Source organism: Halichoerus grypus, chromosome X (assembly GCF_964656455.1).
Source record: "Halichoerus grypus chromosome X, mHalGry1.hap1.1, whole genome shotgun sequence".
In the NCBI taxonomy this organism is placed as follows: domain Eukaryota; kingdom Metazoa; phylum Chordata; class Mammalia; order Carnivora; family Phocidae; genus Halichoerus; species Halichoerus grypus.
The window spans coordinates 44,185,222-44,256,973 of NC_135727.1; the positions used below are offsets into that span (position 1 = coordinate 44,185,222).

Consider the following 71,752-nt stretch of genomic DNA (forward strand, 5'->3'; position numbering starts at 1 on the left):
CCAGGATGCTCTGGAGACCCAGAGTCAATGTGTCCATCTCTTAAAATGACAGCAAAGGTAAGGTGGTGGTGATGGAAACACATGAGTACATTGGGAGAGAGGAAGAAAATGATGCCTGGGCTTAAACAGTTAATGAATGTGTAACAGGAGGTAGCAATATGTGAGCACCTTCCCTTTCTATTCAATTACTTTGTGTGTGTGTGGGGGGGGGGGGAGGGACCCTTTTTTGGCAGGTAGGGAGCAGCACACAAGAAAGGGTGGCATAAATTGGACCAGTCCCTTTTCATTTATCTACCCAAAGACGGTATATTAAGGAGTTACAATTAAGAGGTGGGGGGGGGGGGATTTCAACTGGTCATAAGTAATTACACATCTCATAATAGCTCCTCGTGGTGCTAGTTTGTAAACGCTGTAAGGAAGGGCCAGCAGAATGGGATAAACCAGAGCTGAATCTTATTTCCCCATGTTTTCTGCACAAAGCAAGAGGTGAGGATATGAGATTGGCGTGGTTGTCTGTGGAACTGCTGAAATGCCTGGTGAAATGCCCTCTGAATCTTCAGGTATGTCCACAAGAGATAACAGGAGATCCCAGAAATTCACAAGCAGAGCTCTCATGTGCATGCCTGGCCTGCCCTGGTGGGGCAAGACCAGAGTAGTGCCCAGTAGTGTCCAGAGTAGAATGGAGAGAAAGTCAAGCCGCCAGGAATCCCCAGCGAGCCTCCATTCTGTCACAGTCACTTGCATACCTTTTCTTTTTTCTTGCCAAGCAACCAGATGCTGATCTTCACAGATGGCAAAACCACGACTAACAAATAAATCAGAACAGGCCTGGGCACACAGGCCAGTTTGTCAGGACCAGTTTGCTTACCTTTCCAAGCAACTACTATCATTGTCAGCTGCTCAGCCTAACCCAACAGGTGCCACTACAGGAGAGGAGAGGGAGAAGGACCAGTCCCAGAGGGCCCATTCCCAGTGTACCCCAAAGTCCTCTTCCTCCTGACAGCCTGGAACCTGCAGCTACCACAGATGGGTCCCTCTGAAGATCCTTTCCCCTCTTCTGGCTTTCCAGGCATCGTATCAACTAATCAGAGTTGGTATTAAGCTTCCTGTTGCCTCTCTCAGAAGTCCTACACAAACACGCCAGTGAGAAGAAAGGTCAACCAACAACATTTGTTCACTGATGCCCCAGCAGGGGAGCTCTGGGAACACTTCACCAGAAGCACCAAAGATTGTAGGCTTTTCAACTTCGGCTTACTGAGAGAGTCTGACCTCCATATCCCAGGCCCCTAGTTCCAGAGGAATGACTGGCCAATTGGGGGCCATTTCTCCTACTACTCAGAATGGACTGTTGTCCTGGGCTAAGCCACCATAGCTTGGGCAGGAACTCTCGCATGGCCAGCAGAGTGCTGGTGCAAATCAAGAGACATAATTGACGAGCACCTGCCCCGAGTTCTGACCAAGACCCTCAGGAGAAACGGCAAAAACCATAGTCTCCAAACACAGCACACAAAGAAGTAGTCATACAGATAAAAACACCAAAAAGGTTTTTAATGTTTTTAGCAGCATTTGCCAAGTTTAAAATTGTTTTCTTAACACTAGTTAGGTTGTAAAAACCATACCCGCACACTAGAATTGCTGACCAAATATAAGTGTTGTTGGGTGAAAAAAAAAAAACAAACCACACACACACACACACACACACACACACACACACACACACACACACGCCAATTTACCCAAATTGTCTAAGAAACCACCAGAGGGACCTATACTAATCAACTCTTGTTGATCAGACATTGGATGTGGCCATCAGGGGAAGTCCCAGAGCTCGGACAAGGCGGCTCTCTGCAGCTGAGGTAGTGCCTAAAAGGGCCAATGGCTGAGGACTGCCAGCTGACTGCACTCTCAGCAGCTGAAGCAGAGTCTGTCTGTGAGGAGAGTTCTGGTTGGAACATCTTCATGTCTATCATCGCCTCATTATCAAATGATACTCTGGCTACCCAGGCAACCGTAGTTTGACAGTCGTTTTCTCTCAGCACTAGCTTTTGGCTTCCATTTCTTGGTGAAAAGAGGTATGTTATCACATTATTCGGTATTCCATTTTTAGGCACCGTGCCCTGTTGTCTGCTATCTTGCTCTCTATGCTTATATCCTAGCTTTACTCCAATGTATCCACATGTGCTCCCTGAATCCGGGATGTCATGGCTTCCTTAAATTTGGGGAAATTACCAGACATTTGTCTTTGAATGTTATTCTTCCAAAATTCATCCAAGTTTCTGCTTCTGGAATGCCTATGAGATGCACTTAATAACTACTTACCCCATTCCCTAAGTCTCTTTGCCTCACTCTCATCCTATTTTTGTCTTTATCCTTCTATGAGGCGTTCTGTCTTATTTCTTTCACCTATCTTCTAGTTCACCCATTCTCTCTATCTGGTGTGTCTCCTTTGTTGTGTAAACTTGTGTGGATCTTTTAATCTAGCGGTTCCTATTTTCAAGACTAGAAAACCATTTAAGACATTTTTGATAACTAGTCGCTTCCTACTCATATTTTACATGTCTTGTAATTATTTTTTAAAGATTTTACTTATTTATGTGTCAGAGAGAGAGAGCGCGCACAAGCAGGGGGAGCGGCAGGCAGAGGGAGAAGCAGGCTCCCCGCTGAGCAGGGAGCCCGATGTGGGACTCGATCCCAGGACCCTGGGATCATGACCGGAGCTGAAGGCAGATGCTTAACCGACGGAGCCACCCAGGCGTCCCTCTTGTAGTTATTTATATAAACGTTTTAGCCGTTTTTTAAAGTTGGCATTTGGTAATAATACTTTGGAACTTTCCAGTTTGGTTTCTTGTTTGATTTTGAGAAGGGTGGCTTGTTTTGGGATTGTGTGCGTGTATAGGAGGACTTTATCTGCAAGAATCCTGTAACAACCTCAATTAAGGTTACTCCTCCGGGAAGGATTAGAAGTGCATTTGCCATGTGTCTGCGTTTGTGACCGGGAACTGTTGGCATCATGCTGGTAATGCTAACCTGAACCCCAGAGCTACACCAGGACACTCGTGTGAATGCACATTCTCAGGGAAAATTTTTTTTTCCCCTCACTCAGAACTAAGGACCGGGAATAGAATTTTCCTTGGCACCTCCTTTTCCCAGTAGGAAACAGTCCAGTTTTCTCAAAGTTTGTAGTCATTCAAGCACCACTTCATGCAAAGCCGAGTATGTACTGCGATGGGTCTTACTTGCTCAGGCCCATGTAGCAAGCGGTAAAAAACAACAACAACATCAAAAAAAAAAAAAAAAAAAAAACAACTGTACATTCAAATAGCCTGAGTTAAAATACATGGTCGACATCAAGGGAAATCTTTTTACCACTATTAATTTGAACAGTTCTCCTCTGACCTGATGGAAGTGGTGAGAGATACGTCCACGCACAGGCCCGGATTCAGATCCTTCTCCTCACGGTTAAAAGCATGCAGCTAGTCAAACAAAGAAACAAACGGCAGGTCAAGTATCATACCAGATTCCCCCTCAATCGCAGAGGCTGAGTACCCAGTAAGACTCTTACTGGTTCAGCCTGAGACACCTGACCTCACACTGGGCCCAATGCCGTGAGTCAGCGGCTCCACATCCCTGATTGGCTAACTCCCAGCTGACTGAGGCTTGAGTTGCCTTGACTAGAAGCCTCCATCATCCTCATGAAGCCGATCTGCAAGTCCTGAAGATTTGTGATTTCCACAAGAAAAGATTACAGGCTTGGGAAGTATAGAGTCAGATAAATCTGGGCTACTTAAAGTGTTAGCTACAGTTCCTAGGGAGCCTGAAATAGGAATTATTTCCTGAACTTCTTGATTTAGCGATGTCTGTACTGACTTTGGGTTTTCTCTTCTGTTTTTCCAAGAATTCCATAGCAAAAGTAATGTTGAATAAGTTTGATTGGGGGTGGGCACGCGGGGGCTGCGTTGTTTAAGCGGCTGCCTTTGGCTCAAGTCATGATCCCAGGGTCCTGGGATTGAGCCCCTCATCAGGCTCTCTGCTCAGTGGGGAGCCTGCTTCTCCTCTCCCTCTGCCTGCCGCTCTGCCTACTTGTCCTCACTCTCGCACTCTCGCTCTCCATCAAATAAATAAATAAAATCCTTAATAAAAAAGTTTCATTAGGGCATGTTCGACTTATTAGTACTATTTTCCCAGGGTGGTGGCTTATAATTTGTTACTTAAGCAACAAATCCACTTCTCTCAATCAGTCTTTACCATTAACCACACTATTAGAGAATGAATGCTCAGCAGATGCCCTTTGTCCTCAGTTGCCTTCAGAAGTGATCAGAGGCACTCACTTCCCTTTTGTCTAGGCCTCAACATCCATTTTTCCTCACTGCATCTTGGAGTTTGTATCTGTCACTCACCTTCACACTCCCAGTCTTCACAGTCTATATGGTGCATTCGATGTTGTTTTACTCATGCTGCTATTTGATTTCTGAACTTACGGAGCAAAGCACCCAAAGGAGTGCAAAAATGACCTAACGGATTCCATTTCTTAATATGACTTCTCACATAAAACGATACATATGGGACCAGTACGTAAGTGCAAGACGCAAAACCTTTGTGTGCCATATGGACAAACACGGGGACTTTGAAACAGCAGCAGTGAGCATGATAGAAAGGAAGTGCCTCAGTGGAAGGCTGTTTATGCAAAGAGGCTCACCGTTGTACCTTTGAAAACGGGCATGGTGGCGAAGAGCCTTTGGCTCCCCAAATATTTTTCCCCATCATGAGGCACTACCAAGGACAATTTCCTGGTCGTTGATTTCCTGATAATTTTTCCCACTGGCCTTACAGAATAAATTCCGTATTTTTCCAAATCCTTTCATTAGATTTTTCAAAAATTCCAGAAGGACAATAAGCAATAAACCTTACAAGGGTGGCCACTGATGCTAAATTCTTACTCTAATGATCCTAAGGAGAACTCCGGAGGTATAATGGCTCGTCCGAGTTCTCCTACATTGGACCAAACAAACAACAAAACAACAACAAAAAACCCAGACTTGGCACCTAGTGATGGAAGAGGCATTGCACCCCTTCACGTCTTTGCTACACACAGAAGCCTTCTCTGGTATCCTCATTTTTCTGGAACTGCCCACCCTATTTTCCTGGAAGTCATATTGTTCTGCCACAGCTAAATGAGTTTTGTGATCTGACACTCCAGGAGGTTCCTGGGGCACTTCTGATGGGCTAAGGAAAGTTTCTTTGATTTTTGTAGATTATCCACATTGGTTTGGCAGGGCATGTCATCTTTCCCAGGGGCATTTACAAAGTATTTCAAAAGTACAAATGCCATTCTTAAAATACTGACCAAATATTGATTGCTAAAAGTACCGTAATCAATTTCTAAAAATTGAAATCAGAGTATATTCACTTTTACAGAGATAGGAAGCTAGAAAAATAAAAACTACAATAAAATTAAGCAACACTAATACCGTCTTGAGTAAAAGGGTGGTGAATGGGGTCACCTCACTTCTCTAACGGGACAACAAATAATCAATATGATGGAAGAGGCAGTGCATGTGCCCGTGTACAGCTCAGGTTTCATATCTCACATGGGTTGTTCTATCCCCCCACCGCACCCCCGCTTGCACCCAAATCATAGGAAGACATCCTTAACCCCCAGGACCACAAATGGGATCATATTCGGAGATAGAATCATTAATGAGGCAATCAAGGTAAAATACCCTCTTTAGCACGGATACTAATCCAAAATGACTTTTGCCTGTATAAAAGGGGGGAATGTCCACACAGAGACATGCGCATAGAGAAGAAAATGTGGGGAATACAACAACAACAACAACAAAATCAATGGGAGAAGTCAGTAATGTAAGAGCCCAAGAGAGAGAGACCAGGAACTGATTCTTCCCTCACACATCTCAGAAGGAAGCAACCTGGCCCACAACCCTTGATTTGGACTTCCAACCTCCAGAACTGTGAGACAATACATCTCTGTTAAGCTCCCCAGTCTGTGGTACTTTGTAATGATAGACTTAGCACACTCATGCAGATTTTGATTCCGGAAGTGGGATGAAGTTGTAGCGAAGACTTAGTAAGTTGGGAGTGGCTCTGAGACTGGGTAATGGGGCGGGGGGGGGGGCAGAAACTGGGTAACGGGTAAGGATGGTAGAGTTTTGAGATACGTGATAGAACAAGCTGAGATTGCTTTGAGGGACTGTTGGATGAAATATGGACATTAAGTGTATTTCAGGTGAGGCCTCATACAGAAAAGAGGAGAGCTGTAGGGAAAGACTTTATCATCTTAGAGAATACATAGAGCATCATGAAAATTATGTTGCTAGAAGTGTGAGTGCGAAGGGTGCTGCTGCTGAGGTAGCAGATGGAAATTAGAGGCATGTTATTGGAAGCTTGAGAAATGGCCATCCTTGTTATCGGGTGACAGAGCATTTGCCCACACCATGTTCCAGTGTTTTGTGTTTGGTGAAGACTAGAACGTTCACATGAGAAGCTGGGACAGATAAGCTGAGGAGATTTGTAAGCACAGTGTTGAAGGCATGGCCTGGTCTCCCCTTGCTGCTCATAGTAAATGCCAGAGGAGAGCTGTAAATTCAAGAAGGTAGCGTGAAATGAGAAGAAACTAGCACGTGCTGATTTGCAACCTTCTCAGCCTAACCAGGTAGGCTGCTTTGGAAAAAGGGCCAAGGCTGTGCCTGGAAAACCATCAGTTGGGAGCTTAGGCATGTGACACGTGGGTCCAATCGACCATCTCAGCAGAAGCCAGGAATGGAGACATAGTTATGCAAGTAAAATGTGTGGATACTGTGCGATACTGCGCGATAGCTTGAACCCTTTGGATTGCAGGGAAAGCCAACAGGTGTCTTATTCTGAGAATTTGGTGCTGGCTGAAAGGTGGCCCGCTAGACCTAAAGGGAAAGAGATGGGACAACACGAAGGAAGACTGTTGGGACTGCTGGGATTCGGCAGGCGAGAAAAGGGCCCCCAGATATATCTCACTGGGAACGTGTGCTGTTCTTCAGGAAAGGGGGCAAAGGACCCCACAGAAGGTTCAGGGGCTGGCAGGGCTGCCACTGCCACTACAGACCCAGAGGCGCAATGCCAGGGTCTGTAGAGCCATCTTCTCCTTGATTCCTGAGACCGAGGCTACCTCCTGGGTTCCAAAGGTTAGGAACACCTGGCCTTCAGAAGAAGGTACTGCAGCAGCCCTGGACAGGTGGGAGGCCGCCACTTCCCATGGCAGAGAGCGTGGGGCTGCCACCCCTTGTGGGAGCAGAGCTCAGAGCCTAGAGCCAGAGAGGATTCTTTTCCATGCTTATGCTCTAATATAATGTTTCCTACTCGGACCCAAACTTGCTCTGGACCCACGAACCCTTGTTTCCCTTTCCGATACCTTGATTTTGGAATAGTAATGACTGTCCTGTGCCTGTCCGTCCACTGTATTTTGGGAGCAGATAACTTCTTGTCTTCTGTCACACATTCTCAGCTGGGCAGGAATTACGCCTCAGCATTAATCATAGCTGGAAATGCACCCTTATCTGGTGTACAGGATATTTAGATGAAATTTTGCCTCTGCATTGATGCTGGAATGGGCGAAGGCTTTTGGTGACATTCACACAGGATGAATGCATTGTGGACATAAGGACATGAATTTGGGGGGCGAGAGGGCTGACTCTTACGGGTTGAACTTTGTGCTCCCATAATTGATATGTTGTATTCCTGATCCCTCATTCTTCTAAATGTGACCTCATTTGATGGTAGACTACTACCCTGGCATTACCCTGGTGGTCGTGTTCAGGTGAAATCATTAAGGTAGGCCTCACCCAGTAGGACTGTTGTCCTTAGGAAAAGGAGAGATTTGGAGTCACAGACACTCACAGAGGGAAGACCACGTGAGTAGATATTGTGAGAACGTGGCTATTTTAGGGCAAAGAGAACGACTTATGAAAGATGCTTGCCTCATAGCCCAGAGACTCACCCACCCATCAGACAATGAGTTTGGACCTCTAGCATCCAGGACTGTGAGGCAATAAATGGACATGTCATTTAAGTTGACCAGTCCCTGGTATTTGATTTAGCAGCCCCACAAAGCTAATATAAACATCCTTCAATCACCACGATTAAAACACCTATGACTAAGCCATCAAGCAAAGGAGAAATAGCCGGTAAAGACTAACAGCTCTTTCCCCCATCCCCACCACCACCGATCTCCAAGGTGGCACAACCAAGGAGGTCTCCTGTGGCTCACCTTGGGACAGCTTCTCACACGTGGGGCCAAGAGCTGTGTCTCAGAGGACGGAGGTCCCCTCATTGGCTGACTCAGGAGAGTGTGGGGCTTGAGCTGCTCTGAACAGAGTCTCCCACCATCCCCATGATGAGGTGTTGCACGTCATGAAATTTGAAGTTTCTCAAAAACAAAAGTTGGTAGCCTGAAAGGAACAGAGTCAGATAAGTCTGGATGTGTCAGAAAAGTAACTTCAGTTTCTAGGGAGCCTGAATAGGTTTTCTTTCTTGAACTCCTGGACTTAGGTATTTCTGTACTGGGTTTGGGTCCTTGCTTGTGTTTTCCAATGAATTGCAATGAATTCCAGTGAATCCCAATGAATTGAATTAATATGAGTAGTGCTTAGAAGAAATTGACTTGGGGGGCACCTGGGTGGCTCAGTCGGTTGGGTGTCTGCCTTCAGCTCAGGTCATGAGCCCAGGGTCCTGGGATTGAGCCCGGCATCGGGTTCCCTGCTCAGTAGGGAGCCTGCTTCTCCCTCTCCCTCTGCTGCTCCTCCTCTTTGTGCGCTCCCTCTCTCTCTCTCTCTCAAATAAATAAATAAATCTTAAAAAAAAAGAGGAGAGACTGACTTGGGTATGCTTGTCCTATTAATACTATTTTCCCGTGTCGATGCTTATGATGTGTTAGCGAAGCAGGAGCCCTTCCCTTATATCATCTTCTTAGTAACCACAGCATTAGACCATGATTGCTCACCAGGTACATTTTTCCTGACTCACCCACTGAAGCGAATAGTCAGATGTATTCACTTTCCACTCTGGACTTCAACATCGAACCCCATTTTCTTTCTCTTTCCCAGATTTCGTGCGTGCCACTCACACTTGCATTCCCAGTCTTCCAACCACAGCCCAATTTGGGTGCATTTTAACCTTGTTTTCCTAGTGCTCCCACTGGATCGGAAATTACAGACGCAAAAGAGCCCACGTGTGCCCTCCCTCCCCGACACACATCACACATGTCCTAATGGATTCCCATTCTTTTTTTTTTTTCTTTAAGTTTTTGTTTTGATTCCAGCTGGTTAACATACAGTGTTATATTAGTTTCAGGTGTACAATATAGTGATTCAACAATTGCATATATCACCTGGTGTTCATCAGGACAAGGACCCTCCTTAAACCCCATCACCTGTTTATCCCATGCCCCCCAGCCCTCCTTTCCCCTGGAAACCATCAGTTTGTTTTCTATAATTAAGAGTCTGTTTCATGAGTCCTCTCCCCTTCCCTCTGTCTCTCCCCTCCCCTCACTTTGCTCATTTCTTTGGTTTCTTAAATTCCACATGTGAGTGAAATCCTAAGGGTCGTGATCCAGCTGTCACTCGCCCTCCTGGCTTGCCCAGTGCCGAGTCAGCTGACTTTCAAAGCTCCAGGCTCCAAGTCCCATTGGTTATACAAACTCACGGTATTCAGCCCTTCTGGTTTCCACAGCCAAACAGTATGGGTATTAGCGTCCCCCGTGTGAGCTCCCTGGTGCGAGGGCCCATTTCTCTGCCCTCTCCCCATGCACAGCTCCCTCCTTCCTGTGGGCAGCCTCCATCTACATTTCTGACCTTCCTAACCTTTCAGATGCAGCTTCCTCCCTATATTTAGTTGTGGGGTTTCTTCTTCCAGTCCTTGGGTTGCTCTCTGGTTTATTTAATATTTGAGGATGATATCTAGTTTTAAATGTGGGACACGGTGAGCTCAGGCTCCTCCTATTCTGCCATCTTCCCAAGCTCCTCTGGATTCACGTTCCTAAAATGACTTTTTAAATAATATGATATGTATGAGACCAATGTGCATGAATAACTGAAAAACCACTGTAATTCATGTGGTCCAAAAAGGCATTTTGAACCAGCAGCACTCAGCATGATAGAAATTAAGTGACTTATGAAACAGAATTTTATTTTTCTAAATGGTCCACAGTCCTTTCTCTGAAAAGGCATATGGCTCTGAAAAGAATTTTGGCTTCAAAAATTTAGTTCCCCATGTAAATGGCAATTTCTAAGGACCCCCCACAGGGATTTACTGGCACTTCATTTTATGGTAGCTTTCCTTGGGTATTTATGCAGCAAAACCCCCATCCCATTTCATATCCCTTTGGCTTTATCTCTCGTCTAATGGGCTCAAGAAAAGGTTGGATTGCTCTAGTTTACCTAGCTTTTGTCTCACTGTTTGGCTCAGAGTGACACCTTTCACAGGTTTCTACATTCAAATCAAAGGTTATTTAGAATTTATTTTAAAAGTTCACATGGAACACACAGCGCACATGAAGAAATAGTGGGTTTTCCTGCAACCTGTAACAGATTTCAAAGGATTGAAGCCCCCACCCCTCCCCCCGCCAGTGTGTTCTTCCTTCACAGATATATAGGAAGCTAGAAGTCAATTAAATGGAAAGCACTTGGATAATCACCAACTACTTTGAAATTCAGCATGTACCTAAAGGAAAAGGAAACAAAGAAAGGAAAAAAAACCATGCACCAAGAAGAAAAACACAATGAGCCTTAAAGTGCATTACCATTACCCTCAGTCTTCCTATCCATCAAATCACTTGAGGTAGAGGAAGGATTCACCTTAGTTCTCTTAATTGCCAAACAGCCTCCTCTTATTTTGATGTAAAACCATAGGGACAGGTCCCACTGTGACATCTGCATGTTTACACTTCAACCACCCTGGTTGAAAGGAAGAGCTTCAACAGAAACCCACAGGCACACGGACAATCACACCACCTTCCCCCTCAATCTCCAGGCTGCCTGACACAGGAAGGCTGTTATTGGTTCAGCCCTAGTCACCCCACCACCCTTTGGGCCAATGGCCGTGGATCCTGCGCTGCCAGTTGCTTATTGGCTGCTGCTAGCGGAGGCTGGGAGCACAGCTGCTCTCATTGGATGACCCCGTCATCCAGGCATAATTGCAGGGCAAGAAGCTTTTTGTGTCAAAAGGGAAAGATGATAGGCTCCCCAGGCACACAATCAGATAAATTTGAATGAAGTAAAGTATGGCTTTCTCTTATTTTATTTATGTATTTATGTATTTATGTATTTATGTATGTATTTATTTATTTATTTATTTTTATTTTATTGTGTTTCGTTAGTCACCTAAAGTAGGCCTTTCCCAAGGTCGGGAGCTTGAGTAGGGCATGATTCTGCATAGTTTGAGTTTTCTGCATGGTGTTTGGGCCTTCTTTCATGTATTTCACTGAATTAGGATGAGGGGATACGTTGAGGGATTGTGAATGTTAAGTGTGACTTTTGTATCTGCTATAGCGCTTCACTTGTTGCTGTATCAACACACTCGAAAATTCTCTAGACGATACTACTCTACACAAGTGGGAGAAGGAGAATACCAAAGGCATGTAAAATTATTGTGGCCCCAACTGTGACGTAGAGTCCCGAAGACGCTGACCTGAAGGAATGGGCCACTTAGGAAAGTGATAAAATGAGACATGGTCAAGGAAAATCATAACAGACTGCAGCACACACATATATTAAAGTGGACTTGCGCACGGTAAAGGTGTTTGAAGAACGGGCAGAATGGCACAGGTCGAAACGCTAGAGTAGGTGGCACTCTGGAGAGTTACAGGTCTCTTTGTGCCAAGTGAGGTGGCTCTGAAAAGAGCCTTTGGTTTGCGAGGTGGTCAGGTGGTCCGGGGGCAGCTCATTTGCATCTGTTGAACATGATGACGGACTTGGTGGCCTCAGACACGGCATGCTTGCCAATCTCCCCGGGCAGCAGCAGGCGCACGGCTGTCTGGATCTCCCTGGAGGTGATGGTGGAGCGCTTCGTGGTGCGGAGCAGGTGAGAGGCCTCGCTGGTGATGCGCTCGAAGATGTCCTTGACGAACGAATCCATGACGCTCACGGCCTCCTGCGAGAGGCTCAGGCCGTCGTGAATATGCCTCAGAACCCTGGGGAAGTAGGTGGCGAAACTGTCGGGGCAGCGGCGGCGGCCGCGGCGGCCACGGCGGCGGCCTCCGCGCCTCGGCTGCTTCTGCTTCGGGCTCTTCGGGTCCGCTGCCGTGGGCTCCTCGGTGCCGAGGCTTTCCTCAGAAGAGGTCTCACAGCCAGGTTCAGCCATGTGGGGCTCGCCTTCCCGACAGCTCAGAAGGAAGGGCACTGGCGGCAGCTTGAGCAGCGCAGGCCCATTTATAGTCGCTTCATTTCCTGACGTCACCAGCAAGTCCTATCTGATTGGACAACATGCAAAACCAAGAAGCGGGTCACTGAGCCAGGTCCTGTCAGATCTGACTGCTTGCCCTCGAGCTTGACCTCTCTTCAGTCAGAGTCGGAATCAGGCGTCCTCTAATTTTCTTGTGACGGCCTCCAGAAAAAAGTTCAAACATTCCGTGTAAAGAAGTAGTGTACCTCCAGATGTCGGGTCACGATCTCAGGGTTGTGAAATACAGAGCAACTTCAGGCTCTGTGCTGAGCTTGGACCCCGCTTGGGAATCTCTCCCTCTCCCCCTGCCCATCCCCCTACTCCCCTCCCTCTCTCTCTGATTCTCTTTAAAAAAAAAATTTCATACTGGAAATCTGGAGGAAACTACACCTTTACAAGGAATGTTTGAACATTTTTCTGGAGGCCGTCACAAGAAAATTAGAGGACGCCTGATTCCGACTCTGACTGAAGAGACGTCAAGCTCGAGGGCAAGCAGTCAGATCTGACAGGACCTGGCTCAGTGACCCGCTTCTTGGTTTTGCATGTTGTCCAATCAGATAGGACTTGCCGGTGACGTCAGGAAATGAAGCGACTATAAATGGGCCTGCGCTGCTCAAGCTGCCGCCAGTGCCCTTCCTTCTGAGCTGTCGGGAAGGCGAGCCCCACATGGCTGAACCTGGCTGTGAGACCTCTTCTGAGGAAAGCCTCGGCACCGAGGAGCCCACGGCAGCGGACCCGAAGAGCCCGAAGCAGAAGCAGCCGAAGCGCGGAGGCCGCCGCCGTGGCCGCCGCGGCCGTCGCCGCTGCCCCGACAGTTTCGCCACCTACTTCCCCAGGGTTCTGAGGAATGTTCACGACGGCCTGAGCCTCTCGCAGGAGGCCGTGAGCGTCATGGATTCGTTCGTCAAGGACATCTTCGAGCGCATCACCAGCGAGGCCTCTCACCTGCTCCGCACCACGAAGCGCTCCACCATCACCTCCAGGGAGATCCAGACAGCCGTGCGCCTGCTGCTGCCCGGGGAGATTGGCAAGCACGCCGTGTCTGAGGCCACCAAGGCCGTCATCAGGTTCAACAGACGCAAACGAGCTGCCCCCGGACCACCTGACCACCTCGCAAACCAAAGGCTCTTTTCAGAGCCACCTCACTTGGCACAAAGAGACCTGTAACTCTCCAGAGTGCCACCTACTCTAGCGTTTCGACCTGTGCCATTCTGCCCGTTCTTCAAACACCTTTACCGTGCGCAAGTCCACTTTAATATATGTGTGTGCTGCAGTCTGTTATGATTTTCCTTGACCATGTCGCATTTTATCACTTTCCTAAGTGGCCCATTCCTTCAGGTCATCGTCTTCGGGACTCTACGTCACAGTTGGGGCCACAATAATTTTACTTGCCTTTTGTATTCTCCTTCTCCCACTTGTGTAGAGTAGTATCGTCTAGAGAATTTTCGAGTGTGTTGATATAGCAACAAGTGAAGCGCTGTAGCAGATACAAAACTCACACTTACCCCATTCACAATCCCTCAACGTATCCCCTCATCCTAATTCAGTGAAATACATGAAGGAAGGCCCAAACACCATGCAGAAAACTCAAACTATGCAGAATCATGCCCTACTCAAGCTCCCGACCTTGGGAAAGGCCTACTTTAGGTGACTAACGAAACACAATAAAATAAAAATAAATAAATAAATAAATACATACATAAATACATAAATACATAAATACATAAATAAAATAAGAGAAAGCCATACTTTACTTCATTCAAATTTATCTGATTGTGTGCCTGGGGAGCCTATCATCTTTCCCTTTTGACACAAAAAGCTTCTTGCCCTGCAATTATGCCTGGATGACGGGGTCATCCAATGAGAGCAGCTGTGCTCCCAGCCTCCGCTAGCAGCAGCCAATAAGCAACTGGCAGCGCAGGATCCACGGCCATTGGCCCAAAGGGTGGTGGGGTGACTAGGGCTGAACCAATAACAGCCTTCCTGTGTCATGCAGCCTGGAGATTGAGGGGGAAGGTGGTGTGATTGTCCGTGTGCCTGTGGGTTTCTGTTGAAGCTCTTCCTTTCAACCAGGGTGGTTGAAGTGTAAACATGCAGATGTCACAGTGGGACCTGTCCCTATGGTTTTACATCAAAATAAGAGGAGGCTGTTTGGCAATTAAGAGAACTAAGGTGAATCCTTCCTCTACCTCAAGTGATTTGATGGATAGGAAGACTGAGGGTAATGGTAATGCACTTTAAGGCTCATTGTGTTTTTCTTCTTGGTGCATGTTTTTTTTTCCTTTCTTTGTTTCCTTTTCCTTTAGGTACATGCTGAATTTCAAAGTAGTTGGTGATTATCCAAGTGCTTTCCATTTAATTGACTTCTAGCTTCCTATATATCTGTGAAGGAAGAACACACTGGCGGGGGGAGGGGTGGGGGCTTCAATCCTTTGAAATCTGTTACAGGTTGCAGGAAAACCCACTATTTCTTCATGTGCGCTGTGTGTTCCATGTGAACTTTTAAAATAAATTCTAAATAACCTTTGATTTGAATGTAGAAACCTGTGAAAGGTGTCACTCTGAGCCAAACAGTGAGACAAAAGCTAGGTAAACTAGAGCAATCCAACCTTTTCTTGAGCCCATTAGACGAGAGATAAAGCCAAAGGGATATGAAATGGGATGGGGGTTTTGCTGCATAAATACCCAAGGAAAGCTACCATAAAATGAAGTGCCAGTAAATCCCTGTGGGGGGTCCTTAGAAATTGCCATTTACATGGGGAACTAAATTTTTGAAGCCAAAATTCTTTTCAGAGCCATATGCCTTTTCAGAGAAAGGACTGTGGACCATTTAGAAAAATAAAATTCTGTTTCATAAGTCACTTAATTTCTATCATGCTGAGTGCTGCTGGTTCAAAATGCCTTTTTGGACCACATGAATTACAGTGGTTTTTCAGTTATTCATGCACATTGGTCTCGTACATATCATATTATTTAAAAAGTCATTTTAGGAACGTGAATCCAGAAGAGCTTGGGAAGATGGCAGAATAGGAGGAGCCTGAGCTCACCCTGTCCCACATTTAAAACTAGATATCATCCTCAAATATTAAATAAACCAGAGAGCAACCCAAGGACTGGAAGAAGAAACCCCACAACTAAATATAGGGAGGAAGCTGCATCTGAAAGGTTAGGAAGGTCAGAAATGTGGATGGAGGCTGCCCACAGGAAGGAGGGAGCTGTGCATGGGGAGAGGGCAGAGAAATGGGCCCTCGCACCAGGGAGCTCACACGGGGGACGCTAATACCCATACTGTTTGGCTGTGGAAACCAGAAGGGCTGAATACCGTGAGTTTGTATAACCAATGGGACTTGGAGCCTGGAGCTTTGAAAGTCAGCTGACTCGGCACTGGGCAAGCCAGGAGGGCGAGTGACAGCTGGATCACGACCCTTAGGATTTCACTCACATGTGGAATTTAAGAAACCAAAGAAATGAGCAAAGTGAGGGGAGGGGAGAGACAGAGGGAAGGGGAGAGGACTCATGAAACAGACTCTTAATTATAGAAAACAAACTGATGGTTTCCAGGGGAAAGGAGGGCTGGGGGGCATGGGATAAACAGGTGATGGGGTTTAAGGAGGGTCCTTGTCCTGATGAACACCAGGTGATATATGCAATTGTTGAATCACTATATTGTACACCTGAAACTAATATAACACTGTATGTTAACCAGCTGGAATCAAAACAAAAACTTAAAGAAAAAAAAAAAAAGAATGGGAATCCATTAGGATATGTGTGATGTGTGTCGGGGAGGGAGGGCACACGTGGGCTCTTTTGCGTCTGTAATTTCCGATCCAGTGGGAGCACTAGGAAAACAAGGTTAAAATGCACCCAAATTGGGCTGTGGTTGGAAGACTGGGAATGCAAGTGTGAGTGGCACGCACGAAATCTGGGAAAGAGAAAGAAAATGGGGTTCGATGTTGAAGTCCAGAGTGGAAAGTGAATACATCTGACTATTCGCTTCAGTGGGTGAGTCAGGAAAAATGTACCTGGTGAGCAATCATGGTCTAATGCTGTGGTTACTAAGAAGATGATATAAGGGAAGGGCTCCTGCTTCGCTAACACATCATAAGCATCGACACGGGAAAATAGTATTAATAGGACAAGCATACCCAAGTCAGTCTCTCCTCTTTTTTTTTAAGATTTATTTATTTATTTGAGAGAGAGAGAGAGAGGGAGCGCACAAAGAGGAGGAGCAGCAGAGGGAGAGGGAGAAGCAGGCTCCCTACTCCCTACTCAATCCCAGGACCCTGGGCTCATGACCTGAGCTGAAGGCAGACACCCAACCGACTGAGCCACCCAGGTGCCCCCCAAGTCAATTTCTTCTAAGCACTACTCATATTAATTCAATTCATTGGGATTCACTGGAATTCATTGCAATTCATTGGAAAACACAAGCAAGGACCCAAACCCAGTACAGAAATACCTAAGTCCAGGAGTTCAAGAAAGAAAACCTATTCAGGCTCCCTAGAAACTGAAGTTACTTTTCTGACACATCCAGACTTATCTGACTCTGTTCCTTTCAGGCTACCAACTTTTGTTTTTGAGAAACTTCAAATTTCATGACGTGCAACACCTCATCATGGGGATGGTGGGAGACTCTGTTCAGAGCAGCTCAAGCCCCACACTCTCCTGAGTCAGCCAATGAGGGGACCTCCGTCCTCTGAGACACAGCTCTTGGCCCCACGTGTGAGAAGCTGTCCCAAGGTGAGCCACAGGAGACCTCCTTGGTTGTGCCACCTTGGAGATCGGTGGTGGTGGGGATGGGGGAAAGAGCTGTTAGTCTTTACCGGCTATTTCTCCTTTGCTTGATGGCTTAGTCATAGGTGTTTTAATCGTGGTGATTGAAGGATGTTTATATTAGCTTTGTGGGGCTGCTAAATCAAATACCAGGGACTGGTCAACTTAAATGACATGTCCATTTATTGCCTCACAGTCCTGGATGCTAGAGGTCCAAACTCATTGTCTGATGGGTGGGTGAGTCTCTGGGCTATGAGGCAAGCATCTTTCATAAGTCGTTCTCTTTGCCCTAAAATAGCCACGTTCTCACAATATCTACTCACGTGGTCTTCCCTCTGTGAGTGTCTGTGACTCCAAATCTCTCCTTTTCCTAAGGACAACAGTCCTACTGGGTGAGGCCTACCTTAATGATTTCACCTGAACACGACCACCAGGGTAATGCCAGGGTAGTAGTCTACCATCAAATGAGGTCACATTTAGAAGAATGAGGGATCAGGAATACAACATATCAATTATGGGAGCACAAAGTTCAACCCGTAAGAGTCAGCCCTCTCGCCCCCCAAATTCATGTCCTTATGTCCACAATGCATTCATCCTGTGTGAATGTCACCAAAAGCCTTCGCCCATTCCAGCATCAATGCAGAGGCAAAATTTCATCTAAATATCCTGTACACCAGATAAGGGTGCATTTCCAGCTATGATTAATGCTGAGGCGTAATTCCTGCCCAGCTGAGAATGTGTGACAGAAGACAAGAAGTTATCTGCTCCCAAAATACAGTGGACGGACAGGCACAGGACAGTCATTACTATTCCAAAATCAAGGTATCGGAAAGGGAAACAAGGGTTCGTGGGTCCAGAGCAAGTTTGGGTCCGAGTAGGAAACATTATATTAGAGCATAAGCATGGAAAAGAATCCTCTCTGGCTCTAGGCTCTGAGCTCTGCTCCCACAAGGGGTGGCAGCCCCACGCTCTCTGCCATGGGAAGTGGCGGCCTCCCACCTGTCCAGGGCTGCTGCAGTACCTTCTTCTGAAGGCCAGGTGTTCCTAACCTTTGGAACCCAGGAGGTAGCCTCGGTCTCAGGAATCAAGGAGAAGATGGCTCTACAGACCCTGGCATTGCGCCTCTGGGTCTGTAGTGGCAGTGGCAGCCCTGCCAGCCCCTGAACCTTCTGTGGGGTCCTTTGCCCCCTTTCCTGAAGAACAGCACACGTTCCCAGTGAGATATATCTGGGGGCCCTTTTCTCGCCTGCCGAATCCCAGCAGTCCCAACAGTCTTCCTTCGTGTTGTCCCATCTCTTTCCCTTTAGGTCTAGCGGGCCACCTTTCAGCCAGCACCAAATGCTCAGAATAAGACACCTGTTGGCTTTCCCTGCAATCCAAAGGGTTCAAGCTATCGCGCAGTATCGCACAGTATCCACACATTTTACTTGCATAACTATGTCTCCATTCCTGGCTTCTGCTGAGATGGTCGATTGGACCCACGTGTCACATGCCTAAGCTCCCAGCTGATGGTTTTCCAGGCACAGCCTTGGCCCTTTTTCCAAAGCAGCCTACCTGGTTAGGCTGAGAAGGTTGCAAATCAGCACGTGCTAGTTTCTTCTCATTTCACGCTACCTTCTTGAATTTACAGCTCTCCTCTGGCATTTACTATGAGCAGCAAGGGGAGACCAGGCCATGCCTTCAACACTGTGCTTACAAATCTCCTCAGCTTATCTGTCCCAGCTTATCATGTGAACGTTCTAGTCTTCACCAAACACAAAACACTGGAACATGGTGTGGGCAAATGCTCTGTCACCCGATAACAAGGATGGCCATTTCTCAAGTTTCCAATAACATGCCTCTAATTTCCATCTGCTACCTCAGCAGCAGCACCCTTCGCACTCACACTTCTAGCAACATAATTTTCATGATGCTCTATGTATTCTCTAAGATGATAAAGTCTTTCCCTACAGCTCTCCTCTTTTCTGTATGAGCCCTCACCTGCAATACACTTAATGTCCATATTTCATCCAACAGTCCCTCAAAGCAATCTCAGCTTGTTCTATCACGTATCTCAAAACTCTACCATCCTTACCCGTTACCCAGTTTCTGCCCCCCCCCCGCCCCATTACCCAGTCTCAGAGCCACTCCCAACTTACTAAGTCTTCGCTACAACTTCATCCCACTTCCGGAATCAAAATCTGCATGAGTGTGCTAAGTCTATCATTACAAAGTACCACAGACTGGGGAGCTTAACAGAGATGTATTGTCTCACAGTTCTGGAGGTTGGAAGTCCAAATCAAGGGTTGTGGGCCAGGTTGCTTCCTTCTGAGATGTGTGAGGGAAGAATCAGTTCCTGGTCTCTCTCTCTTGGGCTCTTACATTACTGACTTCTCCCATTGATTTTGTTGTTGTTGTTGTTGTATTCCCCACATTTTCTTCTCTATGCGCATGTCTCTGTGTGGACATTCCCCCCTTTTATACAGGCAAAAGTCATTTTGGATTAGTATCCGTGCTAAAGAGGGTATTTTACCTTGATTGCCTCATTAATGATTCTATCTCCGAATATGATCCCATTTGTGGTCCTGGGGGTTAAGGATGTCTTCCTATGATTTGGGTGCAAGCGGGGGTGCGGTGGGGGGATAGAACAACCCATGTGAGATATGAAACCTGAGCTGTACACGGGCACATGCACTGCCTCTTCCATCATATTGATTATTTGTTGTCCCGTTAGAGAAGTGAGGTGACCCCATTCACCACCCTTTTACTCAAGACGGTATTAGTGTTGCTTAATTTTATTGTAGTTTTTATTTTTCTAGCTTCCTATCTCTGTAAAAGTGAATATACTCTGATTTCAATTTTTAGAAATTGATTATGGTACTTTTAGCAATCAATATTTGGTCAGTATTTTAAGAATGGCATTTGTACTTTTGAAATACTTTGTAAATGCCCCTGGGAAAGATGACATGCCCTGCCAAACAAATGTGGATAATCTACAAAAATCAAAGAAACTTTCCTTAGCCCATCAGAAGTGCCCCAGGAACCTCCTGGAGTGTCAGATCACAAAACTCATTTAGCTGTGGCAGAACAATATGACTTCCAGGAAAATAGGGTGGGCAGTTCCAGAAAAATGAGGATACCAGAGAAGGCTTCTGTGTGTAGCAAAGACGTGAAGGGGTGCAATGCCTCTTCCATCACTAGGTGCCAAGTCTGGGTTTTTTGTTGTTGTTTTGTTGTTTGTTTGGTCCAATGTAGGAGAACTCGGATGAGCCATTATACCTCCGGAGTTCTCCTTAGGATCATTAGAGTAAGAATTTAGCATCAGTGGCCACCCTTGTAAGGTTTATTGCTTATTGTCCTTCTGGAATTTTTGAAAAATCTAATGAAAGGATTTGGAAAAATACGGAATTTATTCTGTAAGGCCAGTGGGAAAAATTATCAGGAAATCAACGACCAGGAAATTGTCCTTGGTAGTGCCTCATGATGGGGAAAAATATTTGGGGAGCCAAAGGCTCTTCGCCACCATGCCCGTTTTCAAAGGTACAACGGTGAGCCTCTTTGCATAAACAGCCTTCCACTGAGGCACTTCCTTTCTATCATGCTCACTGCTGCTGTTTCAAAGTCCCCGTGTTTGTCCATATGGCACACAAAGGTTTTGCGTCTTGCTCTTACGTACTGGTCCCATATGTATCGTTTTATGTGAGAAGTCATATTAAGAAATGGAATCCGTTAGGTCATTTTTGCACTCCTTTGGGTGCTTTGCTCCGTAAGTTCAGAAATCAAATAGCAGCATGAGTAAAACAACATCGAATGCACCATATAGACTGTGAAGACTGGGAGTGTGAAGGTGAGTGACAGATACAAACTCCAAGATGCAGTGAGGAAAAATGGATGTTGAGGCCTAGACAAAAGGGAAGTGAGTGCCTCTGATCACTTCTGAAGGCAACTGAGGACAAAGGGCATCTGCTGAGCATTCATTCTCTAATAGTGTGGTTAATGGTAAAGACTGATTGAGAGAAGTGGATTTGTTGCTTAAGTAACAAATTATAAGCCACCACCCTGGGAAAATAGTACTAATAAGTCGAACATGCCCTAATGAAACTTTTTTATTAAGGATTTTATTTATTTATTTGATGGAGAGCGAGAGTGCGAGAGTGAGGACAAGTAGGCAGAGCGGCAGGCAGAGGGAGAGGAGAAGCAGGCTCCCCACTGAGCAGAGAGCCTGATGAGGGGCTCAATCCCAGGACCCTGGGATCATGACTTGAGCCAAAGGCAGCCGCTTAAACAACGCAGCCCCCGCGTGCCCACCCCCAATCAAACTTATTCAACATTACTTTTGCTATGGAATTCTTGGAAAAACAGAAGAGAAAACCCAAAGTCAGTACAGACATCGCTAAATCAAGAAGTTCAGGAAATAATTCCTATTTCAGGCTCCCTAGGAACTGTAGCTAACACTTTAAGTAGCCCAGATTTATCTGACTCTATACTTCCCAAGCCTGTAATCTTTTCTTGTGGAAATCACAAATCTTCAGGACTTGCAGATCGGCTTCATGAGGATGATGGAGGCTTCTAGTCAAGGCAACTCAAGCCTCAGTCAGCTGGGAGTTAGCCAATCAGGGATGTGGAGCCGCTGACTCACGGCATTGGGCCCAGTGTGAGGTCAGGTGTCTCAGGCTGAACCAGTAAGAGTCTTACTGGGTGCTCAGCCTCTGCGATTGAGGGGGAATCTGGTATGATACTTGACCTGCCGTTTGTTTCTTTGTTTGACTAGCTGCACGCTTTTAACCGTGAGGAGAAGGATCTGAATCCGGGCCTGTGCGTGGACGTATCTCTCACCACTTCCATCAGGTCAGAGGAGAACTGTTCAAATTAATAGTGGTAAAAAGATTTCCCTTGATGTCGACCATGTATTTTAACTCAGGCTATTTGAATGTACAGTTGTTTTTTTTTTTTTTTTTTTTGATGTTGTTGTTGTTTTTTACCGCTTGCTACATGGGCCTGAGCAAGTAAGACCCATCACAGTACATACTCGGCTTTGCATGAAGTGGTGCTTGAATGACTACAAACTTTGAGAAAACTGGACTGTTTCCTACTGGGAAAAGGAGGTGCCAAGGAAAATTCTATTCCCGGTCCTTAGTTCTGAGTGAGGGGGAAAAAAAATTTTCCCTGAGAATGTGCATTCACACGAGTGTCCTGGTGTAGCTCTGGGGTTCAGGTTAGCATTACCAGCATGATGCCAACAGTTCCCGGTCACAAACGCAGACACATGGCAAATGCACTTCTAATCCTTCCCGGAGGAGTAACCTTAATTGAGGTTGTTACAGGATTCTTGCAGATAAAGTCCTCCTATACACGCACACTATCCCAAAACAAGCCACCCTTCTCAAAATCAAACAAGAAACCAAACTGGAAAGTTCCAAAGTATTATTACCAATTGCCAACTTTAAAAAACGGCTAAAACGTTTATATAAATAACTACAAGAGGGACGCCTGGGTGGCTCCGTCGGTTAAGCATCTGCCTTCAGCTCCGGTCATGATCCCAGGGTCCTGGGATCGAGTCCCACATCGGGCTCCCTGCTCAGCGGGGAGCCTGCTTCTCCCTCTGCCTGCCGCTCCCCCTGCTTGTGCGCGCTCTCTCTCTCTGACACATAAATAAGTAAAATCTTTAAAAAATAATTACAAGACATGTAAAATATGAGTAGGAAGCGACTAGTTATCAAAAATGTCTTAAATGGTTTTCTAGTCTTGAAAATAGGAACCGCTAGATTAAAAGATCCACACAAGTTTACACAGCAAAGGAGACACACCAGATAGAGAGAATGGGTGAACTAGAAGATAGGTGAAAGAAATAAGACAGAACGCCTCATAGAAGGATAAAGACAAAAATAGGATGAGAGTGAGGCAAAGAGACTTAGGGAATGGGGTAAGTAGTTATTAAGTGCATCTCATAGGCATTCCAGAAGCAGAAACTTGGATGAATTTTGGAAGAATAACATTCAAAGACAAATGTCTGGTAATTTCCCCAAATTTAAGGAAGCCATGACATCCCGGATTCAGGGAGCACATGTGGATACATTGGAGTAAAGCTAGGATATAAGCATAGAGAGCAAGATAGCAGACAACAGGGCACGGTGCCTAAAAATGGAATACCGAATAATGTGATAACATACCTCTTTTCACCAAGAAATGGAAGCCAAAAGCTAGTGCTGAGAGAAAACGACTGTCAAACTACGGTTGCCTGGGTAGCCAGAGTATCATTTGATAATGAGGCGATGATAGACATGAAGATGTTCCAACCAGAACTCTCCTCACAGACAGACTCTGCTTCAGCTGCTGAGAGTGCAGTCAGCTGGCAGTCCTCAGCCATTGGCCCTTTTAGGCACTACCTCAGCTGCAGAGAGCCGCCTTGTCCGAGCTCTGGGACTTCCCCTGATGGCCACATCCAATGTCTGATCAACAAGAGTTGATTAGTATAGGTCCCTCTGGTGGTTTCTTAGACAATTTGGGTAAATTGGCGTGTGTGTGTGTGTGTGTGTGTGTGTGTGTGTGGTTTGTTTTTTTTTTTTCACCCAACAACACTTATATTTGGTCAGCAATTCTAGTGTGCGGGTATGGTTTTTACAACCTAACTAGTGTTAAGAAAACAATTTTAAACTTGGCAAATGCTGCTAAAAACATTAAAAACCTTTTTGGTGTTTTTATCTGTATGACTACTTCTTTGTGTGCTGTGTTTGGAGACTATGGTTTTTGCCGTTTCTCCTGAGGGTCTTGGTCAGAACTCGGGGCAGGTGCTCGTCAATTATGTCTCTTGATTTGCACCAGCACTCTGCTGGCCATGCGAGAGTTCCTGCCCAAGCTATGGTGGCTTAGCCCAGGACAACAGTCCATTCTGAGTAGTAGGAGAAATGGCCCCCAATTGGCCAGTCATTCCTCTGGAACTAGGGGCCTGGGATATGGAGGTCAGACTCTCTCAGTAAGCCGAAGTTGAAAAGCCTACAATCTTTGGTGCTTCTGGTGAAGTGTTCCCAGAGCTCCCCTGCTGGGGCATCAGTGAACAAATGTTGTTGGTTGACCTTTCTTCTCACTGGCGTGTTTGTGTAGGACTTCTGAGAGAGGCAACAGGAAGCTTAATACCAACTCTGATTAGTTGATACGATGCCTGGAAAGCCAGAAGAGGGGAAAGGATCTTCAGAGGGACCCATCTGTGGTAGCTGCAGGTTCCAGGCTGTCAGGAGGAAGAGGACTTTGGGGTACACTGGGAATGGGCCCTCTGGGACTGGTCCTTCTCCCTCTCCTCTCCTGTAGTGGCACCTGTTGGGTTAGGCTGAGCAGCTGACAATGATAGTAGTTGCTTGGAAAGGTAAGCAAACTGGTCCTGACAAACTGGCCTGTGTGCCCAGGCCTGTTCTGATTTATTTGTTAGTCGTGGTTTTGCCATCTGTGAAGATCAGCATCTGGTTGCTTGGCAAGAAAAAAGAAAAGGTATGCAAGTGACTGTGACAGAATGGAGGCTCGCTGGGGATTCCTGGCGGCTTGACTTTCTCTCCATTCTACTCTGGACACTACTGGGCACTACTCTGGTCTTGCCCCACCAGGGCAGGCCAGGCATGCACATGAGAGCTCTGCTTGTGAATTTCTGGGATCTCCTGTTATCTCTTGTGGACATACCTGAAGATTCAGAGGGCATTTCACCAGGCATTTCAGCAGTTCCACAGACAACCACGCCAATCTCATATCCTCACCTCTTGCTTTGTGCAGAAAACATGGGGAAATAAGATTCAGCTCTGGTTTATCCCATTCTGCTGGCCCTTCCTTACAGCGTTTACAAACTAGCACCACGAGGAGCTATTATGAGATGTGTAATTACTTATGACCAGTTGAAATCCCCCCCCCCCCACCTCTTAATTGTAACTCCTTAATATACCGTCTTTGGGTAGATAAATGAAAAGGGACTGGTCCAATTTATGCCACCCTTTCTTGTGTGCTGCTCCCTACCTGCCAAAAAAGGGTCCCTCCCCCCCCCCCCACACACACACAAAGTAATTGAATAGAAAGGGAAGGTGCTCACATATTGCTACCTCCTGTTACACATTCATTAACTGTTTAAGCCCAGGCATCATTTTCTTCCTCTCTCCCAATGTACTCATGTGTTTCCATCACCACCACCTTACCTTTGCTGTCATTTTAAGAGATGGACACTTTGACTCTGGGTCTCCAGAGCATCCTGGTTTCTAGCAAGTCCTGCTCCAATGGCACTTACTGCTTATCAGAAATAAGGTAATGATGTGCAATATAAAGTATTCCAATAAAAACAAGACTCTCCCAAGATCTGTTACTGTGTTGATGTTGAAAATCAGCAGACAAAATGCACAATGAAATGGAATGTTTGAAAGATTATCTGACCGAGGTCCCAAGAAGTTTAGAGGGCACCGGATTTCCCTCTCTAATTGTCTGATGTGATGTGAAGCTCGAGGGTATGCAATCACAGGGGACACGGCCTGGCATAGAGCCCCACTTCCCTGCATTGCATTTTGTCCAATCAGATATGGAGGTTGCCCGTGACGTCAGGAAATGCAGTGAATATAAATGGGCCAGCGCCCCTCTGCAGCCGCCATTGTCCTTCCTTCCGAGCTGTCGGGAAGGCGAGCCCCACATGGCTGAGCCTGGCTGTGAGACCTCTTCTGGCGAATGCGTGGGCACGGAGGAGCCCACAGAAGTGGACCCGAAGAGCCCGAAGCACGAGCAGCCAAGGCGCCAATGCCGCCGCCGCCGCCGCCGCCGCTGCCCCAACAGTTTCGCTATCTACTTCCCCAGGGTTCTGAAGCAGGTTCACGAGGGCCTGAGCCTCTCGCAGAAGACCGTGAGCATCTTGGATTCGTTCGTTAAGGACATCTTCGAGCGCATCGCCGACGAAGCCTCTCGCCTGGCTCGCTCCACCAAGTGCTCCACCATCACCTTCAGGGAGATCCAGACAGCCGTGCGCCTGCTGCTGCCCGGGGAGATTGGCAAGCACGCCGTGTCTGAGGCCACCAAGGCCGTCATCAGGTTCAACGCACGCGAATGAGCTGCCTCAGGACCGCCTGACCACCTCGCAAACCAAAGGCTCTTTTCAGAGCCACCTCACTTGGCACAAAGAGACCTGTAGCTTTAAAAAGTGGGACGAACTCTAGAGTTGTTGTTCTTGTTGTGGCATTCTGCGGATATTTAAAGTAGTTTCACTTTGAACCAAACAGGATCGGCACTGCTTTAATGTATATTTGAGTGCAGTTTATTCCTTGGACAACTGTGGACTCTCCTTAACCATGCCGCTTTTCTTGGCTTTCCCAAGCAGTCATTTCTGCTAGATATTTCTGTAGGTCAGCCTCAGTGGGGGTTATTTTTGCGATAATGATGTTTACCTTTTTCTCTCTCATTCTCTCATGAGCGTGTGGTGAATTTTTCAGAGGTTCGTTATGGGTGATATGGCAACAGATAACGTGCAGAAGCTGATATAAGAATCCATCTGACTTCTGTTAGGCGGGTTATTGAAGAGACTTTTAAGTATCTGAAGCAACGTCAATCTCCTTTATGCTTTTATAGAAAAAAATATTTTTCATATGCATTTGAAATTGATGTTAACGTCATAGAATGGGTTCCTATTACAATTTTTAAATGGATTCTGGAATACATTTATGAAAATTTCTGTCGTAATGTTGTGTACAGTAAATATTGGCAGATGTTATTGACAAAACGGCTTTGGTGGTTCCTCTTTATTTATTTACTTGTTTTTGTTTTGTTTGTTTCTTTAATCAGGTCTTTTATTTCAATAGCAGAGAAAGCAGTACTGTCATAGTTGTGATAATATCACCCTCGCACTGTACAATGTTTTTTAGTTTACGGCATATTTTTACAGGTACTATTTTATCTGGTGTTTACAACAATGCTATCATAACTAGTTTATTACAGAAGCAACTCAGATCCAGAGAGCACAGAGTCCCAAAACTCGTAAGTGCAAGATCGGTTCTTGAACGCAGGAGATCCACACGCTCCACCAAGGTCCATAAGAAAATGTGGAGAAAAGACATACAGTTGAAATAATTTTCCTGGTGCTTAAGAAAACTGTATTCGGTTACTTCTTACCACCTCTCATTTAAATTCGTCATCTTCTTTATCTTGTCCCCCCACCCCCACCATTCTTACTACCTAAAGATTGAAAATATGGCTCATTCATTCACTCAACAGAATTCTTGGTATCTACTCTATCTGGAATAGACACTGCAAATATGTCTATGAGTAAAAAAAACAAACGACCATGCCTGACTTCAGGTTGCATTTGCTTAGAGTCTGCTAAGGTTCCTGTTTATTTCTAAGAGTGTAACGTTTCCCAAGGTAAAGCTGTTCTACATGTTTACTCATGTGCGGTGCAATCCGATCAACTAAAACTATTTAGGTTCTCTTTTTTTTTAGCGTTTAAATCTTTTTAAAATTTAATTTCCAAATATTCGCAAATACTTTTTGACTGTAATGCTGATAAAAAGATTTCTTGTCACTTTCGGGCTCTAATAAGAATGATAGTAGCATTTCATCAGCAAAGGTGGTATTAAGATTTTGTTTGAGATCTATGTGCTCAGAATAACAATTTTGGTTTTCTGAGCCATTTCAGGTCACTTATTCGATAGGAAACATGCCCTTTCAGTAGCTTTAGCGGCCATTGCAAACACTCTTTTCTCTTGGTTTATTTAAGTAAATTATCGCTGTTCCAATATTAAAATTTCCTTAAATTTGTGGAAGGGAAGCCCTTCATTGGAGGCACTTCGAAGAAGTATGTAGCCCGGAGATACGTATTGTGTGGTTTGTTTGCTGATGTCGTTTAGGCCTACCTTCCCCAATCAGAAGTGATCTGAAAGCTCTAAGTTCATCTGAGCTCTTTCTTTACTCCCAATTTTATCAGCATTCACATCTATTTCTTAACCTCATTGAAATGCAAGCCCGACACTAATCACCCTACTTCATTCTCCAACTCATTCCTCTTTCTTCAAAAGGAGTTGTTGTCACAATCCCTGAGTGAGTGATTTTGCATTTTCTCACAAGACGGGCTCCAAGATGCCCTAAGATTAAGAATGTCAGTGTGCTGCCTGGAGCTTTCTGCTCTACCTACCTTTAGAAGGTGCTCAAACAGGTTCGCCCTGATTAACAGTATCTATTCTGAGGGTATGACCATCATGCGCCCCGCTGTTAGTGATCGTCTCCATCATCCAGTGAACTGCTTTTGAGGGCACTCAGTCAGCAGATCCAATTTTTGCTTTTACCTGGAATGTGAACTTCCTGAGAAGAGAGACCTTGTCTCATTTGCTGTCATATATCAGGACTGAGTACCATGTATGGCGCTCGGTAGGGACTCAGTATTTGCTGAATAAATATGGGAAGACGGAGGAGAGCAGATGGTCTAGAGTCCCAGAAGAGGCGGTGATGGCTTGGGAAAGAAAAGGCAAACCGCAGTGGGTTGAGGAGTGAGTGGTGGATGAGGAATGGAGATAGAAATAGGGTACTCTTTCAAAGAAGAGGGATACCGGTCAGTAAGTAGGAAGAGAGTGTTAATGGTATCACAGAAGAGGGTTTTTTTTTTTAGGATTGGGAGATAGGACAATGTCTAGAGGTAGTCAGTAACAGTGGCTGAATCTCAGTTAATGGTATTGCTGTTACATTACTATCATCATCACCATACCTCTAGCATAAGATTTTCCATAAAGTATCCCCCTTTCGTCAGAACCCCAGTGGACCAGTTCTCTATTCCTCCCCTCGGGCTGTGAGTTCTCCATCAAGATAGCATTCTACCGAGCTCTGTCATATACAGGCCGTGTGGCATTAGGCTGCTTGCTTCATTTCCTTTTCTCTTAACTGGAATGACCCACACCTATTTTAACAGGATAAAGAAAGCTAGCTTGGGCCCTCTCTCCAACCCCACTCCTGGCAGTCCTTTAAGAAGGCCCAGCTTCCATGGGGCCCTGTGTTTTGATTTTTACTGCAGAGAGGTGCTGGGCCCTGTCAATTCTCCATGAGTCCTGGGCAATTAAATGCTGCTTCTTAATCAAACTCTGACTGTAGATTTATTTGTTCCAGGCATTGGCAATACAAAGCACCACCAATGGGTAACATTTCACGAGGACTTACTAGGTGTCAGGTGTCAGGAGCTTTATATGCATGTATTTTTAATCTAAGAAACACGTAATGCTTAATATATACTAGAAATATTTCTAAGCACTTCAAATGTGGCAACTCATTTAACCCTCCTAAGAGTCCCATGTTCCAGACGGGGAGACCAAGGCACAGAAAGATGAAGTAAGTTGCTCAATGTCAATGAGCTAGTAAGCAGAAGAGCTAGGACTGGAAACCAGACCACCTGGCGCTAGGTTTTGGGCCCTCACACCACTACAGTGTAAAGCTCCTGGCTTAAGCTTGACAACAGTCCAGTGAAGCTGGTACTGTTATTCAACTCCATTTTCCCCTGAGGCTCAGAGAAATTAGGTTACTTTCCTAAAGTCACACAGCTGATAAGCGGTAGACCAGGTTTGAATGAGGTTTGTCTGACTCGGAAGCTTATAACCATTTGGATGGCATGCAAAGTCCTTCCTCTAACAATTTCATCCTTTTGGCTATATGTGCATATCACCAATACAATTGTTTATTGAATATAGCTATTTTAAGGAACGTATTTTCAAGATTTTTGAAAACATTTTCCTAAGCCATAATATCTGCAACGTCACAGGATAACATGGTGTTCGTATATTTTAAATTCACACTAACTAAACTGCTTAACTGTAAGAAAAAAAATCTGTGTACCACTTAAAACCATCTCGTGTGCCTGCAGAGGCATGTATACCACACTTGGGGATGTATTACATTCTATCACACTTCTAACCCACGGCCCACCCTTCATCCCCAAAGTTCTGTTCAAACCACTTTTCCTAAAAACCACAGGGGATGTTGGTTTCCTTCCTGGACTCAGAGAGACGTACATTGAGTGGACTTCCTAAGCTGCTCACAACCCACTGGTCAGAACATTACTTGCATTCCACTGATGTTTGGTGGTGGGGGGCGTGGACGGGTAGTTCCAGGGAATCATTCATCGGACACAGCAGAGCTAACGAAAACACTGATCAACACTTTTAGAACATTTTAGTTTTGTGGCAAAACACGGCTGTCTTAGGAAGGAGAAGAGTGGCAGAGTGCGCTCTCTATTAAAACATGTGCTGAAGAACAGGAGGTGCCAACTGGTTAAGGGCCTGCCGGAGTTGGCAGGATAGCCTTGGATGGTGCTTGAAAAGACATGTCAGAGATCTCAACCGACCACAGTTGTCAGTAAAACACGTGTGGCAAGGAGTGCAAAAGCAAGCCATGTACACCTCGTCTGCCAAGGCTAAAACCTCAGAGGAGAAGGGAGTGTGGGAGGGTGCTTAGCGGCCAACAAAGCCCTCCTTATAACCACTTCACAGGTACCTGGTTGAAGGAAATTAACCAGACTGTGGAGAGGACGGCCAGGGCTGGGTGAATGGGCTCACTTCCTGTGCCATGTGCGAGGAAATGATACAGCCCAAATTTACTGAGTGCTCATTACATCTCTCATGCTAAGCATTTTACTTCCATCATCTCATTTAATGCTCATAACCACCCTCTGAGGTGGCTACTACTTTCATTCCCTTTTTTACGGATGAGACAGCACAGGCTCAGGGAACTTCCCTAATGGCACACAACTGGTAAATAGTAAAGCTGGGATTTGTACCCAGGTCGGTCTGGCTTCAAATCATGTAAAACCAGGCCATATCCTGCGGACTGAAATGGATACTTAGGATGTTTCCATATCTTGGCTATCGTAAATAATGCTGCAATGAACATGTTAGTGCCCATTCACTGTACCCGTTTTCTTCAGATAAATACCCCAAAGTGGAATGTTTGCATCATATGGTACTTTTAATTTCTTGAGGAACCTCCATGCTGTTTTCTACAGTGGTGCACCAATTTACATTCCATACATTACCAACGGTGCACGAGACTTCCTTTTTCTCTCCATCCTCACAAGCATTTGTTATTCCCAGTCTTTTGGTTATAGCCATTCTAAGTGGTGGGAAGTTTTACCTTGTTGTGGTTTTGGTTTGTCTTTGCCTGATTAGTGATATAGAAGACCTTTTCAAGTACCTGTTGGGCATCTGTAAGGCTTCTGTGGAAAAATGTCTATTCAGATCTTTTGCCCCGTTTTTAATCAAGTTGTTTGATTTTTCTTTTTTCTGCTTTTGAGTTTTTGGAAGTCATTTTGTATTTTGGATATTAACCCTTTATCAGATACATGATTTGCAAGTATTTTCTCCCGTTGGGGAGGTTGCCTTTTCATTTTGTTGACAATTTCCTTTGCTGTGCAGAAGCTTTTAGTTTGATGTAGCCCCATTTGTTTATATTTGTTGTTGTTGTCCTTCCTCTAGGTGTCAGATCCAAAAATAAATAAATAAATAAATAGCCAAGACTGATGTCAAGAAGCTTACCACCTATGATGTCTTCCAGGCGCTTTGTGGTTTCGCGTCTTACATTTCATCTTTAGCCCATGGTGTAAGACGGTGATCCCATTCCATTCTTTTGCATGCGGCTGTCCAGGTTTCCCAATACCACTGAAGAGACTGTTCTTTCCCCCGTTGTATATTCTTGGCTCTTTTTGTAAATTAATTGACCGTATATGTCTGGATTTCTTTCTGAGCTCTCTATAGTCTCATCTGTTGATCTCGGCATCTGTTTTTATGCCGATACCATACTGTTTTGATTGTTATAGCTTTGTAAAAGTGATTGAAATCCAGGAGTGTGAGGCCTCCGGCTTTGTTCTTCTTTCTCAAGACTGCGCTATTTTGGGCTTTGTGTTTGTTTGATTGATTGTTTGTGCTTCCATACAAAGTTTAGGATTGTTTGTTCTATTCTTGTGAAAAATGCCATTGAATTTCGGTAGAGATTGCACTGCATCTCTAGATTGCATTGGGTAGGATAGACATTTAACGATACCAACTCTTCCCATCCCTGAGGATGGAATGTCTTTCCATTTATTTGTGTCTTCTTCAATTTTTTTCTTCATCATCTTATAGTTTTCAGTGCACAGGTCTTCTGCCTCCTTGGTTAAATTTAATCCCAGTTGTTTTCTTCCTTATGATACGACTGTAAATGGATTGGTTTCTTGATTTCTCTTTCTTATAGGTCATTTGCAGCGTGCAGAAATGCAACAGATTTTTGCAGTTTGATTTTCCTGCAACTTTACTGAATCCATTTATTAGTTCTAACAGTGTTTTGGTGGAGTCTCTCGGGTTTTCTATATGTGACATTAAGTTGTCTGCAAATAGTGACAGTTCTACTTCTTCCCTTACAATTTGGATGCCTTTTCATTTCTTTACTTGTCTAAATGCTCTGGCTAGAACTTTCAATATTTTGTAGAATAAAAGTGGCAAAGGTGGGCGTTCTTATCTTGTTTCTGATCTCAGAGAAATTGCTTTCAGCTTTTCACCATTGAGTATGACGTTGGCTGTGGGCTTGTCACACATGGCCTTTACTATGTTGAGGTGTGTCCCCTCCATCCCCACTTCCTCAGAGGTTTTTTTTTTTTTTTTTTTTTAAATCAGAAACGGGTATTAAGTTTTATCAAATACTCTTTTCTGCATCTACTAAGACGATTATATGATTTTATCCTTTGTCTGGTTAATGCAGTGTATCACAATTTTTGATTTGCCTATGTTGCACCATCCTTGCATCACAGAGATAAATTCCACTTGATCATGGTGAATGATTTTTTTTAATGTGCTCTTGGATTCAGTTTGCTAATGGTTTTTCTTTCATTGAGGATATCTGTATCTATATTCATCAGAGACATTAGTCTGTCATTTTCTTTTCTTATGGTGTTCTGATCCGGTTTTGGGGTCAGAGTAATGCTGGCCTTGTAAAATGAGTTTGGGAGTATTCCTTCCTCTCCAGTTTTTGGGAAGAATTTGTGAAGTGTTGGTGCTGGTTCTTTAAATGTTTAGGTAGAAGTCACCAGGGAAACATCTGTTCCTGGGATTTTCTGCTTTGGCAGGTTTTGAGTAATGATTCAATCTCTGTACTTGATATTGGCCTGTCAGATTCTCGGTTTCTTCATGATTCCGTCTTGGTGGGTTGTGTGTTTTAAGAATCTATCCATTTCTTTTAGGTGATCCATTTGTTCGCATATAACCATTTGTAGTAATCTCTCATGATCCTTTGTATTTCCATGGTGTCAGTTGTAGTGTCTCCTCTTTGATTACTGATTTTACTCATTTGAGTCCTCTCTCTGTTTTTCAGAGTTAGCCTAGCTAAAGTTTCACCAATTTTATTTCTCTTTTCAAATAACCAGCTCTTAGTTTCACTAATCTTGTCCATCCTTTTCTCTGGTCTCTGGTACATTTATTTCCACTTGGATCTTTGTTCCTTTCTCCCATCTCCTGACTTTGTGTTTAGTTTGTTCTTTTTTCTAGCTCCTTGAGCTGAAAAGTTAGGTTGAGGTCATTCTTGTTTCTTAATGTAGGTGTTTGTCACTGTAAATGTCCCTCTTAGAATGGCTTTAGCAGCAACCTGTAGGTTTTGATATGCTGTGATTCCATTTGCATTTGCTTCTGGATTCCCCCTTTTGATTTCTTTTTGACCCAAGTGTTATCCAGAAGCATGTTGTTTAGTTTCCACATACTGGTGAATTTTCTACCTTTTTGCCTGTTAGTGATATCTCATTTCATACGCTTGTAGTTGGAAAAGATAGTACGATTTTAATGTTCTTACGTTTGCTAAGGCTTGTTTTGCGATCTACCTTGGTGAACGCTCTGTGTGCACTTGAGAAGAATGTGTATTCTGCTGCTGTTGGATGAAATGTTCTATATATGTCTGTTAAGTCCATTTTTCCTACAGTATGGCTCAAGTCCAATGTTTCCTTGTTGATGTTCTGTCTGGACGGCCCATCCAATATTGAAAGTGGGCTATTGGAGGCACCTGGGTGGCTTAGTCGGTTAAGTGTCTGTCTTAGCTCAGGTCATGATCCCAGGGTCCTGGGATCGAGCACCATGTTGGGCTCCCTACTCAGTGGGGAGCCTGCTTCTCCCTCTCCCTCTACCTGCCACTGTCCCTGCTTGTGCTCACTCTCTCTGTCAAATAAATAAATAAAACCTTAAGAAATTGGGGTATTGGAGTCCCCTTGTATTATCGTATTATTGTCTATTTCTCCTTTCAGTTTTTTAAGGATTTGCTTAATATATTTAGGTGCTCCAATGTTGAGTGCATATTTATGATTGTTATACCTTCCTGAGGGATTGACCCCCTCATCATTACCTAATGACCATCTCTGTCTCCTGTTACCATTTTGGCTTAAAGTCTATTTTGCCGACATTAGTATAGCTAACCCTGGTCTCTTTGGTTTCCACCTGCATGGAGTATCTTTTGTCATCCTTCACTTTGTATCTTCCTGTGTCCTTAGAGCTGAGGTGAGTCTCTTCTAACCAGCATTTGGTTAGATCTTGCTTTTTGGTCACTAAGCCACTGTAGGCCATTTGATTGGAGAATTCACTCCATTAAGAGAGTAATTGTTGATAGGACTTATTAATGCCAACTTATTATTTGTTTCTTGGCTCTTTTGTAATTCTACTTTTCACTTCTTCCTTTCTTGTTGCCTTCCTTTCTAAATTGACTATTTTCTGCACTGGTGTGCTTTGAATCCTTTCTCTTTACCTTTTGTGTATGTGTGGTAGATCCTTGCTTTGTGGCTCCCGTGAGGTTTACGTACAACATCCCGTAGGTATAACAGTCTATTTTACACTGACAACAGCTTAACTTTGGTCACAGCCCAAACTCCATCCTGTTATTGCCTACCCTTTTACTTTTCTTACATCATTGTTTACAGTGTGTGCTTATGTGAGTGTGAGTGTGTGTGTTTGTATGTGTATGTATCCATTATCAAATTGTTGAAACTGCAGCAAATTTCAATACGTTTATCTTTTATCCTTTCTTTTCAGGTTACCCGGTCAGCACATCTCCACATTATACAGTATTAGGGTATTCTGAAGCTGACTAAATGCTTACCTTTACCAGTGTGTTGTATATTTTCATATATTTTGGTGTTACCAATCAGTGTCCTTTTGTTTCAGCTTGAAAAACTCCTTCTGGCATTTCTTGTGATATAGGTTTAGACATGACAAGTTCCCTCGGCTCTTATTTATTAGAGAAAGTCTTTATTTCACCTTCAATTATGAAGGACGGCATTGCTGGGTAAAGTATGTTTGGTTGGCAGTTTCTTTTAACTGTTTGAATATATCAGTCATCCCACTCCAACTAGAACCTGGAGGTGCTATCTGTAGGTGGGCATGGAGTTGCAGGCCAGTGACAGGAGCCTGAGCATGATTCTTATCCATAAGCAGCTGTTGGCAGGGGCCTGGCTGTCAGAGTGCTCACCCATCACCGCACAGTCCCCTCTGTGTGCGTACCTGCCCTAGCAGATGCCAATGACAGGCATCAGGCCACGGCATGCAGGTGCATAGATAGCTAGAGGGGCTAGCCCCGAGTGCACGCAAGCTGGTGGGTCTGCCATGGGTACCTAAGATGGTCTCTTGCTCTTGCACGGCTGCTAGAAAAATGGATTGTCTGTAAGCTTAACTCCTGGATTCTGGTTGAGGTGGGAAAGGATCCAGGTGGCTACTGTTCTACACTTGTGCAGCTGCAGAGAGTTTGGATGGTTACTCATGTGGGTCTGGGCTCTGGCAGGGCGGGGTCTGTGTAGGGGTGTCGTTTGGAGAGAGGTCCGGGGCAAGGGGGCGCAAGTAGTGACATATGGCTGGCTTTAGGACCCTTCAATATCACTGGGACGGTTGTCAGCATCTGTGCACCCAGCCAGTGACTCCATCAGTGGTGGAAACTGCTGAGTTTGTCCGCACAAAATTCTCCATAAACTGCAGTCAGTCCGGCTGTGTATGTGCTAATAATACGCTCGGCTTTTATTCCTTGTAGCTAGCCAACTCTCTCTGCTGCCATGGGTGTGGTAAAACTGAAGGTAGACCTTCATGCAGTGCCAGGACTGTCTAGAGAAGCTGGTCACTCACTCCATTTTTCCTTCCCTGGTGAGAGGAATTCTTACTAGCTGGGCCATTTCTTCTCGGCCCAGAACAATGCTAGCTTGGGGGATGGAATGATGCAGGGAAAAAGAAGTTGACTTCCTCGACTTCTTGTGCAATTGTGCTCTGCTTGTTTGTTCGCTTGACACTACGGCTAGAGCCACCTCAATGGAATGGAGAGGTATCCCAGCTGGGTTTTGTTCACGAGCCACCATCTAATCATTGATGCTGTCAAGGAATGGGGAAGCTGAGATCCCCATATCTCCATTTTTCTCCAATGTCTGAGATTACCCCATGTGAGAAAGAACACTGAGTTCCTAAAAGGGAAAGAATATTCATTATGCCAGTCCAATTATTATAATCAGCACAATAATTACGCACATGATTTTTCCTTAACCAAAATTCCCAGGGGTGTGTGACAATATACCCGGGTAAGCCTCGAAGCCACCCAAAGTGGTATGGACCCTGTCTAACTCCATTTCCCATGGGTTAACATTTTTCATCATTGCCTCTGTAGGAATATCATGTAAGAAGAGGTAGGTACATAAGTGACACCTTTCAGGGTTTCAGAAGATTAAATCCCTATTTAATGCCCTGCACACCTTACCCCATCTCAATTCTGGTTACCTTAAGACTTTAACTCAGAAGTAAAGACATTTAAGAAAAAATGATAACTCAGAGTATTTACACCAACTGGCACCAAACGAACAGCAATTGTAAAGAATGTAATTGAGGACGGTAGAAAAAGATGTGGGATGTAAGAAGGAATGATAATAGAATGAATTGGCAAATAGAGGTAAATGATACAGTGATGGCATCAAATAATTATGCTGATTATGGCAACTTAAAGAAAAAAGTTAACAAGATAGAACTAAATACAGGATTATGAATCCCTTGGATAATGGGTTGTGTCCAAGGAGAGCTCCTCATACCACTACAGGAAGCACTCCGCCATCACCTCCAGAGAGATCCAGACAGCCATGCACCCGCTGCTGCCCAGGAAGACTGGCAAGCATGCCGTGTCTGAGGCCACCGAGGCCGTCATTAGGTACACCAGAGGCCAATGAGCTCCCCCAGGAGCGCCTGACCACATCGCAAACCAAAGGCTCTTTCCTAAGCCACCTCACTTGGTGGAAAAAGACCTGTGGCCCTCCAAAGTGCAATCTACTCTAGTGTTGGACTTGTGCCGTTCTGCCAAGTTTTAAAAATTCTTATTGTGAAAGAAATGTTAAAAACATTATCAGCTCAACTTTATATATGTCTTTAGTGCAGTTTGTTATGATTTTTCTTAACCATACTGCATTTCTTCACTTTTCTAAATGGTCATTTCTATTAGGTATTCCCCTAGGTCAGCCTCTTCAGAGATCTTTACGGTCAAAATTATTTCCACAATGATTTTATTTACTTCACGCATTCTCATTCTCCCACATGTGTATAGTAGTATCATCGAGAGAGTTTTTTTCAAAATGTGTGGTATAGCAATAATTAAAGTGCAGTAGCATCTATAACAATCTCATTTACCCATTCACACTCCTTTAACATATCCCATTATCCGAATTCAAAAAAATGCATAAATGAGGACCCAAACAGCGTGCAGAATACTCAATCAAACCATCTAGAAAAATGCCCTGCTCAAGCTCCTGACCTTGTGACAGGCCTGCTTTGCTTCATTCAAATTTATCTGATACTGTGCCTTGGTAGCCCATCATCTTTCCCTTTTGACACAAAAGGCTTCCTGCACTGCAATTATGCCTGGATGACGGGGTCGTCCAATGAGAGCAGCTGTGCTCCCAGCCTCCGCTAGCAGAAGCCAATAAACAACTGGAAGGTGGTGTGATTGTCCCTCTGCCTGTGGCTTTCTGTTGAAGCTCTTCCTTTTAACCAGGGTGGTTGAAGTGTAAACATGCAGATGTCACAGTGGGACCTGTCCCTATCGTTTTGCATCAAAATAAAAGGAGGCTGTTTGGCAATTAAGAGAACTAAGGTGAATCCTTCCTCTACCTCAAGTGATTTCATGGGTAGGAGGACTTAGGATAATGGTAATGCACTTTAAAACCCATTGTGTTCTCCTTCTTGGTGCATGGGCTTTTTTTTGTTTCCTTTTCCTATAGGTACATGCTGAATTTCAAAGTAGTGAAGCAGTAGCCATCCCCTTACTTCATCTCAGTAACCACAGCATTACACCATGATTGCTCACTAGCACTTGGATAATCACCAACTACTTTGAAATTCAGCATGTACCTAAAGGAAAAGGAAACAAAGAAAGGAAAAAAACCCATGCACCAAGAAGAAAAACACAATGAGCCTTAAAGTGCATTACCATTACCCTCAGTCTTCCTATCCATCAAATCACTTGAGGTAGAGGAAGGATTCACCTTAGTTCTCTTAATTGCCAAACAGCCTCCTCTTATTTTGATGTAAAACCATAGGGACAGGTCCCACTGTGACATCTGCATGTTTACACTTCAACCACCCTGGTTGAAAGGAAGAGCTTCAACAGAAACCCACAGGCACACGGACAATCACACCACCTTCCCCCTCAATCTCCAGGCTGCATGACACAGGAAGGCTGTTATTGGTTCAGCCCTAGTCACCCCACCACCCTTTGGGCCAATGGCCGTGGATCCTGCGCTGCCAGTTGCTTATTGGCTGCTGCTAGCGGAGGCTGGGAGCACAGCTGCTCTCATTGGATGACCCCGTCATCCAGGCATAATTGCAGGGCAAGAAGCTTTTTGTGTCAAAAGGGAAAGATGATAGGCTCCCCAGGCACACAATCAGATAAATTTGAATGAAGTAAAGTATGGCTTTCTCTTATTTTATTTATGTATTTATGTATTTATGTATTTATGTATTTATTTATTTATTTATTTATTTTTATTTTATTGTGTTTCGTTAGTCACCTAAAGTAGGCCTTTCCCAAGGTCGGGAGCTTGAGTAGGGCATGATTCTGCATAGTTTGAGTTTTCTGCATGGTGTTTGGGCCTTCTTTCATGTATTTCACTGAATTAGGATGAGGGGATACGTTGAGGGATTGTGAATGGGGTAAGTGTGAGTTTTGTATCTGCTACAGCGCTTCACTTGTTGCTATATCAACACACTCGAAAATTCTCTAGACGATACTACTCTACACAAGTGGGAGAAGGAGAATACAAAAGGCAAGTAAAATTATTGTGGCCCCAACTGTGACGTAGAGTCCCGAAGACGCTGACCTGAAGGAATGGGCCACTTAGGAAAGTGATAAAATGCGACATGGTCAAGGAAAATCATAACAGACTGCAGCACACACATATATTAAAGTGGACTTGCGCACGGTAAAGGTGTTTGAAGAACGGGCAGAATGGCACAGGTCGAAACGCTAGAGTAGGTGGCACTCTGGAGAGTTACAGGTCTCTTTGTGCCAAGTGAGGTGGCTCTGAAAAGAGCCTTTGGTTTGCGAGGTGGTCAGGTGGTCCGGGGGCAGCTCATTTGCGTCTGTTGAACCTGATGACGGCCTTGGTGGCCTCAGACACGGCGTGCTTGCCAATCTCCCCGGGCAGCAGCAGGCGCACGGCTGTCTGGATCTCCCTGGAGGTGATGGTGGAGCGCTTCGTGGTGCGGAGCAGGTGAGAGGCCTCGCTGGTGATGCGCTCGAAGATGTCCTTGACGAAGGAATCCATGACGCTCACGGCCTCCTGCGAGAGGCTCAGGCCGTCGTGAACATTCCTCAGAACCCTGGGGAAGTAGGTGGCAAAACTGTCGGGGCAGCGGCGACGGCCGCGGCGGCCACGGCGGCGGCCTCCGCGCTTCGGCTGCTTCTGCTTCGGGCTCTTCGGGTCCGCTGCCGTGGGCTCCTCGGTGCCGAGGCTTTCCTCAGAAGAGGTCTCACAGCCAGGTTCAGCCATGTGGGGCTCGCCTTCCCGACAGCTCAGAAGGAAGGGCACTGGCGGCAGCTTGAGCAGCGCAGGCCCATTTATAGTCGCTTCATTTCCTGACGTCACCGGCAAGTCCTATCTGATTGGACAACATGCAAAACCAAGAAGCGGGTCACTGAGCCAGGTCCTGTCAGATCTGACTGCTTGCCCTCGAGCTTGACGTCTCTTCAGTCAGAGTCGGAATCAGGCGTCCTCTAATTTTCTTGTGACGGCCTCCAGAAAAATGTTCAAACATTCCTTGTAAAGGTGTAGTTTCCTCCAGATTTCCAGTATGAAATTTTTTTTTTAAAGAGAATCAGAGAGAGAGGGAGGGGAGTAGGGGGATGGGCAGGGGGAGAGGGAGAGATTCCCAAGCGGGGTCCAAGCTCAGCACAGAGCCTGAAGTTGCTCTGTATTTCACAACCCTGAGATCGTGACCCGACATCTGGAGGTACACTACTTCTTTACACGGAATGTTTGAACTTTTTTCTGGAGGCCGTCACAAGAAAATTAGAGGACGCCTGATTCCGACTCTGACTGAAGAGAGGTCAAGCTCGAGGGCAAGCAGTCAGATCTGACAGGACCTGGCTCAGTGACCCGCTTCTTGGTTTTGCATGTTGTCCAATCAGATAGGACTTGCTGGTGACGTCAGGAAATGAAGCGACTATAAATGGGCCTGCGCTGCTCAAGCTGCCGCCAGTGCCCTTCCTTCTGAGCTGTCGGGAAGGCGAGCCCCACATGGCTGAACCTGGCTGTGAGACCTCTTCTGAGGAAAGCCTCGGCACCGAGGAGCCCACGGCAGCGGACCCGAAGAGCCCGAAGCAGAAGCAGCCGAGGGGCGGAGGCCGCCGCCGCGGCCGCCGCCGCTGCCCCGACAGTTTCGCCACCTACTTCCCCAGGGTTCTGAGGCATATTCACGACGGCCTGAGCCTCTCGCAGGAGGCCGTGAGCGTCATGGATTCCTTCGTCAAGGACATCTTCGAGCGCATCACCAGCGAGGCCTCTCACCTGCTCCGCACCACGAAGCGCTCCACCATCACCTCCAGGGAGATCCAGACAGCCGTGCGCCTGCTGCTGCCCGGGGAGATTGGCAAGCATGCCGTGTCTGAGGCCACCAAGTCCGTCATCATGTTCAACAGATGCAAATGAGCTGCCCCCGGACCACCTGACCACCTCGCAAACCAAAGGCTCTTTTCAGAGCCACCTCACTTGGCACAAAGAGACCTGTAACTCTCCAGAGTGCCACCTACTCTAGCGTTTCGACCTGTGCCATTCTGCCCGTTCTTCAAACACCTTTACCGTGCGCAAGTCCACTTTAATATATGTGTGTGCTGCAGTCTGTTATGATTTTCCTTGACCATGTCGCATTTTATCACTTTCCTAAGTGGCCCATTCCTTCAGGTCAGCGTCTTCGGGACTCTACGTCACAGTTGGGGCCACAATAATTTTACATGCCTTTGGTATTCTCCTTCTCCCACTTGTGTAGAGTAGTATCATCTAGAGAATTTTCGAGTGTGTTGATACAGCAACAAGTGAAGCGCTATAGCAGATACAAAAGTCACACTTAACATTCACAATCCCTCAACGTATCCCCTCATCCTAATTCAGTGAAATACATGAAAGAAGGCCCAAACACCATGCAGAAAACTCAAACTATGCAGAATCATGCCCTACTCAAGCTCCCGACCTTGGGAAAGGCCTACTTTAGGTGACTAACGAAACACAATAAAATAAAAATAAATAAATAAATACATACATACATAAATACATAAATACATAAATACATAAATAAAATAAGAGAAAGCCATACTTTACTTCATTCAAATTTATCTGATTCTGTGCCTGGGGAGCCTATCATCTTTCCCTTTTGACACAAAAAGCTTCTTGCCCTGCAATTATGCCTGGATGACGGGGTCATCCAATGAGAGCAGCTGTGCTCCCAGCCTCCGCTAGCAGCAGCCAATAAGCAACTGGCAGCGCAGGATCCACGGCCATTGGCCCAAAGGGTGGTGGGGTGACTAGGGCTGAACCAATAACAGCCTTCCTGTGTCATGCAGCCTGGAGATTGAGGGGGAAGGTGGTGTGATTGTCCGTGTGCCTGTGGGTTTCTGTTGAAGCTCTTCCTTTCAACCAGGGTGGTTGAAGTGTAAACATGCAGATGTCACAGTGGGACCTGTCCCTATGGTTTTACATCAAAATAAGAGGAGGCTGTTTGGCAATTAAGAGAACTAAGGTGAATCCTTCCTCTACCTCAAGTGATTTGATGGATAGGAAGACTGAGGGTAATGGTAATGCACTTTAAGGCTCATTGTGTTTTTCTTCTTGGTGCATGGTTTTTTTTCCTTTCTTTGTTTCCTTTTCCTTTAGGTACATGCTGAATTTCAAAGTAGTTGGTGATTATCCAAGTGCTTTCCATTTAATTGACTTCTAGCTTCCTATATATCTGTGAAGGAAGAACACACTGGCGGGGGGAGGGGTGGGGGCTTCAATCCTTTGAAATCTGTTACAGGTTGCAGGAAAACCCACTATTTCTTCATGTGCGCTGTGTGTTCCATGTGACCTTTTAAAATAAATTCTAAATAACCTTTGATTTGAATGTAGAAACCTGTGAAAGGTGTCACTCTGTGCCAAACAGTGAGACAAAAGCTAGGTAAACTAGAGCAATCCAACCTTTTCTTGAGCCCATTAGACGAGAGATAAAGCCAAAGGGATATGAAATGGGATGGGGGTTTTGCTGCATAAATACCCAAGGAAAGCTACCATAAAATGAAGTGCCAGTAAATCCCTGTGGGGGGTCCTTAGAAATTGCCATTTACATGGGGAACTAAATTTTTGAAGCCAAAATTCTTTTCAGAGCCATATGCCTTTTCAGAGAAAGGACTGTGGACCATTTAGAAAAATAAAATTCTGTTTCATAAGTCACTTAATTTCTATCATGCTGAGTGCTGCTGGTTCAAAATGCCTTTTTGGACCACATGAATTACAGTGGTTTTTCAGTTATTCATGCACATTGGTCTCATACATATCATATTATTTAAAAAGTCATTTTAGGAACGTGAATCCAGAGGAGCTTGGGAAGATGGCAGAATAGGAGGAGCCTGAGCTCACCGTGTCCCACATTTAAAACTAGATATCATCCTCAAATATTAAATAAACCAGAGAGCAACCCAAGGACTGGAAGAAGAAACCCCACAACTAAATATAGGGAGGAAGCTGCATCTGAAAGGTTAGGAAGGTCAGAAATGTAGATGGAGGCTGCCCACAGGAAGGAGGGAGCTGTGCATGGGGAGAGGGCAGAGAAATGGGCCCTCGCACCAGGGAGCTCACACGGGGGACGCTAATACCCATACTGTTTGGATGTGGAAACCAGAAGGGCTGAATACCGTGAGTTTGTATAACCAATGGGACTTGGAGCCTGGAGCTTTGAAAGTCAGCTGACTCGGCACTGGGCAAGCCAGGAGGGCGAGTGACAGCTGGATCACGACCCTTAGGATTTCACTCACATGTGGAATTTAAGAAACCAAAGAAATGAGCAAAGTGAGGGGAGGGGAGAGACAGAGGGAAGGGGAGAGGACTCATGAAACAGACTCTTAATTATAGAAAACAAACTGATGGTTTCCAGGGGAAAGGAGGGCTGGGGGGCATGGGATAAACAGGTGATGGGGTTTAAGGAGGGTCCTTGTCCTGATGAACACCAGGTGATATATGCAATTGTTGAATCACTATATTGTACACCTGAAACTAATATAACACTGTATGTTAACCAGCTGGAATCAAAACAAAAACTTAAAGAAAAAAAAAAAAGAATGGGAATCCATTAGGACATGTGTGATGTGTGTCGGGGAGGGAGGGCACACGTGGGCTCTTTTGCGTCTGTAATTTCCGATCCAGTGGGAGCACTAGGAAAACAAGGTTAAAATGCACCCAAATTGGGCTGTGGTTGGAAGACTGGGAATGCAAGTGTGAGTGGCACGCACGAAATCTGGGAAAGAGAAAGAAAATGGGGTTCGATGTTGAAGTCCAGAGTGGAAAGTGAATACATCTGACTATTCGCTTCAGTGGGTGAGTCAGGAAAAATGTACCTGGTGAGCAATCATGGTCTAATGCTGTGGTTACTAAGAAGATGATATAAGGGAAGGGCTCCTGCTTCGCTAACACATCATAAGCATCGACACGGGAAAATAGTATTAATAGGACAAGCATACCCAAGTCAGTCTCTCCTCTTTTTTTTTCAGATTTATTTATTTATTTGAGAGAGAGAGAGAGAGGGAGCGCACAAAGAGGAGGAGCAGCAGAGGGAGAGGGAGAAGCAGGCTCCCTACTCCCTACTCAATCCCAGGACCCTGGGCTCATGACCTGAGCTGAAGGCAGACACCCAACCGACTGAGCCACCCAGGTGCCCCCCATGTCAATTTCTTCTAAGCACTACTCATATTAATTCAATTCATTGGGATTCACTGGAATTCATTGCAATTCATTGGAAAACACAAGCAAGGACCCAAACCCAGTACAGAAATACCTAAGTCCAGGAGTTCAAGAAAGAAAACCTATTCAGGCTCCCTAGAAACTGAAGTTACTTTTCTGACACATCCAGACTTATCTGACTCTGTTCCTTTCAGGCTACCAACTTTTGTTTTTGAGAAACTTCAAATTTCATGATGTGCAACACCTCATCATGGGGATGGTGGGAGACTCTGTTCAGAGCAGCTCAAGCCCCACACTCTCCTGAGTCAGCCAATGAGGGGACCTCCGTCCTCTGAGACACAGCTCTTGGCCCCACGTGTGAGAAGCTGTCCCAAGGTGAGCCACAGGAGACCTCCTTGGTTGTGCCACCTTGGAGATCGGTGGTGGTGGGGATGGGGGAAAGAGCTGTTAGTCTTTACCGGCTATTTCTCCTTTGCTTGATGGCTTAGTCATAGGTGTTTTAATCGTGGTGATTGAAGGATGTTTATATTAGCTTTGTGGGGCTGCTAAATCAAATACCAGGGACTGGTCAACTTAAATGACATGTCCATTTATTGCCTCACAGTCCTGGATGCTAGAGGTCCAAACTCATTGTCTGATGGGTGGGTGAGTCTCTGGGCTATGAGGCAAGCATCTTTCATAAGTCGTTCTCTTTGCCCTAAAATAGCCACGTTCTCACAATATCTACTCACGTGGTCTTCCCTCTGTGAGTGTCTGTGACTCCAAATCTCTCCTTTTCCTAAGGACAACAGTCCTACTGGGTGAGGCCTACCTTAATGATTTCACCTGAACACGACCACCAGGGTAATGCCAGGGTAGTAGTCTACCATCAAATGAGGTCACATTTAGAAGAATGAGGGATCAGGAATACAACATATCAATTATGGGAGCACAAAGTTCAACCCGTAAGAGTCAGCCCTCTCGCCCCCCAAATTCATGTCCTTATGTCCACAATGCATTCATCCTGTGTGAATGTCACCAAAAGCCTTCGCCCATTCCAGCATCAATGCAGAGGCAAAATTTCATCTAAATATCCTGTACACCAGATAAGGGTGCATTTCCAGCTATGATTAATGCTGAGGCGTAATTCCTGCCCAGCTGAGAATGTGTGACAGAAGACAAGAAGTTATCTGCTCCCAAAATACAGTGGACGGACAGGCACAGGACAGTCATTACTATTCCAAAATCAAGGTATCGGAAAGGGAAACAAGGGTTCGTGGGTCCAGAGCAAGTTTGGGTCTGAGTAGGAAACATTATATTAGAGCATAAGCATGGAAAAGAATCCTCTCTGGCTCTAGGCTCTGAGCTCTGCTCCCACAAGGGGTGGCAGCCCCACGCTCTCTGCCATGGGAAGTGGCGGCCTCTCACCTGTCCAGGGCTGCTGCAGTACCTTCTTCTGAAGGCCAGGTGTTCCTAACCTTTGGAACCCAGGAGGTAGCCTCGGTCTCAGGAATCAAGGAGAAGATGGCTCTACAGACCCTGGCATTGCGCCTCTGGGTCTGTAGTGGCAGTGGCAGCCCTGCCAGCCCCTGAACCTTCTGTGGGGTCCTTTGCCCCCTTTCCTGAAGAACAGCACACGTTCCCAGTGAGATATATCTGGGGGCCCTTTTCTCGCCTGCCGAATCCCAGCAGTCCCAACAGTCTTCCTTCGTGTTGTCCCATCTCTTTCCCTTTAGGTCTAGCGGGCCACCTTTCAGCCAGCACCAAATGCTCAGAATAAGACACCTGTTGGCTTTCCCTGCAATCCAAAGGGTTCAAGCTATCGCGCAGTATCGCACAGTATCCACACATTTTACTTGCATAACTATGTCTCCATTCCTGGCTTCTGCTGAGATGGTCGATTGGACCCACGTGTCACATGCCTAAGCTCCCAACTGATGGTTTTCCAGGCACAGCCTTGGCCCTTTTTCCAAAGCAGCCTACCTGGTTAGGCTGAGAAGGTTGCAAATCAGCACGTGCTAGTTTCTTCTCATTTCACGCTACCTTCTTGAATTTACAGCTCTCCTCTGGCATTTACTGTGAGCAGCAAGGGGAGACCAGGCCATGCCTTCAACACTGTGCTTACAAATCTCCTCAGCTTATCTGTCCCAGCTTATCATGTGAACGTTCTAGTCTTCACCAAACACAAAACACTGGAACATGGTGTAGGCAAATGCTCTGTCACCCGATAACAAGGATGGCCATTTCTCAAGTTTCCAATAACATGCCTCTAATTTCCATCTGCTACCTCAGCAGCAGCACCCTTCGCACTCACACTTCTAGCAACATAATTTTCATGATGCTCTATGTATTCTCTAAGATGATAAAGTCTTTCCCTACAGCTCTCCTCTTTTCTGTATGAGCCCTCACCTGAAATACACTTAATGTCCATATTTCATCCAACAGTCCCTCAAAGCAATCTCAGCTTGTTCTATCACGTATCTCAAAACTCTACCATCCTTACCCGTTACCCAGTTTCTGCCCCCCCCCCCGCCCCATTACCCAGTCTCAGAGCCACTCCCAACTTACTAAGTCTTCGCTACAACTTCATCCCACTTCCGGAATCAAAATCTACATGAGTGTGCTAAGTCTATCATTACAAAGTACCACAGACTGGGGAGCTTAACAGAGATGTATTGTCTCACAGTTCTGGAGGTTGGAAGTCCAAATCAAGGGTTGTGGGCCAGGTTGCTTCCTTCTGAGATGTGTGAGGGAAGAATCAGTTCCTGGTCTCTCTCTCTTGGGCTCTTACATTACTGACTTCTCCCATTGATTTTGTTGTTGTTGTTGTTGTATTCCCCACATTTTCTTCTCTATGCGCATGTCTCTGTGTGGACATTCCCCCCTTTTATACAGGCAAAAGTCATTTTGGATTAGTATCCGTGCTAAAGAGGGTATTTTACCTTGATTGCCTCATTAATGATTCTATCTCCGAATATGATCCCATTTGTGGTCCTGGGGGTTAAGGATGTCTTCCTATGATTTGGGTGCAAGCGGGGGTGCGGTGGGGGGATAGAACAACCCATGTGAGATATGAAACCTGAGCTGTACACGGGCACATGCACTGCCTCTTCCATCATATTGATTATTTGTTGTCCCGTTAGAGAAGTGAGGTGACCCCATTCACCACCCTTTTACTCAAGACGGTATTAGTGTTGCTTAATTTTATTATAGTTTTTATTTTTCTAGCTTCCTATCTCTGTAAAAGTGAATATACTCTGATTTCAATTTTTAGAAATTGATTACGGTACTTTTAGCAATCAATATTTGGTCAGTATTTTAAGAATGGCATTTGTACTTTTGAAATACTTTGTAAATGCCCCTGGGAAAGATGACATGCCCTGCCAAACAAATGTGGATAATCTACAAAAATCAAAGAAACTTTCCTTAGCCCATCAGAAGTGCCCCAGGAACCTCCTGGAGTGTCAGATCACAAAACTCATTTAGCTGTGGCAGAACAATATGACTTCCAGGAAAATAGGGTGGGCAGTTCCAGAAAAATGAGGATACCAGAGAAGGCTTCTGTGTGTAGCAAAGACGTGAAGGGGTGCAATGCCTCTTCCATCACTAGGTGCCAAGTCTGGGTTTTTTGTTGTTGTTTTGTTGTTTGTTTGGTCCAATGTAGGAGAACTCGGATGAGCCATTATACCTCCGGAGTTCTCCTTAGGATCATTAGAGTAAGAATTTAGCATCAGTGGCCACCCTTGTAAGGTTTATTGCTTATTGTCCTTCTGGAATTTTTGAAAAATCTAATGAAAGGATTTGGAAAAATACGGAATTTATTCTGTAAGGCCAGTGGGAAAAATTATCAGGAAATCAACGACCAGGAAATTGTCCTTGGTAGTGCCTCATGATGGGGAAAAATATTTGGGGAGCCAAAGGCTCTTCGCCACCATGCCCGTTTTCAAAGGTACAACGGTGAGCCTCTTTGCATAAACAGCCTTCCACTGAGGCACTTCCTTTCTATCATGCTCACTGCTGCTGTTTCAAAGTCCCCGTGTTTGTCCATATGGCACACAAAGGTTTTGCGTCTTGCTCTTACGTACTGGTCCCATATGTATCGTTTTATGTGAGAAGTCATATTAAGAAATGGAATCCGTTAGGTCATTTTTGCACTCCTTTGGGTGCTTTGCTCCGTAAGTTCAGAAATCAAATAGCAGCATGAGTAAAACAACATCGAATGCACCATATAGACTGTGAAGACTGGGAGTGTGAAGGTGAGTGACAGATACAAACTCCAAGATGCAGTGAGGAAAAATGGATGTTGAGGCCTAGACAAAAGGGAAGTGAGTGCCTCTGATCACTTCTGAAGGCAACTGAGGACAAAGGGCATCTGCTGAGCATTCATTCTCTAATAGTGTGGTTAATGGTAAAGACTGATTGAGAGAAGTGGATTTGTTGCTTAAGTAACAAATTATAAGCCACCACCCTGGGAAAATAGTACTAATAAGTCGAACATGCCCTAATGAAACTTTTTTATTAAGGATTTTATTTATTTATTTGATGGAGAGCGAGAGTGCGAGAGTGAGGACAAGTAGGCAGAGCGGCAGGCAGAGGGAGAGGAGAAGCAGGCTCCCCACTGAGCAGAGAGCCTGATGAGGGGCTCAATCCCAGGACCCTGGGATCATGACTTGAGCCAAAGGCAGCCGCTTAAACAACGCAGCCCCCGCGTGCCCACCCCCAATCAAACTTATTCAACATTACTTTTGCTATGGAATTCTTGGAAAAACAGAAGAGAAAACCCAAAGTCAGTACAGACATCGCTAAATCAAGAAGTTCAGGAAATAATTCCTATTTCAGGCTCCCTAGGAACTGTAGCTAACACTTTAAGTAGCCCAGATTTATCTGACTCTATACTTCCCAAGCCTGTAATCTTTTCTTGTGGAAATCACAAATCTTCAGGACTTGCAGATCGGCTTCATGAGGATGATGGAGGCTTCTAGTCAAGGCAACTCAAGCCTCAGTCAGCTGGGAGTTAGCCAATCAGGGATGTGGAGCCGCTGACTCACGGCATTGGGCCCAGTGTGAGGTCAGGTGTCTCAGGCTGAACCAGTAAGAGTCTTACTGGGTACTCAGCCTCTGCGATTGAGGGGGAATCTGGTATGATACTTGACCTGCCGTTTGTTTCTTTGTTTGACTAGCTGCATGCTTTTAACCGTGAGGAGAAGGATCTGAATCCGGGCCTGTGCGTGGACGTATCTCTCACCACTTCCATCAGGTCAGAGGAGAACTGTTCAAATTAATAGTGGTAAAAAGATTTCCCTTGATGTCGACCATGTATTTTAACTCAGGCTATTTGAATGTACAGTTGTTTTTTTTTTTTTTTTTTTTTTGATGTTGTTGTTGTTTTTTACCGCTTGCTACATGGGCCTGAGCAAGTAAGACCCATCGCAGTACATACTCGGCTTTGCATGAAGTGGTGCTTGAATGACTACAAACTTTGAGAAAACTGGACTGTTTCCTACTGGGAAAAGGAGGTGCCAAGGAAAATTCTATTCCCGGTCCTTAGTTCTGAGTGAGGGGAAAAAAAAATTTTCCCTGAGAATGTGCATTCACACGAGTGTCCTGGTGTAGCTCTGGGGTTCAGGTTAGCATTACCAGCATGATGCCAACAGTTCCCGGTCATAAACGCAGACACATGGCAAATGCACTTCTAATCCTTCCCGGAGGAGTAACCTTAATTGAGGTTGTTACAGGATTCTTGCAGATAAAGTCCTCCTATACACGCACACAATCCCAAAACAAGCCACCCTTCTCAAAATCAAACAAGAAACCAAACTGGAAAGTTCCAAAGTATTATTACCAAATGCCAACTTTAAAAAACGGCTAAAACGTTTATATAAATAACTACAAGAGGGACGCCTGGGTGGCTCCGTCGGTTAAGCATCTGCCTTCAGCTCCGGTCATGATCCCAGGGTCCTGGGATCGAGTCCCACATCGGGCTCCCTGCTCAGCGGGGAGCCTGCTTCTCCCTCTGCCTGCCGCTCCCCCTGCTTGTGCGCGCTCTCTCTCTCTGACACATAAATAAGTAAAATCTTTAAAAAATAATTACAAGACATGTAAAATATGAGTAGGAAGCGACTAGTTATCAAAAATGTCTTAAATGGTTTTCTAGTCTTGAAAATAGGAACCGCTAGATTAAAAGATCCACACAAGTTTACACAACAAAGGAGACACACCAGATAGAGAGAATGGGTGAACTAGAAGATAGGTGAAAGAAATAAGACAGAACGCCTCATAGAAGGATAAAGACAAAAATAGGATGAGAGTGAGGCAAAGAGACTTAGGGAATGGGGTAAGTAGTTATTAAGTGCATCTCATAGGCATTCCAGAAGCAGAAACTTGGATGAATTTTGGAAGAATAACACTCAAAGACAAATGTCTGGTAATTTCCCCAAATTTAAGGAAGCCATGACATCCCGGATTCAGGGAGCACATGTGGATACATTGGAGTAAAGCTAGGATATAAGCATAGAGAGCAAGATAGCAGACAACAGGGCACGGTGCCTAAAAATGGAATACCGAATAATGTGATAACATACCTCTTTTCACCAAGAAATGGAAGCCAAAAGCTAGTGCTGAGAGAAAACGACTGTCAAACTACGGTTGCCTGGGTAGCCAGAGTATCATTTGATAATGAGGCGATGATAGACATGAAGATGTTCCAACCAGAACTCTCCTCACAGACAGACTCTGCTTCAGCTGCTGAGAGTGCAGTCAGCTGGCAGTCCTCAGCCATTGGCCCTTTTAGGCACTACCTCAGCTGCAGAGAGCCGCCTTGTCCGAGCTCTGGGACTTCCCCTGATGGCCACATCCAATGTCTGATCAACAAGAGTTGATTAGTATAGGTCCCTCTGGTGGTTTCTTAGACAATTTGGGTAAATTGGCGTGTGTGTGTGTGTGTGTGTGTGTGTGTGTGTGGTTTTTTTTTTTTTTTTTTCACCCAACAACACTTATATTTGGTCAGCAATTCTAGTGTGCGGGTATGGTTTTTACAACCTAACTAGTGTTAAGAAAACAATTTTAAACTTGGCAAATGCTGCTAAAAACATTAAAAACCTTTTTGGTGTTTTTATCTGTATGACTACTTCTTTGTGTGCTGTGTTTGGAGACTATGGTTTTTGCCGTTTCTCCTGAGGGTCTTGGTCAGAACTCGGGGCAGGTGCTCGTCAATTATGTCTCTTGATTTGCACCAGCACTCTGCTGGCCATGCGAGAGTTCCTGCCCAAGCTATGGTGGCTTAGCCCAGGACAACAGTCCATTCTGAGTAGTAGGAGAAATGGCCCCCAATTGGCCAGTCATTCCTCTGGAACTAGGGGCCTGGGATATGGAGGTCAGACTCTCTCAGTAAGCCGAAGTTGAAAAGCCTACAATCTTTGGTGCTTCTGGTGAAGTGTTCCCAGAGCTCCCCTGCTGGGGCATCAGTGAACAAATGTTGTTGGTTGACCTTTCTTCTCACTGGCGTGTTTGTGTAGGACTTCTGAGAGAGGCAACAGGAAGCTTAATACCAACTCTGATTAGTTGATACGATGCCTGGAAAGCCAGAAGAGGGGAAAGGATCTTCAGAGGGACCCATCTGTGGTAGCTGCAGGTTCCAGGCTGTCAGGAGGAAGAGGACTTTGGGGTACACTGGGAATGGGCCCTCTGGGACTGGTCCTTCTCCCTCTCCTCTCCTGTAGTGGCACCTGTTGGGTTAGGCTGAGCAGCTGACAATGATAGTAGTTGCTTGGAAAGGTAAGCAAACTGGTCCTGACAAACTGGCCTGTGTGCCCAGGCCTGTTCTGATTTATTTGTTAGTCGTGGTTTTGCCATCTGTGAAGATCAGCATCTGGTTGCTTGGCAAGAAAAAAGAAAAGGTATGCAAGTGACTGTGACAGAATGGAGGCTCGCTGGGGATTCCTGGCGGCTTGACTTTCTCTCCATTCTACTCTGGACACTACTGGGCACTACTCTGGTCTTGCCCCACCAGGGCAGGCCAGGCATGCACATGAGAGCTCTGCTTGTGAATTTCTGGGATCTCCTGTTATCTCCTGTGGACATACCTGAAGATTCAGAGGGCATTTCACCAGGCATTTCAGCAGTTCCACAGACAACCACGCCAATCTCATATCCTCACCTCTTGCTTTGTGCAGAAAACATGGGGAAATAAGATTCAGCTCTGGTTTATCCCATTCTGCTGGCCCTTCCTTACAGCGTTTACAAACTAGCACCACGAGGAGCTATTATGAGATGTGTAATTACTTATGACCAGTTGAAATCCCCCCCCCCCACCTCTTAATTGTAACTCCTTAATATACCGTCTTTGGGTAGATAAATGAAAAGGGACTGGTCCAATTTATGCCACCCTTTCTTGTGTGCTGCTCCCTACCTGCCAAAAACGGGACCCCCCCCCAAACACAAAGTAATTGAATAGAAAGGGAAGGTGCTCACATATTGCTACCTCCTGTTACACATTCATTAACTGTTTAAGCCCAGGCATCATTTTCTTCCTCTCTCCCAATGTACTCATGTGTTTCCATCACCACCACCTTACCTTTGCTGTCATTTTAAGAGATGGACACATTGACTCTGGGTCTCCAGAGCATCCTGGTTTCTAGCATGTCCTGCTCCAATGGCACTTACTGCTTATCAGAAATAAGGTAATGATGTGCAATATAAAGTATTCCAATAAAAACAAGACTCTCCCAAGATCTGTTACTGTGTTGATGTTGAAAATCAGCAGACAAAATGCACAATGAAATGGAATGTTTGAAAGATTATCTGACCGAGGTCCCAAGAAGTTTAGAAGGCACCGGATTTCCCTCTCTAATTGTCCGATGTGATGTGAAGCTCGAGGGTATGCAATCACAGGGGACACGGCCTGGCATAGAGCCCCACTTCCCTGCATTGCATTTTGTCCAATCAGATATGGAGGTTGCCCGTGACGTCAGGAAATGCAGTGAATATAAATGGGCCAGCGCCCCTCTGCAGCCGCCATTGTCCTTCCTTCCGAGCTGTCGGGAAGGCGAGCCCCACATGGCTGAGCCTGGCTGTGAGACCTCTTCTGGCGAATGCGTGGGCACGGAGGAGCCCACAGAAGTGGACCCGAAGAGCCCGAAGCACGAGCAGCCAAGGCGCCAATGCCGCCGCCGCCGCCGCCGCCGCCGCCGCCGCCGCTGCCCCAACAGTTTCGCTATCTACTTCCCCAGGGTTCTGAAGCAGGTTCACGAGGGCCTGAGCCTCTCGCAGAAGACCGTGAGCATCTTGGATTCGTTCGTTAAGGACATCTTCGAGCGCATCGCCGACGAAGCCTCTCGCCTGGCCCGCTCCACCAAGTGCTCCACCATCACCTTCAGGGAGATCCAGACAGCCGTGCGCCTGCTGCTGCCCGGGGAGATTGGCAAGCACGCCGTGTCTGAGGCCACCAAGGCCGTCATCAGGTTCAACGCACGCGAATGAGCTGCCTCAGGACCGCCTGACCACCTCGCAAACCAAAGGCTCTTTTCAGAGCCACCTCACTTGGCACAAAGAGACCTGTAGCTTTAAAAAGTGGGACGAACTCTAGAGTTGTTGTTCTTGTTGTGGCATTCTGCGGATATTTAAAGGAGTTTCACTTTGAACCAAACAGGATCGGCACTGCTTTAATGTATATTTGAGTGCAGTTTATTCCTTGGACAACTGTGGACTCTCCTTAACCATGCCGCTTTTCTTGGCTTTCCCAAGCAGTCATTTCTGCTAGATATTTCTGTAGGTCAGCCTCAGTGGGGGTTATTTTTGCGATAATGATGTTTACCTTTTTCTCTCTCATTCTCTCATGAGCGTGTGGTGAATTTTTCAGAGGTTCGTTATGGGTGATATGGCAACAGATAACGTGCAGAAGCTGATATAAGAATCCATCTGACTTCTGTTAGGCGGGTTATTGAAGAGACTTTTAAGTATCTGAAGCAACGTCAATCTCCTTTATGCTTTTATAGAAAAAAATATTTTTCATATGCATTTGAAATTGATGTTAACGTCATAGAATGGGTTCCTATTACAATTTTTAAATGGATTCTGGAATACATTTATGAAAATTTCTGTCGTAATGTTGTGTACAGTAAATATTGGCAGATGTTATTGACAAAACGGCTTTGGTGGTTCCTCTTTATTTATTTACTTGTTTTTGTTTTGTTTGTTTCTTTAATCAGGTCTTTTATTTCAATAGCAGAGAAAGCAGTACTGTCATAGTTGTGATAATATCACCCTCGCACTATACAATGTTTTTTAGTTTACGGCATATTTTTACAGGTACTATTTTATCTGGTGTTTACAACAATGCTATCATAACTAGTTTATTACAGAAGCAACTCAGATCCAGAGAGCACAGAGTCCCAAAACTCGTAAGTGCAAGATCGGTTCTTGAACGCAGGAGATCCACACGCTCCACCAAGGTCCATAAGAAAATGTGGAGAAAAGACATACAGTTGAAATAATTTTCCTGGTGCTTAAGAAAACTGTATTCGGTTACTTCTTACCACCTCTCATTTAAATTCGTCATCTTCTTTATCTTGTCCCCCCACCCCCACCATTCTTACTACCTAAAGATTGAAAATATGGCTCATTCATTCACTCAACAGAATTCTTGGTATCTACTCTATCTGGAATAGACACTGCAAATATGTCTATGAGTAAAAAAAACAAACGACCATGCCTGACTTCAGGTTGCATTTGCTTAGAGTCTGCTAAGGTTCCTGTTTATTTCTAAGAGTGTAGAGTTTCCCAAGATAAAGCTTATGTTAATGTCATAAGCCACCTTCTGATTGGGGAAGGTCGGCCTAAACGACATATTTACTCATGTACATATTTACTCATGTGCAGTGCAATCAGATCAACTAAAACTATTTAGGTTCTCTTTTTTTTTAGCGTTTAAATCTTTTTAAAATTTAATTTCCAAATATTCGCAAATACTTTTTGACTGTAATGCTGATAAAAAGATTTCTTGTCACTTTCGGGCTCTAATAAGAATGATAGTAGCATTTCATCAGCAAAGGTGGTATTAAGATTTTGTTTGAGATCTATGTGCTCAGAATAACAATTTTGGTTTTCTGAGCCATTTCAGGTCACTTATTCGATAGGAAACATGCCCTTTCAGTAGCTTTAGCAGCCATTGCAAACACTCTTTTCTCTTGGTTTATTTAAGTAAATTATCGCTGTTCCAATATTAAAATTTCCTTAAATTTGTGGAAGGGAAGCCCTTCATTGGAGGCACTTCGAAGAAGTATGTAGCCCGGAGATACGTATTGTGTGGTTTGTTTGCTGATGTCGTTTAGGCCTACCTTCCCCAATCAGAAGTGATCTGAAAGCTCTAAGTTCATCTGAGCTCTTTCTTTACTCCCAATTTTATCAGCATTCACATCTATTTCTTAACCTCATTGAAATGCAAGCCCGACACTAATCACCCTACTTCATTCTCCAACTCATTCCTCTTTCTTCAAAAGGAGTTGTTGTCACAATCCCTGAGTGAGTGATTTTGCATTTTCTCACAAGACGGGCTCCAAGATGCCCTAAGATTAAGAATGTCAGTGTGCTGCCTGGAGCTTTCTGCTCTACCTACCTTTAGAAGGTGCTCAAACAGGTTCGCCCTGATTAACAGTATCTATTCTGAGGGTATGACCATCATGCGCCCCGCTGTTAGTGATCGTCTCCATCATCCAGTGAACTGCTTTTGAGGGCACTCAGTCAGCAGATCCAATTTTTGCTTTTACCTGGAATGTGAACTTCCTGAGAAGAGAGACCTTGTCTCATTTGCTGTCATATATCAGGACTGAGTACCATGTATGGCGCTCGGTAGGGACTCAGTATTTGCTGAATAAATATGGGAAGACGGAGGAGAGCAGATGGTCTAGAGTCCCAGAAGAGGCGGTGATGGCTTGGGAAAGAAAAGGCAAACCGCAGTGGGTTGAGGAGTGAGTGGTGGATGAGGAATGGAGATAGAAATAGGGTACTCTTTCAAAGAAGAGGGATACCGGTCAGTCAGTAGGAAGAGAGTGTTAATGGTATCACAGAAGAGGGGTTTTTTTTAGGATTGGGAGATAGGACAATGTCTAGAGGTAGTCAGTAACAGTGGCTGAATCTCAGTTAATGGTATTGCTGTTACATTACTATCACCATCACCATACCTCTAGCATAAGATTTTCCATAAAGTATCCCCCTTTCGTCAGAACCCCAGTGGACCAGTTCTCTATTCCTCCCCTCGGGCTGTGAGTTCTCCATCAAGATAGCATTCTACCGAGCTCTGTCATATACAGGCCGTGTGGCATTAGGCTGCTTGCTTCATTTCCTTTTCTCTTAACTGGAATGACCCACACCTATTTTAACAGGATAAAGAAAGCTAGCTTGGGCCCTCTCTCCAACCCCACTCCTGGCAGTCCTTTAAGAAGGCCCAGCTTCCATGGGGCCCTGTGTTTTGATTTTTACTGCAGAGAGGTGCTGGGCCCTGTCAATTCTCCATGAGTCCTGGGCAATTAAATGCTGCTTCTTAATCAAACTCTGACTGTAGATTTATTTGTTCCAGGCATTGGCAATACAAAGCACCACCAATGGGTAACATTTCACGAGGACTTACTAGGTGTCAGGTGTCAGGAGCTTTATATGCATGTATTTTTAATCTAAGAAACACGTAATGCTTAATATATACTAGAAATATTTCTAAGCACTTCAAATGTGGCAACTCATTTAACCCTCCTAAGAGTCCCATGTTCCAGACGGGGAGACCAAGGCACAGAAAGATGAAGTAAGTTGCTCAATGTCAATGAGCTAGTAAGCAGAAGAGCTAGGACTGGAAACCAGACCACCTGGCGCTAGGTTTTGGGCCCTCACACCACTACAGTGTAAAGCTCCTGGCTTAAGCTTGACAACAGTCCAGTGAAGCTGGTACTGTTATTCAACTCCATTTTCCCCTGAGGCTCAGAGAAATTAGGTTACTTTCCTAAAGTCACACAGCTGATAAGCGGTAGACCAGGTTTGAATGAGGTTTGTCTGACTCGGAAGCTTATAACCATTTGGATGGCATGCAAAGTCCTTCCTCTAACAATTTCATCCTTTTGGCTATATGTGCATATCACCAATACAATTGTTTATTGAATATAGCTATTTTAAGGAACGTATTTTCAAGATTTTTGAAAACATTTTCCTAAGCCATAATATCTGCAACGTCACAGGATAACATGGTGTTCGTATATTTTAAATTCACACTAACTAAACTGCTTAACTGTAAGAAAAAAAATCTGTGTACCACTTAAAACCATCTCGTGTGCCTGCAGAGGCATGTATACCACACTTGGGGATGTATTACATTCTATCACACTTCTAACCCACGGCCCACCCTTCATCCCCAAAGTTCTGTTCAAACCACTTTTCCTAAAAACCACAGGGGATGTTGGTTTCCTTCCTGGACTCAGAGAGACGTACATTGAGTGGACTTCCTAAGCTGCTCACAACCCACTGGTCAGAACATTACTTGCATTCCACTGATGTTTGGTGGTGGGGGGCGTGGACGGGTAGTTCCAGGGAATCATTCATCGGACACAGCAGAGCTAACGAAAACACTGATCAACACTTTTAGAACATTTTAGTTTTGTGGCAAAACACGGCTGTCTTAGGAAGGAGAAGAGTGGCAGAGTGCGCTCTCTATTAAAACATGTGCTGAAGAACAGGAGGTGCCAACTGGTTAAGGGCCTGCCGGAGTTGGCAGGATAGCCTTGGATGGTGCTTGAAAAGACATGTCAGAGATCTCAACCGACCACAGTTGTCAGTAAAACACGTGTGGCAAGGAGTGCAAAAGCAAGCCATGTACACCTCGTCTGCCAAGGCTAAAACCTCAGAGGAGAAGGGAGTGTGGGAGGGTGCTTAGCGGCCAACAAAGCCCTCCTTATAACCACTTCACAGGTACCTGGTTGAAGGAAATTAACCAGACTGTGGAGAGGACGGCCAGGGCTGGGTGAATGGGCTCACTTCCTGTGCCATGTGCGAGGAAATGATACAGCCCAAATTTACTGAGTGCTCATTACATCTCTCATGCTAAGCATTTTACTTCCATCATCTCATTTAATGCTCATAACCACCCTCTGAGGTGGCTACTACTTTCATTCCCTTTTTTACGGATGAGACAGCACAGGCTCAGGGAACTTCCCTAATGGCACACAACTGGTAAATAGTAAAGCTGGGATTTGTACCCAGGTCGGTCTGGCTTCAAATCATGTAAAACCAGGCCATATCCTGCGGACTGAAATGGATACTTAGGATGTTTCCATATCTTGGCTATCGTAAATAATGCTGCAATGAACATGTTAGTGCCCATTCACTGTACCCGTTTTCTTCAGATAAATACCCCAAAGTGGAATGTTTGCATCATATGGTACTTTTAATTTCTTGAGGAACCTCCATGCTGTTTTCTACAGTGGTGCACCAATTTACATTCCATACATTACCAACGGTGCACGAGACTTCCTTTTTCTCTCCATCCTCACAAGCATTTGTTATTCCTAGTCTTTTGGTTATAGCCATTCTAAGTGGTGGGAAGTTTTACCTTGTTGTGGTTTTGGTTTGTCTTTGCCTGATTAGTGATATAGAAGACCTTTTCAAGTACCTGTTGGGCATCTGTAAGGCTTCTGTGGAAAAATGTCTATTCAGATCTTTTGCCCCGTTTTTAATCAAGTTGTTTGATTTTTCTTTTTTCTGCTTTTGAGTTTTTGGAAGTCATTTTGTATTTTGGATATTAACCCTTTATCAGATACATGATTTGCAAGTATTTTCTCCCGTTGGGGAGGTTGCCTTTTCATTTTGTTGACAATTTCCTTTGCTGTGCAGAAGCTTTTAGTTTGATGTAGCCCCATTTGTTTATATTTGTTGTTGTTGTCCTTCCTCTAGGTGTCAGATCCAAAAATAAATAAATAAATAAATAGCCAAGACTGATGTCAAGAAGCTTACCACCTATGATGTCTTCCAGGCGCTTTGTGGTTTCGCGTCTTACATTTCATCTTTAGCCCATGGTGTAAGACGGTGATCCCATTCCATTCTTTTGCATGCGGCTGTCCAGGTTTCCCAATACCACTGAAGAGACTGTTCTTTCCCCCGTTGTATATTCTTGGCTCTTTTTGTAAATTAATTGACCGTATATGTCTGGATTTCTTTCTGAGCTCTCTATAGTCTCATCTGTTGATCTCGGCATCTGTTTTTATGCCGATACCATACTGTTTTGATTGTTATAGCTTTGTAAAAGTGATTGAAATCCAGGAGTGTGAGGCCTCCGGCTTTGTTCTTCTTTCTCAAGACTGCGCTATTTTGGGCTTTGTGTTTGTTTGATTGATTGTTTGTGCTTCCATACAAAGTTTAGGATTGTTTGTTCTATTCTTGTGAAAAATGCCATTGAATTTCGGTAGAGATTGCACTGCATCTCTAGATTGCATTGGGTAGGATAGACATTTAACGATACCAACTCTTCCCATCCCTGAGGATGGAATGTCTTTCCATTTATTTGTGTCTTCTTCAATTTTTTTCTTCATCATCTTATAGTTTTCAGTGCACAGGTCTTCTGCCTCCTTGGTTAAATTTAATCCCAGTTGTTTTCTTCCTTATGATACGACTGTAAATGGATTGGTTTCTTGATTTCTCTTTCTTATAGGTCATTTGCAGCGTGCAGAAATGCAACAGATTTTTGCAGTTTGATTTTCCTGCAACTTTACTGAATCCATTTATTAGTTCTAACAGTGTTTTGGTGGAGTCTCTCGGGTTTTCTATATGTGACATTAAGTTGTCTGCAAATAGTGACAGTTCTACTTCTTCCCTTACAATTTGGATGCCTTTTCATTTCTTTACTTGTCTAAATGCTCTGGCTAGAACTTTCAATATTTTGTAGAATAAAAGTGGCAAAGGTGGGCGTTCTTATCTTGTTTCTGATCTCAGAGAAATTGCTTTCAGCTTTTCACCATTGAGTATGACGTTGGCTGTGGGCTTGTCACACATGGCCTTTACTATGTTGAGGTGTGTCCCCTCCATCCCCACTTCCTCAGAGGTTTTTTTTTTTTTTTTTTTTTAAATCAGAAACGGGTATTAAGTTTTATCAAATACTCTTTTCTGCATCTACTAAGACGATTATATGATTTTATCCTTTGTCTGGTTAATGCAGTGTATCACAATTTTTGATTTGCCTATGTTGCACCATCCTTGCATCACAGAGATAAATTCCACTTGATCATGGTGAATGATTTTTTTTAATGTGCTCTTGGATTCAGTTTGCTAATGGTTTTTCTTTCATTGAGGATATCTGTATCTATATTCATCAGAGACATTAGTCTGTCATTTTCTTTTCTTATGGTGTTCTGATCCGGTTTTGGGGTCAGAGTAATGCTGGCCTTGTAAAATGAGTTTGGGAGTATTCCTTCCTCTCCAGTTTTTGGGAAGAATTTGTGAAGTGTTGGTGCTGGTTCTTTAAATGTTTAGGTAGAAGTCACCAGGGAAACATCTGTTCCTGGGATTTTCTGCTTTGGCAGGTTTTGAGTAATGATTCAATCTCTGTACTTGATATTGGCCTGTCAGATTCTCGGTTTCTTCATGATTCCGTCTTGGTGGGTTGTGTGTTTTAAGAATCTATCCATTTCTTTTAGGTGATCCATTTGTTCGCATATAACCATTTGTAGTAATCTCTCATGATCCTTTGTATTTCCATGGTGTCAGTTGTAGTGTCTCCTCTTTGATTACTGATTTTACTCATTTGAGTCCTCTCTCTGTTTTTCAGAGTTAGCCTAGCTAAAGTTTCACCAATTTTATTTCTCTTTTCAAATAACCAGCTCTTAGTTTCACTAATCTTGTCCATCCTTTTCTCTGGTCTCTGGTACATTTATTTCCACTTGGATCTTTGTTCCTTTCTCCCATCTCCTGACTTTGTGTTTAGTTTGTTCTTTTTTCTAGCTCCTTGAGCTGAAAAGTTAGGTTGAGGTCATTCTTGTTTCTTAATGTAGGTGTTTGTCACTGTAAATGTCCCTCTTAGAATGGCTTTAGCAGCAACCTGTAGGTTTTGATATGCTGTGATTCCATTTGCATTTGCTTCTGGATTCCCCCTTTTGATTTCTTTTTGACCCAAGTGTTATCCAGAAGCATGTTGTTTAGTTTCCACATACTGGTGAATTTTCTACCTTTTTGCCTGTTAGTGATATCTCATTTCATACGCTTGTAGTTGGAAAAGATAGTACGATTTTAATGTTCTTACGTTTGCTAAGGCTTGTTTTGCGATCTACCTTGGTGAACGCTCTGTGTGCACTTGAGAAGAATGTGTATTCTGCTGCTGTTGGATGAAATGTTCTATATATGTCTGTTAAGTCCATTTTTCCTACAGTATGGCTCAAGTCCAATGTTTCCTTGTTGATGTTCTGTCTGGACGGCCCATCCAATATTGAAAGTGGGCTATTGGAGGCACCTGGGTGGCTTAGTCGGTTAAGTGTCTGTCTTAGCTCAGGTCATGATCCCAGGGTCCTGGGATCGAGCACCATGTTGGGCTCCCTACTCAGTGGGGAGCCTGCTTCTCCCTCTCCCTCTACCTGCCACTGTCCCTGCTTGTGCTCACTCTCTCTGTCAAATAAATAAATAAAACCTTAAGAAATTGGGGTATTGGAGTCCCCTTGTATTATCGTATTATTGTCTATTTCTCCTTTCAGTTTTTTAAGGATTTGCTTAATATATTTAGGTGCTCCAATGTTGAGTGCATATTTATGATTGTTATACCTTCCTGAGGGATTGACCCCCTCATCATTACCTAATGACCATCTCTGTCTCCTGTTACCATTTTGGCTTAAAGTCTATTTTGCCGACATTAGTATAGCTAACCCTGGTCTCTTTGGTTTCCACCTGCATGGAGTATCTTTTGTCATCCTTCACTTTGTATCTTCCTGTGTCCTTAGAGCTGAGGTGAGTCTCTTCTAACCAGCATTTGGTTAGATCTTGCTTTTTGGTCACTAAGCCACTGTAGGCCATTTGATTGGAGAATTCACTCCATTAAGAGAGTAATTGTTGATAGGACTTATTAATGCCAACTTATTATTTGTTTCTTGGCTCTTTTGTAATTCTACTTTTCACTTCTTCCTTTCTTGTTGCCTTCCTTTCTAAATTGACTATTTTCTGCACTGGTGTGCTTTGAATCCTTTCTCTTTACCTTTTGTGTATGTGTGGTAGATCCTTGCTTTGTGGCTCCCGTGAGGTTTACGTACAACATCCCGTAGGTATAACAGTCTATTTTACACTGACAACAGCTTAACTTTGGTCACAGCCCAAACTCCATCCTGTTATTGCCTACCCTTTTACTTTTCTTACATCATTGTTTACAGTGTGTGCTTATGTGAGTGTGAGTGTGTGTGTTTGTATGTGTATGTATCCATTATCAAATTGTTGAAACTGCAGCAAATTTCAATACGTTTATCTTTTATCCTTTCTTTTCAGGTTACCCGGTCAGCACATCTCCACATTATACAGTATTAGGGTATTCTGAAGCTGACTAAATGCTTACCTTTACCAGTGTGTTGTATATTTTCATATATTTTGGTGTTACCAATCAGTGTCCTTTTGTTTCAGCTTGAAAAACTCCTTCTGGCATTTCTTGTGATATAGGTTTAGACATGACAAGTTCCCTCGGCTCTTATTTATTAGAGAAAGTCTTTATTTCACCTTCAATTATGAAGGACGGCATTGCTGGGTAAAGTATGTTTGGTTGGCAGTTTCTTTTAACTGTTTGAATATATCAGTCATCCCACTCCAACTAGAACCTGGAGGTGCTATCTGTAGGTGGGCATGGAGTTGCAGGCCAGTGACAGGAGCCTGAGCATGATTCTTATCCATAAGCAGCTGTTGGCAGGGGCCTGGCTGTCAGAGTGCTCACCCATCACCGCACAGTCCCCTCTGTGTGCGTACCTGCCCTAGCAGATGCCAATGACAGGCATCAGGCCACGGCATGCAGGTGCATAGATAGCTAGAGGGGCTAGCCCCGAGTGCACGCAAGCTGGTGGGTCTGCCATGGGTACCTAAGATGGTCTCTTGCTCTTGCACGGCTGCTAGAAAAATGGATTGTCTGTAAGCTTAACTCCTGGATTCTGGTTGAGGTGGGAAAGGATCCAGGTGGCTACTGTTCTACACTTGTGCAGCTGCAGAGAGTTTGGATGGTTACTCATGTGGGTCTGGGCTCTGGCAGGGCGGGGTCTGTGTAGGGGTGTCGTTTGGAGAGAGGTCCGGGGCAAGGGGGCGCAAGTAGTGACATATGGCTGGCTTTAGGACCCTTCAATATCACTGGGACGGTTGTCAGCATCTGTGCACCCAGCCAGTGACTCCATCAGTGGTGGAAACTGCTGAGTTTGTCCGCACAAAATTCTCCATAAACTGCAGTCAGTCCGGCTGTGTATGTGCTAATAATACGCTCGGCTTTTATTCCTTGTAGCTAGCCAACTCTCTCTGCTGCCATGGGTGTGGTAAAACTGAAGGTAGACCTTCATGCAGTGCCAGGACTGTCTAGAGAAGCTGGTCACTCACTCCATTTTTCCTTCCCTGGTGAGAGGAATTCTTACTAGCTGGGCCATTTCTTCTCGGCCCAGAACAATGCTAGCTTGGGGGATGGAATGATGCAGGGAAAAAGAAGTTGACTTCCTCGACTTCTTGTGCAATTGTGCTCTGCTTGTTTGTTCGCTTGACACTACGGCTAGAGCCACCTCAATGGAATGGAGAGGTATCCCAGCTGGGTTTTGTTCACGAGCCACCATCTAATCATTGATGCTGTCAAGGAATGGGGAAGCTGAGATCCCCATATCTCCATTTTTCTCCAATGTCTGAGATTACCCCATGTGAGAAAGAACACTGAGTTCCTAAAAGGGAAAGAATATTCATTATGCCAGTCCAATTATTATAATCAGCACAATAATTACGCACATGATTTTTCCTTAACCAAAATTCCCAGGGGTGTGTGACAATATACCCGGGTAAGCCTCGAAGCCACCCAAAGTGGTATGGACCCTGTCTAACTCCATTTCCCATGGGTTAACATTTTTCATCATTGCCTCTGTAGGAATATCATGTAAGAAGAGGTAGGTACATAAGTGACACCTTTCAGGGTTTCAGAAGATTAAATCCCTATTTAATGCCCTGCACACCTTACCCCATCTCAATTCTGGTTACCTTAAGACTTTAACTCAGAAGTAAAGACATTTAAGAAAAAATGATAACTCAGAGTATTTACACCAACTGGCACCAAACGAACAGCAATTGTAAAGAATGTAATTGAGGACGGTAGAAAAAGATGTGGGATGTAAGAAGGAATGATAATAGAATGAATTGGCAAATAGAGGTAAATGATACAGTGATGGCATCAAATAATTATGCTGATTATGGCAACTTAAAGAAAAAAGTTAACAAGATAGAACTAAATACAGGATTATGAATCCCTTGGATAATGGGTTGTGTCCAAGGAGAGCTCCTCATACCACTACAGGAAGCACTCCGCCATCACCTCCAGAGAGATCCAGACAGCCATGCACCCGCTGCTGCCCAGGAAGACTGGCAAGCATGCCGTGTCTGAGGCCACCGAGGCCGTCATTAGGTACACCAGAGGCCAATGAGCTCCCCCAGGAGCGCCTGACCACATCGCAAACCAAAGGCTCTTTCCTAAGCCACCTCACTTGGTGGAAAAAGACCTGTGGCCCTCCAAAGTGCAATCTACTCTAGTGTTGGACTTGTGCCGTTCTGCCAAGTTTTAAAAATTCTTATTGTGAAAGAAATGTTAAAAACATTATCAGCTCAACTTTATATATGTCTTTAGTGCAGTTTGTTATGATTTTTCTTAACCATACTGCATTTCTTCACTTTTCTAAATGGTCATTTCTATTAGGTATTCCCCTAGGTCAGCCTCTTCAGAGATCTTTACGGTCAAAATTATTTCCACAATGATTTTATTTACTTCACGCATTCTCATTCTCCCACATGTGTATAGTAGTATCATCGAGAGAGTTTTTTTCAAAATGTGTGGTATAGCAATAATTAAAGTGCAGTAGCATCTATAACAATCTCATTTACCCATTCACACTCCTTTAACATATCCCATTATCCGAATTCAAAAAAATGCATAAATGAGGACCCAAACAGCGTGCAGAATACTCAATCAAACCATCTAGAAAAATGCCCTGCTCAAGCTCCTGACCTTGTGACAGGCCTGCTTTGCTTCATTCAAATTTATCTGATACTGTGCCTTGGTAGCCCATCATCTTTCCCTTTTGACACAAAAGGCTTCCTGCACTGGAATTATGCCTGGATGACGGGGTCGTCCAATGAGAGCAGCTGTGCTCCCAGCCTCCGCTAGCAGAAGCCAATAAACAACTGGAAGGTGGTGTGATTGTCCCTCTGCCTGTGGCTTTCTGTTGAAGCTCTTCCTTTTAACCAGGGTGGTTGAAGTGTAAACATGCAGATGTCACAGTGGGACCTGTCCCTATCGTTTTGCATCAAAATAAAAGGAGGCTGTTTGGCAATTAAGAGAACTAAGGTGAATCCTTCCTCTACCTCAAGTGATTTCATGGGTAGGAGGACTTAGGATAATGGTAATGCACTTTAAAACCCATTGTGTTCTCCTTCTTGGTGCATGGGCTTTTTTTTGTTTCCTTTTCCTATAGGTACATGCTGAATTTCAAAGTAGTGAAGCAGTAGCCATCCCCTTACTTCATCTCAGTAACCACAGCATTACACCATGATTGCTCACTAGCACTTGGATAATCACCAACTACTTTGAAATTCAGCATGTACCTAAAGGAAAAGGAAACAAAGAAAGGAAAAAAACCCATGCACCAAGAAGAAAAACACAATGAGCCTTAAAGTGCATTACCATTACCCTCAGTCTTCCTATCCATCAAATCACTTGAGGTAGAGGAAGGATTCACCTTAGTTCTCTTAATTGCCAAACAGCCTCCTCTTATTTTGATGTAAAACCATAGGGACAGGTCCCACTGTGACATCTGCATGTTTACACTTCAACCACCCTGGTTGAAAGGAAGAGCTTCAACAGAAACCCACAGGCACACGGACAATCACACCACCTTCCCCCTCAATCTCCAGGCTGCATGACACAGGAAGGCTGTTATTGGTTCAGCCCTAGTCACCCCACCACCCTTTGGGCCAATGGCCGTGGATCCTGCGCTGCCAGTTGCTTATTGGCTGCTGCTAGCGGAGGCTGGGAGCACAGCTGCTCTCATTGGATGACCCCGTCATCCAGGCATAATTGCAGGGCAAGAAGCTTTTTGTGTCAAAAGGGAAAGATGATAGGCACCCCAGGCACACAATCAGATAAATTTGAATGAAGTAAAGTATGGCTTTCTCTTATTTTATTTATGTATTTATGTATTTATGTATTTATGTATTTATTTATTTATTTATTTATTTTTATTTTATTGTGTTTCGTTAGTCACCTAAAGTAGGCCTTTCCCAAGGTCGGGAGCTTGAGTAGGGCATGATTCTGCATAGTTTGAGTTTTCTGCATGGTGTTTGGGCCTTCTTTCATGTATTTCACTGAATTAGGATGAGGGGATACGTTGAGGGATTGTGAATGGGGTAAGTGTGAGTTTTGTATCTGCTACAGCGCTTCACTTGTTGCTATATCAACACACTCGAAAATTCTCTAGACGATACTACTCTACACAAGTGGGAGAAGGAGAATACAAAAGGCAAGTAAAATTATTGTGGCCCCAACTGTGACGTAGAGTCCCGAAGACGCTGACCTGAAGGAATGGGCCACTTAGGAAAGTGATAAAATGCGACATGGTCAAGGAAAATCATAACAGACTGCAGCACACACATATATTAAAGTGGACTTGCGCACGGTAAAGGTGTTTGAAGAACGGGCAGAATGGCACAGGTCGAAACGCTAGAGTAGGTGGCACTCTGGAGAGTTACAGGTCTCTTTGTGCCAAGTGAGGTGGCTCTGAAAAGAGCCTTTGGTTTGCGAGGTGGTCAGGTGGTCCGGGGGCAGCTCATTTGCGTCTGTTGAACCTGATGACGGCCTTGGTGGCCTCAGACACGGCGTGCTTGCCAATCTCCCCGGGCAGCAGCAGGCGCACGGCTGTCTGGATCTCCCTGGAGGTGATGGTGGAGCGCTTCGTGGTGCGGAGCAGGTGAGAGGCCTCGCTGGTGATGCGCTCGAAGATGTCCTTGACGAACGAATCCATGACGCTCACGGCCTCCTGCGAGAGGCTCAGGCCGTCGTGAACATTCCTCAGAACCCTGGGGAAGTAGGTGGCGAAACTGTCGGGGCAGCGGCGATGGCCGCGGCGGCCACGGCGGCGGCCTCCGCGCTTCGGCTGCTTCTGCTTCGGGCTCTTCGGGTCCGCTGCCGTGGGCTCCTCGGTGCCGAGGCTTTCCTCAGAAGAGGTCTCACAGCCAGGTTCAGCCATGTGGGGCTCGCCTTCCCGACAGCTCAGAAGGAAGGGCACTGGCGGCAGCTTGAGCAGCGCAGGCCCATTTATAGTCGCTTCATTTCCTGACGTCACCGGCAAGTCCTATCTGATTGGACAACATGCAAAACCAAGAAGCGGGTCACTGAGCCAGGTCCTGTCAGATCTGACTGCTTGCCCTCGAGCTTGACGTCTCTTCAGTCAGAGTCGGAATCAGGCGTCCTCTAATTTTCTTGTGACGGCCTCCAGAAAAATGTTCAAACATTCCTTGTAAAGGTGTAGTTTCCTCCAGATTTCCAGTATGAAATTTTTTTTTTAAAGAGAATCAGAGAGAGAGGGAGGGGAGTAGGGGGATGGGCAGGGGGAGAGGGAGAGATTCCCAAGCGGGGTCCAAGCTCAGCACAGAGCCTGAAGTTGCTCTGTATTTCACAACCCTGAGATCGTGACCCGACATCTGGAGGTACACTACTTCTTTACACGGAATGTTTGAACTTTTTTCTGGAGGCCGTCACAAGAAAATTAGAGGACGCCTGATTCCGACTCTGACTGAAGAGAGGTCAAGCTCGAGGGCAAGCAGTCAGATCTGACAGGACCTGGCTCAGTGACCCGCTTCTTGGTTTTGCATGTTGTCCAATCAGATAGGACTTGCTGGTGACGTCAGGAAATGAAGCGACTATAAATGGGCCTGCGCTGCTCAAGCTGCCGCCAGTGCCCTTCCTTCTGAGCTGTCGGGAAGGCGAGCCCCACATGGCTGAACCTGGCTGTGAGACCTCTTCTGAGGAAAGCCTCGGCACCGAGGAGCCCACGGCAGCGGACCCGAAGAGCCCGAAGCAGAAGCAGCCGAGGCGCGGAGGCCGCCGCCGTGGCCGCCGCGGCCGCCGCCGCTGCCCCGACAGTTTCGCCACCTACTTCCCCAGGGTTCTGAGGCATATTCACGACGGCCTGAGCCTCTCGCAGGAGGCCGTGAGCGTCATGGATTCCTTCGTCAAGGACATCTTCGAGCGCATCACCAGCGAGGCCTCTCACCTGCTCCGCACCACGAAGCGCTCCACCATCACCTCCAGGGAGATCCAGACAGCCGTGCGCCTGCTGCTGCCCGGGGAGATTGGCAAGCATGCCGTGTCTGAGGCCACCAAGTCCGTCATCATGTTCAACAGATGCAAATGAGCTGCCCCCGGACCACCTGACCACCTCGCAAACCAAAGGCTCTTTTCAGAGCCACCTCACTTGGCACAAAGAGACCTGTAACTCTCCAGAGTGCCACCTACTCTAGCGTTTCGACCTGTGCCATTCTGCCCGTTCTTCAAACACCTTTACCGTGCGCAAGTCCACTTTAATATATGTGTGTGCTGCAGTCTGTTATGATTTTCCTTGACCATGTCGCATTTTATCACTTTCCTAAGTGGCCCATTCCTTCAGGTCAGCGTCTTCGGGACTCTACGTCACAGTTGGGGCCACAATAATTTTACATGCCTTTGGTATTCTCCTTCTCCCACTTGTGTAGAGTAGTATCGTCTAGAGAATTTTCGAGTGTGTTGATACAGCAACAAGTGAAGCGCTATAGCAGATACAAAAGTCACACTTAACATTCACAATCCCTCAACGTATCCCCTCATCCTAATTCAGTGAAATACATGAAAGAAGGCCCAAACACCATGCAGAAAACTCAAACTATGCAGAATCATGCCCTACTCAAGCTCCCGACCTTAGGAAAGGCCTACTTTAGGTGACTAACGAAACACAATAAAATAAAAATAAATAAATAAATACATACATACATAAATACATAAATACATAAATACATAAATAAAATAAGAGAAAGCCATACTTTACTTCATTCAAATTTATCTGATTCTGTGCCTGGGGAGCCTATCATCTTTCCCTTTTGACACAAAAAGCTTCTTGCCCTGCAATTATGCCTGGATGACGGGGTCATCCAATGAGAGCAGCTGTGCTCCCAGCCTCCGCTAGCAGCAGCCAATAAGCAACTGGCAGCGCAGGATCCACGGCCATTGGCCCAAAGGGTGGTGGGGTGACTAGGGCTGAACCAATAACAGCCTTCCTGTGTCATGCAGCCTGGAGATTGAGGGGGAAGGTGGTGTGATTGTCCGTGTGCCTGTGGGTTTCTGTTGAAGCTCTTCCTTTCAACCAGGGTGGTTGAAGTGTAAACATGCAGATGTCACAGTGGGACCTGTCCCTATGGTTTTACATCAAAATAAGAGGAGGCTGTTTGGCAATTAAGAGAACTAAGGTGAATCCTTCCTCTACCTCAAGTGATTTGATGGATAGGAAGACTGAGGGTAATGGTAATGCACTTTAAGGCTCATTGTGTTTTTCTTCTTGGTGCATGGTTTTTTTTCCTTTCTTTGTTTCCTTTTCCTTTAGGTACATGCTGAATTTCAAAGTAGTTGGTGATTATCCAAGTGCTTTCCATTTAATTGACTTCTAGCTTCCTATATATCTGTGAAGGAAGAACACACTGGCGGGGGGAGGGGTGGGGGCTTCAATCCTTTGAAATCTGTTACAGGTTGCAGGAAAACCCACTATTTCTTCATGTGCGCTGTGTGTTCCATGTGAACTTTTAAAATAAATTCTAAATAACCTTTGATTTGAATGTAGAAACCTGTGAAAGGTGTCACTCTGAGCCAAACAGTGAGACAAAAGCTAGGTAAACTAGAGCAATCCAACCTTTTCTTGAGCCCATTAGACGAGAGATAAAGCCAAAGGGATATGAAATGGGATGGGGGTTTTGCTGCATAAATACCCAAGGAAAGCTACCATAAAATGAAGTGCCAGTAAATCCCTGTGGGGGGTCCTTAGAAATTGCCATTTACATGGGGAACTAAATTTTTGAAGCCAAAATTCTTTTCAGAGCCATATGCCTTTTCAGAGAAAGGACTGTGGACCATTTAGAAAAATAAAATTCTGTTTCATAAGTCACTTAATTTCTATCATGCTGAGTGCTGCTGGTTCAAAATGCCTTTTTGGACCACATGAATTACAGTGGTTTTTCAGTTATTCATGCACATTGGTCTCATACATATCATATTATTTAAAAAGTCATTTTAGGAACGTGAATCCAGAGGAGCTTGGGAAGATGGCAGAATAGGAGGAGCCTGAGCTCACCGTGTCCCACATTTAAAACTAGATATCATCCTCAAATATTAAATAAACCAGAGAGCAACCCAAGGACTGGAAGAAGAAACCCCACAACTAAATATAGGGAGGAAGCTGCATCTGAAAGGTTAGGAAGGTCAGAAATGTAGATGGAGGCTGCCCACAGGAAGGAGGGAGCTGTGCATGGGGAGAGGGCAGAGAAATGGGCCCTCGCACCAGGGAGCTCACACGGGGGACGCTAATACCCATACTGTTTGGCTGTGGAAACCAGAAGGGCTGAATACCGTGAGTTTGTATAACCAATGGGACTTGGAGCCTGGAGCTTTGAAAGTCAGCTGACTCGGCACTGGGCAAGCCAGGAGGGCGAGTGACAGCTGGATCACGACCCTTAGGATTTCACTCACATGTGGAATTTAAGAAACCAAAGAAATGAGCAAAGTGAGGGGAGGGGAGAGACAGAGGGAAGGGGAGAGGACTCATGAAACAGACTCTTAATTATAGAAAACAAACTGATGGTTTCCAGGGGAAAGGAGGGCTGGGGGGCATGGGATAAACAGGTGATGGGGTTTAAGGAGGGTCCTTGTCCTGATGAACACCA

The 71,752-nt window shown here is 45.0% G+C and overlaps 3 protein-coding genes across 3 annotated transcripts; 1 reads left to right on the top strand and 2 right to left on the bottom strand.

The window, feature by feature from the left end:
- Positions 1-11,925: 11,925 nt before the first annotated feature.
- On the bottom strand, positions 11,926-40,268 carry LOC144380376 (histone H2B 1/2-like). The gene is made up of 3 exons (XM_078064011.1): positions 39,765-40,268; positions 27,537-27,552; positions 11,926-12,135 (listed from the first exon to the last, which is right to left on the bottom strand). The coding sequence occupies exons 1-3, from the start codon at positions 40,163-40,165 to the stop codon at positions 11,926-11,928; spliced, it is 627 nt and encodes a 208-aa protein (XP_077920137.1). The 5' UTR covers positions 40,166-40,268.
- On the top strand, positions 12,990-13,593 carry LOC144380515 (histone H2B 1/2-like). The gene has a single exon (XM_078064769.1). The coding sequence runs from the start codon at positions 13,093-13,095 to the stop codon at positions 13,591-13,593; it is 501 nt and encodes a 166-aa protein (XP_077920895.1). The 5' UTR covers positions 12,990-13,092.
- A 27,349-nt stretch (positions 40,269-67,617) lies between the features above and the next one.
- Positions 67,618-68,140, bottom strand: LOC144380377 (histone H2B type W-T-like). Its single transcript, XM_078064012.1, has one exon. It carries the CDS (start codon positions 68,035-68,037, stop codon positions 67,618-67,620), a length of 420 nt encoding a protein of 139 aa, XP_077920138.1. The 5' UTR covers positions 68,038-68,140.
- Positions 68,141-71,752: the final 3,612 nt, after the last annotated feature.

Excerpts from the sequence above, each read along its gene's own strand:
- LOC144380515 (XM_078064769.1), top strand. The coding sequence starts at position 13,093 with ATGGCTGAACCTGGCTGTGAGACCTCTTCTGAGGAAAGCCTCGGCACC.
- LOC144380377 (XM_078064012.1), bottom strand. The coding sequence starts at position 68,037 with ATGGCTGAACCTGGCTGTGAGACCTCTTCTGAGGAAAGCCTCGGCACC.
- LOC144380376 (XM_078064011.1), bottom strand. The coding sequence starts at position 40,165 with ATGGCTGAACCTGGCTGTGAGACCTCTTCTGAGGAAAGCCTCGGCACC.